At 49.6% G+C, this 71,773-nt stretch overlaps 2 protein-coding genes across 2 annotated transcripts; both read right to left on the bottom strand.

Annotated features, from left to right (window-relative positions):
* Nucleotides 1-15,852: 15,852 nt before the first annotated feature.
* Nucleotides 15,853-26,935, bottom strand: LOC144173700 (uncharacterized). The gene is made up of 2 exons (XM_077702012.1): nt 26,790-26,935; nt 15,853-17,599 (listed from the first exon to the last, which is right to left on the bottom strand). The coding sequence occupies exon 2, from the start codon at nt 17,519-17,521 to the stop codon at nt 17,216-17,218; it is 306 nt and encodes a 101-aa protein (XP_077558138.1). The 5' UTR covers nt 17,522-17,599; nt 26,790-26,935; the 3' UTR covers nt 15,853-17,215.
* LOC144175703 (neprilysin-1-like) lies at nt 18,563-35,564 on the bottom strand. The gene is made up of 4 exons (XM_077704741.1): nt 35,535-35,564; nt 31,752-31,832; nt 20,100-21,581; nt 18,563-18,724 (listed from the first exon to the last, which is right to left on the bottom strand). Exons 1-4 carry the CDS (start codon nt 35,562-35,564, stop codon nt 18,563-18,565), a joined length of 1,755 nt encoding a protein of 584 aa, XP_077560867.1.
* Nucleotides 35,565-71,773: the final 36,209 nt, after the last annotated feature.

The following is a 71,773-nucleotide window of genomic DNA, read 5'->3' as shown; positions in this document are numbered from 1 at the left end:
TCGATGAACTTAACGGCACCCAATGCGAGGATAGCAGGGTAGCCCAGAAGAGGAGTAGTTTGTGAAGGCATGACGTACACTGGCTGCACGCAGCTGCGGCCCTTCCACTCCAATGTAGCTGCGAATTGGCCGGATACCTTCAAGGGATGGTTCCCTGGACCAGAGAAATGACCCTCCGGTTTTTCGAGTTGCGAAGGTACCCCGGGAAAAGTGCTTGGAACAACAGTAACTTCTGCTCCCGAGTCGACCTTGAACTCGCGCGGTACACCGTTCACTTGAACACGAATAAACTTGGCTTTCGCCTTGCGACTGGTGTTCACGGAATGCATCTCGATAGCGTGCGACTGCCTGCTTTGTGAACGTTGTTTAGCTAAGCAAACAGCTTCAAAATGCCCTTTATTTTTGCCAAACTTGCAAACGGCTCTTTTGGCGGGGCAAAATTCCCTTGGATGCGCATCTCGTCCGCAGAAATGACACGTTCGGTGCGCGGCGGCGGGGGGCGTTTCCCTTGATCCTTGCGCTTGATTACGTGACTGCCTTGGCGCTGGCCTGTATTTTGCTGCATCAACTGAGATTGGTGCCGATAACTGGGTTTCGCGTTCCCGTTTTTCTCGTTCCGCATCTTCGTGCAGTCGCGCATACATGAGCGCTTTGTCGAGCGATAAGTCGAGAGTGCGGCATAGCTCTTCCGATAACCTGCTGTCCAACAAACCCACAATAAATCGATCCCGAACAAGCCTGTCCTCGACGGACGCTGAGCCGTAATTGCATTTCTTTACCATGTATCGCAATGCGGAATAAAAAGCATCCACGCTTTCTTCTGCTTGCTGCGTCCGCTTGTGAAAACGATAACTTTCATGAACTTCATTGCCAGGGTGCACGAAATACGAAGTGAACTTGCTTTTTACAACGCTGTATGCCTGAATTTCTTCCGCAGATAAGTTAAAAGATGCTAGAACGCGTCGAGCCTGAGTACCCATGCAGCAAAGAAGTGTTCGTAGCCGGACCTCGTCTGTAGCTTGGTGATGTCCTGTAGCGAACGCATAGTCCTCGAACTGCTCAATCCAGGTAGGCCACGCACTTGGGTCGGCGAAGTCGAAGCTTGGTGGCGAATGTAGTCCAGGTATCCCAGCAAATGCGGCCTTTGACTTGCTTGACATCGCACGAAACTAGCAGCGGCAGTGGCGACCGTACTCAGCTATCCCACTTCTGGCACCATGTAGGGGAATGTGTGCTGACGGCTGCGATAGCTGCGCAAGCACCAGTGTCTGGAACATGGAGCAGTGCTAGCAGAACGAATGACGCACACCTTTATTTGTAACAACAATATATAGCATGAATGGCATGTAGCGCCCTCTACACCATGGTCCCGCCAACAACAAAGGAACCCAACACTAACAGACACAAAGTTTGAACCCGAAAACGCGCGCTCGGGCAAAATAATTATTGACGTACGTAGAGGAAATCGTTAAAATAAAACAGGGAAGTAAAGAGCTGAAAGAACAGGAACGGCTGTTGGAAGTAGAGAGAGTGCTCGGAGCCCGGAGCGAACACCACAGGGAGTGCGGAATCTTCTACAACGCGGATACCCGATCCCCTGCGACACGGTCGGCCAGGATGGTAGCCTCACCCCTTAATAGCCGCGTCTTCCGGTCGGTCGGCGCGCAAACACAGGCTACAGGCGTTTCTTAGTAAAACGGGGGCCTTGACGCCCGAAGTAGTTCTAAACAGGGAAAGACAGCAAACGCCACGAGGGCTTCGCAACAATTATTCGCTACTATAGGCTCCGGACAGCGCCCAGAGGGCGACACGGATCCCGCGACACCCAGTGCCCCCTTCGGCAGTATGCGCAACACTGGGTCGGTCCCCGCAAGCCGGTACGCTGCTGGCTCGGGGGCGCTCTTCTTTTTGCAGCGCGGATTTAGCATATTAGTCGCCCCTATTGGGCTTAAAACGAAATAAGAGATTGTAAAGTAATCCTGCCACATAGTGCATGTGAATGGAGAAGGATTTATTCGGTTGAACTCGCGTATGAGAAGGCATATAAAGGCCGCTAGGCGCGATTCTCAGAAGAGAAACGCTTGTTACAGCCTGCCTGCGGGGGAAACCTTTCTCAAGATCAGCATGTTTCGCTTCAAAAGAAAACGTAATTTATATTGTTGACTCCACAAAAGAGGAGGCTTTGTCTGCAAATATATCAGACGTTGCGCGATGTTTCCGCGCGGGGTATTCCATCCATGTGAGTGCAATTGCATGCGACTGCAGAACTACTAACTGGACCACACGGGAGTTACATATAGGTCTTTGATCCGAATGTGATGCTCCATACATGTAACAGTATGAAATTCACGTTTGTTGGGGTATAGCGAAAGTGCAAGTGCCCGCTTCGCGAGAAACTTTTGGGCTTCCAGTTGTAGCCCAGTACATTAGCTGCATATAAGTAAACACGCCCCCCAAAAAGAAACTCATCACGAGAAGGCTATCACAAGAAATTCCTTTGGACAGGGATGGGATGGGGGAGGGGTAAGCAGAACATCTAATAAGCGTATCGGAATAAATTACGGAATATTCATATGCGGGTATTTTTTTTTTTTCTCCACGCCAACGGGTTCGGCAGGAGACCTCCGTTAGGAAGGAATAGTAGCGCTTTTATTACCGTCAACACTTTTGCAACAAAAGTCACGGGAGAAAAAATTTAGTTCCCTGAGTACACCCCTCACTGGTCCGGAGTGACCGCAATCACAACGGATGGGATAAATAAAGTTTGTCCTCCTCCTGCTCCCCGAACGCGAAACTTTTTTCCCGTGTAAGTACATATTGTTCCAACTTTGATTGCGACACGTCTTAGCTCTATTTTTCTTTGCTTTTCAGTGGCTTAGACAACAATTTTATTGTTTCTTTTGCAAGAAGAGGCGGTGATTTTATGCTATCGGAATGCTCGCGAAACATTTGGGAACATTCACGCCTATAAGTGTCCGCGCCCCATATGTGGTTATATGTATTTAATTCGGCGGTATAAGCACGTAGGATATTAGATGAAGCAGAGTAGAACCGCTGGGTGATAAAGCTACAATGCTATAACTGTGCTTGGTGGCCCTCTTTGTTACCAAATCCAGAGCGCAATTATGTGTATTGACCGCCTATAACCAGCCTACTAACAAGCTGATCGTACACCACGGTAGCAGGTAATCCGCTCGCTTAATGTGGGCCTTTCAAGATTCAGTAACCATGCTCGGTATCTGCGCAAAAAAAAAAAAATACAGAGAAGAAGAAACCGCGGGAGAATGCAAAGCCTTGAACACATGCTTCCCAGTTGTGCTAGCCTACGGCTCGGCAGCGAGGCGATAGCATTTTATCAGTGCCCCGTTTTTTTTTAGGCTTCCCGACTGTATAACACTTTGCATGACTTTGCTGCACTGTGTAGTACATATACGCGAAAATAACGTTATAAGAAACGTTTTTTGCTAAGTTGCGTTCACTGGCGCTGAAGGCGGTCGGTGCGGCGGGACCGACCCAGAGTTGCGCTGTATGTCGCGGCTGGCGCTGCGCTCGCGCGGCTAACTTCGCTATACCAGATACTAAGAAAAAGGCTGCTCACCTGTCAACCAACTGCAAAATACGCTTTACACCGCGAAGCCAGTTTCGAGGAACAAAGGCAGGGCCCAAACTTAAAATACGTCTAATTGTGAAAGTTTACTCAAATTCGATCTATGTGCGCACTAGTCGACGAAATCTACTCGTATAGACCAAAATTTTGCCGAGTCGGCCATTTTGCGGCAACCGGTGCGCCATCTTGCGGGCATTTCTTGGGGACTGCGCCGCGAGCAGACGACGCCGCAGTCACACGCTGTTGTTCCGTGCCGCGCGTGCATATCACGCGTCCCAGCGGCAACAAAAATCGGTAAGTGTCATTTATTCAGTATGCAAGCAGCGCGAAGTTTAACAGTGCTCTAAAGAGATCGTTCAAAACGCCCGAAAGCTGTCAGGTTTGCCCATAAATTCCGTTCTCAACCCGTTAAGGCGGCGTGCCATCCTACGCGCGCCTTGTCCTCACGGGGGTTGCCTGTGAGGCTACGTTTCGCCACGCCAGCAGGACACCCGACTTTTTATCCCCAATGATGTTTATTTTCTCTTAATTCTAGGCAGGTTGCCGTCATTGCATTTACTTTCGATGTAAAGAATCTGCTCGTCCGTCACTACGCCGAACGTTGTGGCTGCGCAAAGTGCTCATACAAGAAACGTGCGAAGTGCACCACGACAAAAGAAGTGTTTGCATGTGCGGAGTCTATTCGCTGCACAAATTTCCTGCGTCCCTTGAGTGCCGCCGCGAATGAGTCGCCACGCTGAATCGGAAAGATTTCGAACCTAGCAAATTTGCGAGGGCAAGAACGGTCGTACGCTGATTTTGGAAGCGCTGTTTATTCACACTCATGCTCAATCCTTATCGCACATTTCTGCGCTCTGGAGGCATTCTTTGTACATTTTATTGACGGGAAGCGAACAAACATCAACCCGACACATTTATGCTGCAGCACGGGTGCGCGAAAAAGGCGAGCCGAAAGCGAAATAGTAGCGTGTCAGTAATTAAATTGCTGTTGGCGGTTCCCAGAAGTCAGTGGTTTGGTACATTCAGCGAATTTGGTACATTCAGCGAAACGTAGCCTCACAGGCAACCCCCGCTAGGACAAAGCGTGCGTAGGGTGGCGCGTCGCCTTAGCGGGTTGAGAACGGAATTTATGGGCAAACCTGACCGCTCTCGGGCGTTTTGAACGCTCTCTTTAAAGCACTGTTAAACTTCGCGCTGCTTGCATACTGAATAAATGACACTTACCGATTTTTGTTGCCGCTGGGACGCGTGATATGCACGCGCGGCACGGAACAACAGCGTGTGACTGCGAACTGTAAGGGAGCATAACGGGGTAGTCGTCCGGCCGATTCACGATGGCCAGAGAATAAGCATTAGGATGACGGTATATATTCTGCCGCGTCCACGCATAAGATATCCGGTCTTACAGGTAGGCGTGGCTGAAGAGCCTGCGCTCGTTGCGTTCTGCGACCCGCATGATGCACAGGGTGCATGTTACGTGGTACAGGACGGACGCCAAGTCGAGCGCGAATAGCGCGAGGAATGGGGGATTTATGAGCTGGCAAAAGAGGGGCACGAATCCCGAGTCGGTCTAGGATGTGCAGACCGGTTGAGGTAGTGGATAAGCGTGCTATTTGTCCTGTCAGGTGCGCCTCCACAAGCTCCTCGGCATTATTATGAACACCCAGGCGGTCTAACCTGGCAGTGGAACAGTACAGGGGTATCTGAAGTGCCGCTTTGTAGGGAACGGGCCACCACACCGAGTCTCGGGCCACCGCCAAGCATCGATTGACGCCTTCATGACCATCATGCAGCAGGTTCACGACGTCCCTGCGTAGTGCTGCGAGCACAACTAGAAGTCCACCCGTGAGCAGCAGGTCCTCGCATATGGTGTAGTCCCCACAGTGCTCCCAGTAACGCGTCAGGTATACCGGCAGGCGGTCTCGTCGAGGCCACCCTTTCATGCAGTATGCTTTCAGCATTGAGCACTCGCCGCCTGAAGTTTGGTGGGACCTGAAGTCTTCAAGACGTACGACCAGGGTTGAATGAAGGGCTGCCATGAAGAGAGAGAGAGACAGAGAGAAGACCTATGTTCAGGAAGAAATAGTTGTGGTTCAGGAAAATATGGTAAAGACATAGCAGGGAGCCGACAGGTGGAACCTGAGTCCACGGCACCATATCCAGCAGCTTCTTTCCTTGCCTTCTCGATGAGCTGGCGGTGATCTTGAGGGGTGTAGCCCGAAACAACCCATTCCCGTTTGAACCCGTCCCGCTTGAACCCATTCCCGAAACGCTCGTCCCGTTTGGCCCGTCACGCGTGCGCCCGTTCCCAAAACGCCCTTCCCGTTTGATCGCTGTCTGTTTCAACCCGTTCCCAAAACACCCTTCCCGTTTCAACCCGCTCCCAAAACGCCCGCCTCAAATAGTTCAGATAACTTTGCGAGCTCGCAGTGCGCTTTTAGCCTTCAAAATTGCGCTGGGCAAGATAGTGTAGGTTATTGAGAAAGTTCTACAACATATTTTACTCATTTCTTGCCTAATTATTTAGCGCGGAGGCCAATTCTATTTCGCCTTGACTCTAACTTATACTCGGTAGATGACGCCACCGACACGTTTTCTTTTTATAGCTCTACAGGCGATGGCTACAGTATTCTCAAAACAACTACAGTTATTGTGAACTACAGCAACAAAATTATGCGTGATTTGCTTTGAAACTAATTCATCAGATGTCGCTACTTGCACCGCGGCGGCCGGAATACGCAAACCGCAAACGGTGTGCGAACCGATAACACGGTAAATGGTGATGCAAACACGGCAACGATATGCTAAAACTATGGACGGATGTGCTAAAATTATGCTAAAATTATGGACGAATAACTACCTAAATGTTTGCTTCTGCTTTTTCATGTATTATATTTCGCGAGATCTTTTTCCTGCGTAGAAATAAAACAGTAGCTCTGTACTACCCCTAATAAATTAATAGCTGCATTCGTTAAAACACCCAACTTCATTTTCGGCAAGAGGTCCGGACGCTACAAACTGGCACTGCGACCGCGGAAAGGTTCTATTTTGTTAATTCTCGTCCTTTCTTTTTGGTATGTGTTGCATATAAGTGCATGTGCATTCGTATAGCCAACCGTAGGGGCTGGAACTATCACCGCTGCCGCGGACTACGCAGGCGAGCAACATGTTCCAGACCGCTCGACCAACGCAGAAGACGGACGGGTGTGGTTTCAGCTGTACGTAATTCACCAACGCTGTACGGGGTCGGACGTAACCAGCAACCTACGTGTTGTTTTAAATGCAGAGCATTTCTTTAAATCACGATGTCACCCGTTCTTGGCGTCCGTAGTTGTCCGCATCACTCGCAGGTGCGCCTGGGTGCGCCCTGTCGGCGCGATCGTGGCGTGATAAAGGCGGTTGTCGGCGAGGCTGGAACGCGCTCATCGCCGCGCTATCTCGTCAGCCCCGCTGATCTCCACTAGAGTTGCTGGATGGCGCTTCGAGCTCTCCGGCGCGCGGCCGCCGGAAGTTAGAGCGCTCGTCCCGGAAGTCGTGCAAATGGCCGCCGTTCCAGCATAGTGCATGCTACGTATGGGCTGGTTTCGCGCGCATTCCGCCAAAAATGCCTGCTTGTTGCGCCGTCAACTGCACAAGCAGACCAGAGAAGTCGTCTGGGAAGATGTTCCACTTAGAAGTATTACAATATTTTGTACGACGTGCGTGATACGCAGCGAAACGCAAATGTCAAATCAGTGTGGTTAGGCTGTGCCTCTTCTTACGCAGATTCCCTCGCTCTAAGCCGGATTTATAGCGGCGTTCGGTGGCAAACTTATACCCTAGTTACACGGCGAAAGTAACCGCAGTTAAGTTTACCCGGGGTTACTAAACTTGATCCGCGGTTATCGTAAACTGTGGTTTTGGCTGTTACACGCGAAATTGCAAGTTTGGTGACCGCGGTCACTTGATTGTGATCGTAACAAAAATAAATTACCACACTTTTAACTTCACGATAAAAAACAAAAGAGAAGCAGTGTAGACAAAAATTCCCCCGCATTTCCCCGAGGGGGAGAATGTGAAGGTGCGAATGCACGGTTGTCGGCCCGCTTGCGGCGCTTGCGCTCGGCCCCCGCAGCCCACCGCCTCGCCGCCTTCTCTTCCATCGGGTTTGTAGTATCACGTGTACACCACGCAGTTATCAAGCCGCTATAACGCCGCTGAGTCGCCAACGCACGCCGCTGACGACGTAGTTTGAATGCGTTAAAGATATAAGGCGCGTTACTCACACTGATATCAGTGTGGCTTCCGTGGCTTAGTCGGTAGCGCGTCGCGCTGCGGCCGCAAAGTCCTCGGATCGAAACCTGGCGCCGGATGCTGTTTCTTTTTTAAATATAGAGGAGCACTGCGGACGCCGCCGACGCCGCCGCCGGCGGTGGATGGTTTGGGGTCGCTTATAAAGTGCATTCGCACTTAAAAACAATATCCTTAAAGCAGTCGCTTCTGACCCAAACGCAATGCACTCGCGTGCGGCGATGAGAGGGGCTTCCCCAACAGCTCGCAACCGGCTTGGTTTGCTTAGGTCTGTTCGGTGTTGGGAACTTTCGGCTTAGCATCGCGGTAGATATTTGACCGCCGCTATCTCTACAACTGCGAATTACAATCCATAGCACAATTTTTCACTGCACTAACAGCAATTTTCTCGCATGCGGAAGTTCTTTTCTGCGATCAGATTGATTTTGAAGAGCGGCGATGCGATAAGCTGTTGCTGCCGTGGCCTGGGCCGGTTCGGCCCGCTAGCAGTGCCGTGCGAGCAGGCGCGCCGGCGTGTATGCAGGCACGGCCGACGCGGCGCCGATCGTTTCCGAGTGCTGAAAACGCTTCAGGATTGCCTGCTATATCCATTTTTGGCGGACGACGCGCGGAATTTACAAATTTAGCACGGCTTTTGTCGTAGTTGATCGGGTGGATCGGGAAACGAGCCGCTGCTGACGGGCAGTCGCGCTGATTGCGAGGGCCATGCAAAGAACGCAAGCGCGAATCTTGGGGACAGCTTTGGGGCGCCCACTATTTCAGAACCGTCGCCTCTTCCGAACGCCAGGTGATTTTTTTTTCGCCTTCGCTGATAGGATGGTAAGCTCTTGCGTCCGATCTGACTTGTGCGATTTTGAGCACTGCGGCGGCGGAAACTGCGGTTAGCGTGACCGAACTGAGGTGGCCAAGCTGCAGTTTGCGTTAACCATGGTTAGCGACGTAACCGCAGTTTCGTCTGTCGTGTAAAGCAGCAAACTGCGGTTTTGTCTAACCGCGGTTCGCCCAAGCGTGGTTAACTGAGCCCGTGTAACCAGGGTATTAGGAAGGGGCAAATGGGCTCCATCCCCAGGCAGCAGGCTTTGCAGTGACCACTTTACTGACAACTGTTTTGACAGAACGGGCGCATGAACTAGGCTACAGCCTGACGCCGTGCCACGTTGTTTTATTTCTAGCATAAATCTCTAGCGTAAATTTCTAGCATAAATCCCGTTCTAGCTGCGTCGTCTGCTCTCAAACCAAGACCCAAGTGACATTTTCGTTCTCCTTCGCAATTAAATTCTGCTTCATATTAACGTCGAATGTATCGGTATAGCATAAGTTGCGATCTGAACGCGATGTGTATAGCCAAAATGCAATAAAGTGATAAAAAAATGCCAAAATGAGCCAATGGGGACGCTTATCAGCGGTTGAAAAGCATAGCAGACGCCCGACTTCCGGGACGAGCCGTTGAACTTCCGGTGGCCGTGCGCGCGCCCGGTCGCGACTAGAGTTCCTGTATGTGCTCCCTACGGGAGCGAGCATATACAGGAACTCTAGCCGCGACAGCGGCGAAGCGCCATCCAGCAACTAAGTGGAGATCAGTGGTCAGCCCCGCTCCTCCTCGCCTACTCTCCGCTCGCATCGCGCGCTCTCTCCACGGTCGGTTCGCGCCCAACAGGTGGGGGCGCGCGCGTCGCGGGATCAACAACATGTGTGGCGTGATCGTGACGTCAGCATCGCGCACGCGTGGCGCGATCGTGGGAGTGGTAAAGCGCTGGACACATGTACGACTGGTGCACGCGATTCGCATGCGACTGATCGTTACGATTGATCGTTAAGACCTGTTTTGGCGTCGATGGCTGGTCGGAGGAGGCTCACGACGTGCGTCTGGCAAGCCAGATGCAGTCGTGCCATCGTTGCAATCGTCGTGAGGCCACAGCCAATGAGAGGCCGCTGAGCCCCAACCCCCCGCAACCGGCGCGCGTTGCTCTGGTCGGCTCGGGTGTTGGGAACTTTAGGCTTAGCATCCTGGCGGATATTTGATCGCCGCTATCTGTGTAACTGCGAATGACAATCCGTAACACAACTTTTCACCACACTATCATCCCTTTTCCCGCATAAGCTACTTATTTTTAGCGATCAGATTGATTCAAAAGAGCAGCGACAAGCGCGGTTGCTACCGTGGTCTGCGCCGGTTCGAGCCGCTGAGTGTGCCGAGCTGGCAGGCGCGACCGGCGTGTGCGCGGACTGTTTCCGAAGGCAGAAAAAGCTTCGCGATTGCCTGCTTTATCCATTTCTTGCGAACAAACGCGCGGAATCTACAAATTCAGCTCAGCGATCGTCGTAGTTGAACAACTGCGTAGCCTGTTTCGATGCTTCCGCGCAGGTATTGCCATCTCTCGACCGGTCGGCGCACCGCCCGCCGCGCGCCGCGGCGGCCGGTCAGCGTAGGCTTGCATCGCGGCAGATATCTGATCGCCGCTTTTAAAATAAGCCCTGATAACAATCCCTAGCACAATTTTTCACCACACTAACACCTACTTTCTCGCATGTGGAACTTCATTGTAACGATCAGATTGATTCAGAAGAGCAGCGACAAGCGGTTGCTACCGTGGTCTGCGCCGGTTCGAGCCGCTGAGTGTCCGAGCTGGCAGGCGCGGCCGGCGTGTGCGCGAACTGTTTCCGAAGGCAGGAAACGCTTCACGATTGCCTGCTGTATCCATTTTTTGTGATTAAACGCGCGGAATCTACAAATTCAGCTCAGCGATCGTCGTAGTTGACCATGGAGCAAAAACGGTGGGCGGAGCGACGCCAACGACGCACGCGTTCGACTAGTCGTGGTAACAGTCGTAACGATCAGTCGCATGCGAATCGCGTGTACCAATCGTACATGTGTCCAGCGCTTTATCCATTTCTTGCGTACAAACGCGCGGAATCTACAAATTCAGCTCAGCGATCGTCGTAGTTGACCATGGAGCAAAAACAGTGGGCGGAGCGGCGCCGACGAGGCATCGCATACCCGCATCGGGCCATGTGTCTCAAATTCACGCGTACTACTAGTCGTGGTGACAGTCGTAACGATCAGTCGCATACGAATCGCGTGTAGCAATCGTTCATGTGTCTAGCGCTTAAAGGCGGGTGTCGGCGAGGCTGGAACGCACTCATTGCCGCGCTCTCTCGTCAGCAGTTGCCACAAGTGCAACAAAATTAACGTAAAGCAAACTACTTAACGTCGTGAGCCCCCGGAAATGCTCTGCATTTGATCGTGCCCCTGGCGAGGGGGATGTTTCTTCCATCAGGAAAACGGCTACCGCTGGCGGGAATCGAACCCGCGTCCTCGGGCACAGCATTTCTTCCACCCGTCGTCTTGTCATCATTCACTCAGTTAGGGCGGTGACGCTGCTGAGCCCAGAAACGGCCGCCAAACGGCTGCGCCCGAAAATAACAGCTTCAAAATAACATTTCTATAAGTTCGGTCTTTTTTAATTGGCGCCGCGTATCATAAAACGGACCGTTGCGAAAAGGTTGCAGGTGAATAAGGCGTCTGCATACTTTGTCTCCGCCAGCCCTAACTTTTTTTATGAGGTTGAAATACAGTCGGAAGTAAGGATAATTTCGAAAATCGCACGCCTGAGTCGAAACTGGGTTCGTTATTCCGGGAAGGGACTAAATGGGAACACACGAAAAGGGAAGGGCGTTTTGTACCGGGTTGAAGCGGCACGGAACAAACCAGAAGGTTCAAACGGGAACGGGTTCAAATGGGAACCGGCGAAATGGGAAAGGGAGAAAGGGGAAGGTCGTTTTGCGCCGGGTTGAAACGGGAGGGAACAAGCGGGAAGGATGAAATGGAAGGGGTTCAAACGGGAACCTCCCATCTTGAGGTAGCAGGCTGGTTTAATCTGCCTTCCATGCCTTGAAGAAGGGGAATATGTTATGTTTGAGGGGCTCTCCCTTGATCATACCTTTGGACATGGCTAGGTTGCGTGCAAGAGGGTGAAGGTTTCCCCTATTCCCACCGCCTGTTCCCCTATTTTCATGTTACCACCGAACACCTTAACGTACATGAATTTTCAGATGGATTTCACATGAATGGATTTCACATGGATTTTCAAATACTTGTGTTGGTTTTTCGTCCACATCGTTGGTGATTCTTTTAAAGTTGCAGGGACATCTACGTTTGAATCCTAAGATGCAAGGCGTGATAGCGATACTTCGACTCCCACAATGCGTGTTCGTGCGCAGTTACGGCTTTCTTATCTACGCTTCACGAGCAGTAAAGGCCGCGGAAACGAGAAAGACGAGCAACGAGAGTTTTTAATCGCCCCGACTCCCAGGAGAGACAAAGGTTCTCTGCGCTTCTGGGGCTTCAGATGTGAGCGTGAAAGGTTGCGAGTGCCTGGTGCTGGTAAGTTTAAGCGAAAAGGAGCCAGTGTCAGTGTATCGAAATGTTTATTCTGTTATGTCTAGGCCGGGCTGAACAGTTTTGCTTTCCGCATAAGGCTCATGCGATATCAGTTCACTGTCAAGTATGTTCCAGGGAAGTACCTGGCCACTGCAGACACAGGGATCATGCAGGCTCTTCTACGTCCAAAGTGGAGAGCGCAGAAATGTTTGTGTCAGTCGTCCTTAACAGGATGTTGGTGATAATGAGTATGGATATGTCCTCAACTTGCGTCTTCCTAACGCATTTCAAGAACTCGGAGAAATCCCTCTCGTAGCACCAAGAAAGCGGATGTAAAACAAAATCAAGGGGGACCATTATGCTCCCTTTGAAAAGAAACAGATACCCCAAACAGGCACCCCCAAACACACAAGAACAGACAGGCACTCCTACCCCCTCCTTTGAAAAGAAATTACTGCTCGCCATGATAGACATGGCACCGATACTACGACCCCGCATAAAAACTCTCCTCTACCAAAAATATGGATCCAAGCCTACACAAGAAGAGACGATGCGGCAGCATGAAATTCATTCGGGGAAAGTTCCAATACCATGAGACCACAGAATACACCGGCTACGGGATGTACGAAAGCACGAGGCATCGATTGTCGTAGTTCACTACTCTGGCAATCTTTGTGATTGCATGAGCCCCTCCAACATACAGGAAAAAAGTGATGGAAGTTGGAGCCATCCTCTTCACAATCCGAATAGCTGAAGTATCAAACCGAAGCGTAACCATTAAACACTCAAAGGGCTCAGTTTTCTGAAGGCAGAATACCTTATCACGTCGGTAATACATTCCCATCAATAATGCAGAAAGTTAACGTCACCTGGACACCCTGATCCAATGGTCTGGAAGAGAACGGCGCAGTATAAAAGGGACAGACGAAGTGGCATTCCGCGCTCTTTGTGACCACGACTACCACACTTCCCTTCTAGAAAAACGACATAAACGAATCCTCAGTCTACGCCTAGGAACAGAATCTTTCCACTTGCTAAATAAAGGTCTCTATGCCAAAGAATCACCACCAATCTGGGCGAAAAACCAACACAAGAACACAAGTATATGAAAATCTATGTGCGTTAAGGTGTTCGGTGGTAACATGAAAATAGGGGGACAGGCGATGGGAATAGGGGAAACATTCACCTTCTTGCACGCAACCTAGCCACGTCCAAAGGTATGGCCAAGGGAGAGCCCCTCAAACGTATTCCCCTTCTTCAAGGCATGGAACGCCGATTAAACCAGCTCCTTACCTCAAGATCATCGCGAGCTCATCGAGAGGGTAAGAAAAGAAGCTGCTGGATATGGTGCCGTAGACTTAGGTTCCACCTGTGAGCTCACTGCTTTCTCTTTACCACATTTTCCTGAACCACACAAGTATTTCTTCCCGAACATAGGTCTTCTCTCTGTCTCTCTCTCTCCTGGGAAAAATCAAAGCTGTTCAGCCCGGCCTAGACATAACAGAATAAAATTTCGATACACTGACACTGACTCCTTTTCGCTTAAACTTACCAGCACCAGGCACCCGCAACCTTTCACGCCAACATCTTAAGCCACAGAAGCGCAGATAACCTTTGTCTCTCCTGGGACGCGGCGATTAAAAACTCTCGTTGCCAGTCTTTCTCGTTTCCATGACCTTTACTGCTCGTGAAGAATAGATAAGAAAGCCGCAACTGCGCACGAACACGCATTGTGGGATTCGAAGTACCGCTATCACGCCTTACATCTTAGGATACAAACGTAGATGTCCCTGCAACTTTCTTCCTTTAGTGAAAAATTCCGTAGTGATAAATTTGCCAAAACATATTCAGACTAAAAAAACAGAGTATTGTGTGAGAAAACATTTGTCAAATTCGGAATAATCTTCTTTCCGGCCCGCGCTGGAGTTTTGGCGACATGCAGCGCCCCTAGCGGCCGACGCCTCTGGGTAGTACAAAAGCAGACGACCCTCGCAGCCCTCCATGTGTTTTCATTTACAAGCCATAGTCAAATTTGGTTGTACTTAGTTTAATCGCTTTGTGGCGCGTTTAAATGGCTGTTTACTGTGTGAAATAGCCCTTAAAGTAGATGCAGAGGCTAAACAAAATAATATCCGCTAAAATAAGCCGATTTATCGGCTTTCTTTTGAGCGAGCTGTCGCGGATCGCGGCGTTGGACACTATCGATAGGTCGGGTGGTCTAACTTCCTGACGACCATTGCCGTTCTTTTAGCGCTAGACACATGTACGACTGGTTCACGCGATTCGCATGCTACTGATCCGCCAAAACCGGCCCTAACAATAAGTCGTAACGATCGGTCGCATGCGAATCGCGTGAACCAGTCGCACATGCGTCTAGCGCTTTTTTCTTTCGGGCGGTCGTCAAAGGGAAGTGAACGCAAGCTTCAGCGGGAGCGTGCAAGCGAACGCAAGAATTGCGCAGCCGACTCAGCTGACACTGCTGGCCTGGTACCGCCTTGAAAACGAGTGAAAATTTTGTTTTGTATTTTCGCAAATTAAATGATTCTTGAGTAACGATTTACGCCGCACGATTTACGAACGGCAGGGTACATGTATACTAGCGAGTAGGTGAGGCAATAGCGTCAAATAAACAAATTAAGCGCTATTAAAGGACGCTAAACAAGCACCAAATCGCCCGCCAGCTGCCTGAAAAGATGTCTAATTTTATATTTGCATAACATAACAGCCTCATACACGGCGTGCGGCCATGAATATTTACATACGATCATCACTGACTCTGTTGGTTGAACGCCGACACGCCAGTTTTGTCCTCAAATGTAGTTAGGCAGCGAGACAAGACGAGAGAATTGGTCGCTTCCAGTTGAATTGTCCGCCATCTTCACACTTCACCAGATTATTGTCAAATATTATTGGCAATTCACTATTTCTTTCTCTTTTTTTTGCGTTCAAAGCCCCCTTCCCTTCCCACCCGATTTGCCGTCCAGTCCTCTGCCGTGTCGGCTGCATGCAACTCGGCCCTACAATTCAAAACTGGGAATATATAATGCAAGAGCGTAGTTAAGTAAAGTAAGAGCAAACAAGGAAAGCGAGCGGCCTCTATGTTCGCCCGACCACCTTGTTTTATCGCCGCTAATTTCGGAATCGCAAAACAGATTTCAGGCTTCTGACGCTTGCTGAATTTTGCCATTGAGACACGCAACAAAACGGCAAGCTAACGCTGCACCATGTGTTCGTAACGGCGACGCAAACGAGCACTGTTTAACAAAAGTGCACGCATAGTACGTAGGTACGCAAAAGAGCGGCGCACCGCAGCCGGCGAGCCAGCGGTCCGCTGGACTCGCTGGCTTTTTAAAGCGCGATCATCGCCCATTACGACCCTCTTATTTTTCGATCGGCTGTTGCTGAAAAGTCCTTGTCACGTAGAGTATTAGTTTAAACTAGAAATTTCACTTCAAATGGTCAGTGAACCTGCGAGTGGGAGAACGCCGTCACCGTCCCGGCACTTTCGTCGGCGCTGTAAACGTATTTAGTGCTGCAAAGCTTTTCCCCCTAATGCCAAGTTGATCGCCGGAAAAGACCGGACTCGTCGGGGATGGGCTAGTGACCATGTCGCCAAACAATCGGGAACATCGAGCTCATTTTGCTTCTGTCAACACGCGATCCTATGGGACCCGCGCAGCTTTGTACTACCCGGAAGTACTGCCCGGAAGCCACTTGCGCAGCGCCCCCTGGGAAGCGCAGGAGGCCTATTCACCCATAAATTTCCATTGTTGTGCTCGTAGTAAAAATATCTTATACGAGGTATTCACTTGTACAAATCATCGCAGTTGACTTCAGAAAGTTTAATCGGAACAGTTTTTGCTTTAGCAGAGAAAAATGGTTATGATTTGATGCACCAACTCCACACGACGTTCCACAGAGCGCCTTCTCTGCATGGTATGCGGCTGCCTTCATGAAAGACGCGCGAGCCAGCGGCTTCGTCCCGCAAGATTACGTTGTCCTGCAAATGTGTTTCGTAGCGTTGACACACAATAACAGCGATGGTTCGCACGTTTTATGGAAAAGAACAACGGGGAGCTTGCGGTGGTGCGCCCTTTCTATACGTACATGTAGACTCAACGGCCGGCTGGACATCAGACGTTCATACGGCGGGCCAGGGCGACAGCCTGTCTTTCAAGACGCGAGGAGCTTTCACGCAATACCATCGTTATCAATACCCATGGCCATGTTTACGCTTTACACCACAGTCCTAATACCACCGCACACTAATACGTTAAGTACACTGTACACACCATGAAGATATCATCCAAGACCAAGAAATATTTATTTTGTTGCTATTTGCGTCTTCGGTGCCTTCGCGTTGTTAAAGTACAAACAGTGCTAAATTATGTCAGGGAGTTTGCACATCAGACGTGCATATGGCTCGCCGGGCGACAGCCTGTCTTTCAAGTCGGTACACCTTTCACGCAATACCATCGTTGTTATCATCCATACCCATGGTCATGTTTACGCTTTAGACCACAGGCCTAATACCACCGCACAATATATATAGTACGTTAAGCACACTGCACACACCATGAAGATATCATCCAAGTAAGATACGCCAAGACCAAGCAATATATGTTGTCGCTCTTTACGCCTTCCGTGCCTTTGTGCTGTTAAAGTAGAAATAATGCTAAATTGCTAAATTATGCTAGGAAGTTTATGTCCATCAACGTTTTAGCTTTATTATTCAAAATTAGCAAGAACAGCACAGTATTCGCTCAGCGATTAAGCAATCCCAATATCCTGTATTATTTTCATTCTGTGTACCCGTTGGTTTAGTGACTATTACCTTCAGTAAATAAATACATAGGTGTTCTCAAAACGGAAAAAATAATGCTCTATAATGTAAGGCCTGGATGGCTGATGATGTGCTCTGAATACGCAACTCTGAGTCAGAAGAAGTCGCACTCGGGCACCGCCTGTGCGCGCGCGCACTTGAAGGCCGCCGCGAAGTGCTCGCTCTGCCTGAACGGCTCGTTGCACGCGGCCTCAGCAGCGGCCGCGATGCCGTTTCTCGATCCATCGGCTGCCCGGCCTGCGCAGAGAGTGTAGCACGAGGCAATGAAGAACAGCATCCTCGGAGACTGCGCCTGAGAGACGGCCGCCCTGGCTCCGGGTGTCGCCAGGAATGTTGGCCACAGGAACGACAGGCTGATGCTGCGGCCGAGCTTGACGCGCAGGTCTCCCGTTCCCGACATGTTGCTGAGAAAGCAGTTCCACAGCTGAAGCAGTCGTCGCTCGCTCCGGGGCTCTTTGGCGACAGCACTGAGCAGCACCTGAGCACAAGGAAGAGTGCGGGCACAAGTTTTGAACCATAGATTCTTAGATTCCTTTAGCTTTAACGACAGAACGCACGTCTGTCTTGGCATTTTAAACTTTGTATTACAGCTATCATGGACCACAGTCGACTATCCGGTACTCGCTTGCACAGTAAATTCCAAAAGAAGACACGCTGGGAATTATCGAGAAATATTGGGCGATGGAACACAGGCGCCTCTTGGAGAAGTGTAGTGAAGAAGTTCCCCGTCTGGAAAAAAATACAATGCTCGCCTATTGCTTTTTAAATAGCATTTGAAAAAAAACTACGGTAATTTAACGTTTTCCTTCAACACGACGCGTCATCATGGTCATATTTCGGGTTAAATTTGCGGCTACGAGGTTTCATCAAATAATACAAACTTACGACACATACTTTCTGTTCCTTTGCGGAAACAGATGCCGATGTTGGGTTGTACTAGCGCACATTTTGTGTCGGCTTATTTAACCACCTTCACCTATATCCGCTTCAAGCGCGCGGAGCCAAACCACATTGGAACGCTCTGTTGGAAACGGAAATGTGATTTCTACCGCATGTGATCAGTCTTGTTAAGAAATCTTCCGGCTATTTTATAGCCTGTAAAGTATCGTATTTAGACAACGCAATAATAGTAATTCTGACGGGCCATTCACATTTTCTTGCTAGCAAAATAACTGCTGACAGGGTGAATAGCTGACAAGGGAAGATGAGATATAGGCACCCATCCGAAACTGTTCTGTGCAAAATACCCGTAAAGGCCAACTGGGCTCAAATTTCACCTCGGCGAAACTTACTTTGAACCCACAGTAATTATCATCACATCGAGACACGACTGGTAGCCCCGTGGAATGCGTTGTTAATTATTTAGCAACGTTTAAAATAACTCCGTCGCAGGCGACGCTGCACGTGCCAGCGGATCGCGCTAACAGCCGCGAAGCGCAAATCACTGCGGCCGGCCCTGCCCTTTCTCCTGCGGGTAGCCAGGAGAACCGGTCAAGCTCCGATCGGCGCGCTTCTCCAAGCCTTGCATGCAGCTTTGCTGCGCCCGGCCTGCCGCTGGCGGCGGCTCGCTCGCCGGCTGGGCCGTCTGTAACGTCACTTCCGCCTGGAAGTAATGCCCACAATCTTGTCAATTTTTTTTGGTTTCTAAATCGCCGGTGTTTGGTGGTTGTTTGCGCCGCGGATACGTGTACTGCATTGTATTTACGCACGCTATACGAAAATAACGTTTTCAAGAGGTTTAAATTTTGAGTGCAGTTGGCTTTTACGCTGCAGGTCATGGGTTTTTATTGTACGCTAAATGTTTTCATTGCAATTATACATACTGTACAGGAAAATCTGCAACTTCCGTCACGCCCTCGCTGGAACCGCCATACCGCCCAGACACCGAGCAACCTTCCTTGCCTACTTGACTTGGCTTTCCATATGGATTTTTTTGGTCTCGAAACCAACATAAAAAATGGCAACATTCTTCTTGCTCGTTTTGCATGGAGGTTCTAAATAATACCTGGCAAACAAATATTTGTATGGAGCTCAGTTTTTGTAGTGATGAACAATTTTAAATAACCTTTTGCAATAATATTGTTGCTTTATTGCATCCACAGGCCTGTATCCGTAAGCCTGCTCATGAGCCATTCCAAAACAACCGGAACGTGCCTACCCGGTACATGACGGCACACACACTGAAGCTCGGCTCGCCTAAACACTAGATCGAGGTCTCCTTCTAGTATATATTAGTGTGAAACGCTATGCTGCAGATGCCACCCATGGAACGCGGGGTTAAACAAAATACTGTAGATCGAACTGAGTGTTGGAAGGAAGCTTTCAAGCTCACACCATTTACTCATAAGAAACAAAAACAAGAGAAAAAAACCTGGACATGGTGATCATGTTACGTGAGCCACTGCTAGACTATTTAATTGTCTTTAAGTAACACAAATGTGAAACACCTTCACATTCATCTGTGTCGCTTATCCATCCTGTCCTTTTTGTGCACCTTTCGCTTCTTCAGTTTGCGACTACAGATATCGCTGACATTTTCGCTTCCATAATGCCAGAAATATTGCACCTCCTTTGTTCCGTACACCAACTAGGCTTATAACTGCAGTGAGCAGCTCACGTGAACATTTCTTTGACAGTAAAGTAGAACTAGGGGTAAAGTTTGGCTGATTCCCGTGAAACGGTGAGCTGCATGCCCCACCATTACAGCAGCTAACTTGCAGTTTATTCATACGTTTCACATTGATCCCATAGTAGGAGCAGGTTTCATAGCAACCCAAATAAACTTTTGTTTATTCGAAATCGCGATAACGAGCAACAATTGAAAACTTCCTTTTGTGCTTCGTAAATCTGCTCGTTACGGAGTTCTACAATTCCTGTAAGCTACATCATATCTTTGCACTAACTGAAACCTATTAACTTTGGGTCTGAGCTCACTTGTGGAGTAGAAAATCCGATAGCCGATGTGCTTCGCCACTTGCCTCTAACATGCTGACAGAAGCCAGTAATCCGAAGGAGCCGAAACGAACGGCCGGGACCAGCTCCGATTCGAAGAGGAGCGGCGAAGCATACCCGGCTGGCACCATGAGAGTTCCGTTCACAGCTCGCAAAAAGTGCATCTTTTCAATCGGGAGGTGGTCGTGTCTAACTGCGTTAATAACCACGGGGTCCCGGGTTTCCCCGCGTCGGTGCGTGACGTTGATCCAGTTGAGCAGCAGGTCAGAAGACATGTCGTCGGCTGAGGCAAAGTCACTCTGCTCCTCTTCGGCGGAAGGAATGGCGTAATCGACTGTGAAGGTGGTTGGCAAGTCGCCGACAAACTTGGACAGCCAAGGTGCGCCTCGGGCCGCCGAGCGGAGGCTCTCTCCTATTGCCTGGACGAGCTCCACCAGAGGTGACCGCGACGAGTCATTCAGTCCGGCAGAGTGGCTGCCCAACAAGTTCCAGTCGATGAAGCGCTCGGTCAGCGAGAGGCACTGCGAAACCCGCTCTTGTCGCTCGTTCTCCCCGTTTCCGAGACGGGCGAGCTCAGCAAGGTGTCGGCTGACATAAGGCCCAATGAACTGCAGTGCTATCCAGCCGACGTACAGCAAGACCGCTTCCTGTCCCAACTCAGCCAGTAGGCTGTTGAACGAGTGAAGGTGCACCAAGCTAACGACGCGCACACGAATAGTATTGCCCCGCACCCGCATGCCAAGCTCTTTCTCAAGCGTGCGTCGCCAGTACTCCGCGCTAATCGAGTATGTGATCTCTGCCAGCGCCTCGAGCGAGTCGACCACGATTGAATCTTGGTCGCCAAAGTTGCGATCCAGGTACTCAAAAGTGGAGTTCTCGACATCTATAAACTCTCTGTAAGTCTGCAGTCGAACCGCGTTACGCGGGGCCAAGTAATTCCTCAAAGAGCTGAAGTGCTGCTCGTGCAGTCGTGCGGCAATCGCGGCATCACGCTTGCGCTTCATTATCCGCACTGCCGGAGAGGGCGCAATATGCACGCTCGCGTTCCCGTCGGAATCGCTGCTCTTGGTGAGCAAAAGCAACGTGGCCAGGCCAAACAGTCTGTGCAGCCGTATGGCGGCCGCAACCACGTCTGGGTCGACCTTCGGCACTGGCCAACTGACGCCGCACTTTAAGAGTAAAGACTGCAGCATGGGTGTTCCGTCCCGGTCGCTGTGGAACACGTCTTCACACGACCGGAAGAACACCGCAGCTTTCTGGAGCGGGCTTTGGCCTGTTCTCGGTGCCGGAAGGTTCCGCAGATACGCGCTTGCTAACTGCACGTGCTCGTATTCAAGAACTGAGCCCTCGTGCGTTGCATCCCAGCCGTCGCACACGTGCCTGTACAGTTTGGCACACGGGTCGACCGACAGGTTGATGCTCTCGCGGATTCGCCTAGCGTACTCGGCGCAGGATGGGTTGTTGCATACAAGGTTCTTGGGAACATTGGCGTTCCTGTTTTGAATAAACTGAGTCAGCGCAATCACGATTGTCGCGAAGAGAATTACGCTTACACCCAGGCCTAATACGGAGACGCTCAACTCGTTGATTCTTGATTTTGACATTGAGCTGTTCGTCGTGGCCCGCTGAAGTGAACGTAATCCCCTGACTCTTCCTGCGAAACAAACAGCGAGAAACAAAGAAAATTGCCACTAAAAAGCCAAAATATCTCACTAGTGTAGTTTGTCATACCCGCGTCATTAAATGGACGCTGCACAGAAAATTTCGTTCAGTTGGAAAGGGCCGCTTGAAGTCACGCCATCTTGATCATAAACAATGCGTATAACATGCCTCCGGGCTACTGTTTTTGATGACATGAAATTGCTATAAAATATATTTTTGTAGTTTTGCTTCCACAAGGAAAATAAAACACCGAATCTCAACGAAAACTACCGCAGCAGTGTTACGACAAAACTGCAGGAGGAACATCTGCCAAGACATTTTTGACCCACACAGTCTCAAAAAAAAAAAAAGAAAATCGAAAGAACCGTTCACCTGCCTTTGCAACACCTCAGTAGAGCTATGGCCACCAAAAAATGTTGTGCATTTAGCTTATGTTAAATTAAGGCTGCGTCTTTTCTGATGCCAGCCGAGAGAATTACGATTGAGAAACGTGCTCGATTGTTCTAGTTGGCATTCCATGGTTCTGTACTATTGAGCGCAAAGAATAGACAGGCACTGTAAAAGGACGCGACATGAGGGCGCCCTTGGGTCGTGTCCTTTTAGTTACTGGCTATTCTTTGCGTCCAGCTGTACAGAACCGTGAGAATTACCTCCGGGAAATTCTCACGGCAGTTTTAATAAAAGCTGGCTGACCTCAAATTCACTGAAAAATTACCTCCCAACGTAACCTAACATAACCTACCCGCCCCGTTCCTAACCAAACTTGAACCAACCTATTCTACGCTACCGAACGTATACCAGCCAATATCCACCCCATCTGAAGCGAATCTAGCATAACCCAGCTCAACGACGCAGACCACAACCGATATTAGCCTAATCCAGCGCATTCTAGTAGTCCTGTGCGTCGATCGCTTGATATAGTAATGACCATAACGAAAATAAAAACACTAACAGAATCACGACTAGCGAAATAAATAGTTTTCCCATGCCGGACTCGAACCTGGGCCTCTTCGTTTCAATTCAGGTGCTATAATACACACGCCACAGGAGCAGCTGTAAGACCGAGTGGTCGGGGAATATTTGTCCCAGAGAATCCCCGGGTGGGGTGCTTAGCAAATCAGAGGCGACTGCCGTTAGAAATTCCTGACGGTAATTCTCACTGTTGCTTTGATAAGAGACACTACCTTAGACTAGCCCTTGAAGAGCTAACCTCACACACAAAAATAAACGTTAGCGAAGGAAGAGGCTACCGTGATGAAAGCTGACACACTGCAGCGAGCTGAGATTCGAGCGTTATGGAGTCCTGTTTCCTTACGCGAAGCTAGATTATATTCTCACCTCGAAGCAAAAACAGCGGCAGCTTGTATGGGTGGCACAAAAGCTGATGCTACTTCTATGTCTTCTCGCGTTGAGGAGAGGCACACACACCCTTCTATTATAGATTGACCACCACACACCCGGCTATAAACAGAGGCTTTAGTATTGAGGATAGAATTAAATCAATCGCAGACGGAAAGCGGCCTACAGCATATTTCCCTATTTCCAGTGCCGGTACAACGCTTTCCAGTGATGGTCGTTGGGGCGACATCTTCAATGCAAATAGACAAAGCGCGATAACGACGCTGTATCTCATGAACAACTTTTGGTGGCAGTGCAGTCAGGGCTACAAAACGACCGAACCACGCCGTTTCACTGCGCACCTGGAAGTAGTTCAACAAAAATAATTGGCTGTCGGTACCCTCAACAATTAAAAAGATATTGCCGCGAACCATGCATTGGGTTTGTTTATTTGTGTTTTGCTTTTACCGCCCGGCTGCGCCGGTCTGTGTTATCTCTGTGCCAAGGGAAGCGCGTGTTCCATTCTTTCTTTTTGTGCCGCATGTGTTATCTGTTCTGATAGGGAGAGCATCCCGATCTAACGTGAACAGCCCGGAATAATCTTCTTGGATCTACAATGTTCTCGATGCGAATCGACGGTTCCAGAACCACGCGTGCCGAAAGATAAAAAGCCGGCAGAGCAGACGCCGGGGTATTCGATTCTGCAACGCTCGCCGACGCAAGTCACTTTGTTGACCGCTGCTTCGCCGACAAGGACGATGCAGTTGTCTTGAACATGTCACCCTGCCACCCCGCGCAAGCTTGATGGTCGCAGTCTACTGTGAAGACGCTGCTCCTGACGTCGACGCTATCGTAGACACTGATCAAAGGGTGCTTCTCGACCGTGGTGTGTCTGTCGCAAGAGGCATTGCGCGCTTCAAAGAACACCAATCCCACATTTTGGTTACTAATTTCCCCGAGGAGTACCAGCATTTAAACAAGGGCGCGGCAATTGCCTTCCTCGAAGAAACGCAAGAAGCAAGTGACGTGACCGCGGTCGCCGACTTTGACCGCACACCCGTAGAAACCTTCAAGCTCCCGCAGCCCTTCGACGTGAATCCGGCGCTACCGCAAGAACAACGGAACAAATTATTGGCTTTGCTGCGTCGCTATAGCGAATGTTTTTCGTCGAGCGCAAAACTACGTCAGACCCCTCTAGCGAAGCACCGAATAATAACCGAAGATGGAGCCCGCCCTACCCGACAGTCACCGTACCGCGTCTCTTCACACGAACGGGAAGCCATCCGGACTCAAGTCGACGACATGCTCAGCGACGACATTATACAGCCATCGAAAAGCCCCTGGGCTGCGCCCGTCGTACTCGTAAAGAAAAAAGACGGAATATTATGGTTTTGCGTAGACTACCGGCGACTGAACAAAATCACGAAAAAGGACGTGTACCCCCTCCCCCGAATCGACGACGCCCTCTACCACCTCTGCCACGCGAAGTACTTCTCATCGATGGACCTGAAGACCGGGTACTGGCAAATTGAAGACGACGAGAGAGACCGAGAGAAGACTGCATTTATAACCCCAGACGGCCTATACGAGTTCAAGGTGATGCCGTTTGGGCTGTGCACAGCACCAGCGACGTTTCAAAGAGTCATGGACACTGTGCTAGCTGGCCTTAAGTGGCACACCTGCCTCGTATACCTCGACGACGTAGTGGTATTCGCCCGGACTTTCGACGAACACCTTGCAAGGTTGGAGTCTGTACTCGAGGCCATTCGTACGTCGGGGTTGATGCTGAAGTCTGAAAAGTGCCGTTTCGCATACGGGGAACTCAAGTTCTTGGGCCACGTCGTCAACGCCGCGGGAGTCCTACCTGACCCGGCAAAAACTTCAGCCATTGCGAACTTCCCAAGGCCGAAAGACAAGAAGTGCGTGCGAAGATTTCTCGGGCTGTGCGCATACTACCGGCGCTTCGTCGCTAACTTTGCACGCATTGCAGAGCCACTCACGCGCTTGACGAAAGATAGCACCCCTTTCAGCTGGGAAAACGACCAAGAAAAAGCATTCAGCGAGCTGCAAAAACGCCTGCAAAGCCCGCCCGTGCTCGCTCATTTCGACGAAAATGCCGAAACGGAAATGCACACGGACGCCAGTGATATAGGCTTGGGTGCCGTCCTTGTCCAAAAGCAAAGCGGCTTTGAAAGGGTAATCGCCTATGCCAGCCGTGGTCTGTCGAAGGAGGAGAAAAACTATTCTGCCTCTGAGAAAGAGTGCCTGGCTATTATATGGGCGATTTCAAAATTTCGCCCATACGTGTATGGAAGGTCATTCAAGGTTGTAACAGACCACCATGCGCTGTGTTGGCTCGCCAATTTGAAGGACCCCTCTGGCCGTCTTGGGCGGTGGAGCTTGCGCCTGCAGGAGTTCAACGTTACAGTCGTTTATAAATCCGGCAGGAAACACTCCGACGCCGACTGCCTGTCCCGCGCCCCCGTCGACCCCCCACCACAAGACTCTGATGAAGAGAGCGCGTTCTTCGGGATCGTGACGGAGAGCGACCTAGCCGCCCAGCAGCGTGTCGACCCCGACTTACGCGTCATAATCGAGTACCTCGGGGGATGCAACGTTGCCGTTCCTAGGGCCTTCAAACGCAGCTTACCAGCATTCAGCCTGAGAAACTCCGTCCTCGTGAAGAAGAATTTCAGCCCCGGAACAAGAGCGAATTACCTTCTCGTCATCCCCGCGGACCTTCGTGACGAAATTTTGGAAGCGTGCCACGACGACCCGTCTTCCGGACATCTGGGCACAGCCCGCACTATTGGAAAAATCAAGGCGAGGTACTACTGGCCCGGCCTTACCTCTGACGTCACCCAATACGTCCGGAGCTGCCGTGACTGCCAGCGACGAAAAACGCCGCCGCCAAGACCCGCCGGACTTCTGCAACCGATCGCCGTCCCATCGAGACCATTTCAACAGATTCGAATGGACCTTTTAGGCCCGTTCCCTACGTCACGATCACAGAACAAGTGGATTGTCGTAGCGACAGACTACATGACGCGCTACGCAGAGACCGCCGCTCTTCCGAGGGGGACTGCACAAGAAGTGGCGAAGTTCTTTATAAGCCAAGTTGTGCTGCGACATGGAGCCCCAGAAGTCCTAATCACAGACCGCGGAACGGCATTTACTGCGGAGCTGATGCAAGGAGTATTACGCTACAGCAACACGGATCACCGAAGAACGACGGCGTACCGCCCCCAAACGAACGGACTAACAGAACGTCTGAACAAGACAATCGCAGGTATGCTGTCCATGTGCGTCGACGTTGAACATAAGACTTGGGACGAACTGCTCCCGTATGTCACGTTTGCGTACAACACGGCTATTCAAGAAACCACGCAAATGACACCGTTCGAGCTCGTCTACGGAAGACTGCCGACTACAATGCTTGACGCCATGCTGCCTCACGTAGAAGACGACGACCTGAACGCCGACGTCCAAGGATGCCTCCAGCGTGCGGAGGAGGCCCGCCAGCTAGCTCGAGTTCGTATAACGGACCAGCAGCTGGTGGATGCCGGCCGCTACAACCTCCGACGCCGAGCCGCCGAGTACCACCCAGGGGATCGTGTGTGGGTTTGGACTCCCACCCGACGACGCGGACTGAGTGAGAAACTTCTGCGACGATATTTCGGACCCTACAAGATTCTACGACGTGTTGGCCAACTTACCTACGAAGTGATCCCCGATGGTGACTCCGGCACGTCACGACGACACACGCGGCCCGAAGTCGTCCACGTGGTTCGCTTAAAACCTTTCTACAGACGATGACGAACTTTTATTTTTATTTGTTCGGACTGTCCCTTATGTTAGCATCGGGTCGATGCACTCTTAGAGGGGGGATAATGCCGCGAACCATGCATTGGGTTTGTTTATTTGTGTTTTGCTTTTACCGCCCGGCTGCGCCGGTCTGTGTTATCTCTGTGCCAAGGGAAGCGCGTGTTCCATTCTTTCTTTTTGTGCCGCATGTGTCATCTGTTCTGATAGGGAGAGCATCCCGATCTAACGTGAACAGCCCGGAATAATCTTCTTGGATCTACAATGTTCTCGATGCGAATCGACGGTTCCAGAACCACGCGCGCCGAAAGATAAAAAGCCGGCAGAGCAAACGCCGGGGTATTCGATTCTGCGACGCTCGCCGACGTTTGTTGACCGCTGCTTCGCCGCCTCTGTATTCTTTTGAGTTGTTAGGGGAGCACAAGTTCGCTCCAATAAACGTGTTTCTCATTCAAGACAACTGCATCGTCCTTGTCTTCGTGACAATATAGTCCTTATGTTTTAGGCTTGGATTCATAATTCCGCTGAATTACTACCCAGAATATATTGTCGAGAACCATGCATCGGGTTTTTCTTTGTGTTTTACTTTTGCCGACCGGGTGCGCCGCTCTGTGTTATCGGTGTTGTCTGTCTGCCAAGGGAAGCGCGTGTTCCATTCTTTCTTTCTGTGCCGCATGTGTTATCTCTTCTGATAGGCAGAGCGTTCCGAACTAACGTGAACAGCCTAGAATAATCTTCGTTGATGTACAGTGTTCTGGATGCAATTAGACTATTCGGGAAACCCTCGCGCCGAGTGATAAATTACCGCACAGCAAATGCCGCGGCATACGAATCGTCGACTCTCGCCTTCGCACATCAGTTTGTTGACTGCCGCTTCGCTGCCCGTATTCCTTGAGTTGTTAGGGGAGCGTGAACCCAGCGCTGCCGCAAGAAAACAGGGAGAAATTATGGGATTTGCGGCGTCGCTACAGCGAGTCCTTTTCGTCAAACTCAAAATTACGTCAAAAACCCCTAGCGAAGCACCGAATTTTAACCGAAGGTGTTGCACGACTTACCCGACAGTCACCGTACCGCGAGTCTTCACACGAGCGGGAAGCCATCGGGACAGAACTCGAAGACATGCTCAGTGACGACATTATAAAGCCATCGAATAGCCCCTGGGCTGCTCCGGTAGTAAGTGTGAGGAAAAAAGACGGCACATTGAGGTTCTGCGTTGACTACCGGTGATTGAAGAAGATAACTAAAAAGGGCGCATACCCCCTGGCACGAATCGACGACGCCCTCAACCACCTCTGCCGCGCGAAGTACTTCTCATCGATGGATCTGAAGACAGGCTAATGGCACATTGAAGGGGACGAGAGAAATCGAGAGAAGAGTGCATTCATAACCCCGGACGGCCTATACGAGTTTAAGGTGATGCCGTTTGGGCTATGCACGGCGCCAGCAACGTTTCAGAGTCATGGACGCTGTGCTAGCTGGCCTGAAGAGGTACACCTGCCTCGTATACCTCGACGTCGTTGTGGAATTCTCCCGGACTTTTGACGAACACATTGCAAGGTTTCAGTCTGTAATCGAGGCCACCCGTACGTCGGGGTTAAAGCTGAAGTCCGAAAAGTGCCGCTTCGCGTACGAAGAACTCAATATTTTGGGCCATGTCGTCCAAGCCGCGGGAGTCCTGCCTCACCCGGCGAAGACTTGAGCCATAGCGAACTTCCCGGACTGTGCGAATACTACCGGTGCTTCGTCGCAAACTTCCCACGAATTGCAGAGCCACTCACTCGTTTGACGAAAGTTAGCACCCCTTTCAGCTGGGAAAACGCCCAAGAAAAAGCGTTCTGCGAGCTGCAACAATGCCTGCAAAACCCGCCCGTCCTGGCGTATTTCGACGAAAATGCCGAAACGGAAATGCACACGGACGCCAGTGGTATAGGCTTGGGTGCCGTCCTCGTCCAAAAGCAAAGCGGGGGCGAAAAAGTAATCGCCTATGCCAGCCGTGGTCTGTCCAAGGAAGAAAAAAACTACTCAGCCTCTGAGAAAGAGTGCCTCGCGATTATATTGGCCAATTCGAAATTTCGCCCATACGTGTATGGAAGACCGTTCAAGGTTGTGACAGACCACCATGCGCTGTGTTGGCTCGCCATTTTGAAGGACCCCTCTGGCTGTCTTGGTAGGTGGAGCTTGCGCTTGCAAGAATTCGACGTTACACTAGTCTATAAATCCGGGAGGAAACACTCCGAGGCCGACTGCCTGTATGGCGCCCCCGTCGACCCACCACCGCAAGACTCTGACAAAGACAGCGCATTCTTCGGAGTCGTGACGGAGAGCGACCTAGCCGCCCAGCAACGTGCCGACCACGAGTTACGCGTAATGATCCACCACCTCGAAGGACAAAACGTCGCCGTGCCTAGGGCCTTCAAACAGAACTCACCAGCATTCAGCCTCAAAAACTCCGTCCTCGTAAAGGAGAATTTCAGCCCTGGAACAAGAACGAATTATCTTCTTGTCATCCCTACAGACCTTCGTGACGAAATTTTGTAAGCATGCCACGACGACCCATATTCAGGACATCTCGGCACAGCTCGCACTATTGGGAAAATCTGTCGTTTTGACAGTGTCGTCACCCACTATGTCTGGAGCTGCCGTGACTGCCAGAGACAAAAAACGCCACCGACTAGACCCGCCGGACTAGCCGATCGCCGACTAGCCGATCTAAATCTCATCGAGGCCCTTCCAACAGATTGGAAGGGACCTTCTGGGCCCGTTCCTTATGTCGCGATACGAGAACAAGTAGATTGTCGCAGCAACAGACTACATGACGGCTACGCAGAGACCGCCGCTCTTCCGAGGGGGACTGCACAAGAAGTCGCCAAGTTCTTCATAAACCAAGTTGTGCTTTGACATGGAGCCCCTGAAGTCCTAATCACGGACCTCGGAACGGCTTTCACTGTGGAGCTCATGCAAGGAATCTTACCCTACAGCAACACGGATCACCGAAGAACAACGGCGTATCACCCCCAAACGAACGGACTAACGGAACGCCCGAATGAGACAATCGCGGATATGCTGTCTATGTATTGTACGTCGACGTTGAACATAAGACTTGCGACAAAGTCCTACGGTATGTCACGTTTGCGTACAACACGGCTATCCAGGAAACTACGCAGATGACACCGTTCGAGCTTGTCTACGCAAGACGGCCGACTACAATGCTTGACGCCATGCTTCCCCACGTGAAAGACGACGAACTCAACGCCGACGTCCAAGGATACCTTCAGCGTGCGGAGGAGGCCCGCCAGCTAGCTCGAGTTCGCACAACGAACCAGCAGCTGGTGAATGCGAAACGCTACGACCTCCGCGCCGAGATGTCAAGTACCGCCCACGAGATCGTGTGTTTGGACTCCCATCCGACGACGTGGACTCAGTCTCGGGACCACCCGAAAGCCATACTAGCCCTAGATTTAAAAGGGGCATTTGATAATGTCAGCCACACAGCCATACGCAAACAGATAAACGGCCTAAACTGCGGGCAACGTACCTACACCTACGTTCGAAACTTCCTTGACGGCCGAAAAGCTATTCTGAAGGTGGGTGACCTGACATCAGATACAGTTTCCTTCGGAAACAAGGGCACACCCCAGGGTGCCGTCCTGTCCCCATTGGTATTCAACATAGCCCTGATTGGTCTCCTTCCGCTCCTGGCTACTATACCAGGCATACGCCATGGATTATATGCGGACGATATTACCATACGGGCCATTCATGGATCAGTAGGGGACATGGAGAATAATCTCCAACAGGCGGTTGATGTAGTCATCCAATACACACGGCAGTGTGGCTTAGAAAGCTCGCCGCATAAATCGTATCTGTTGACTGCTCACACAGGTTTAAGAGAGAGAGAGAGAGAGAGAGAGCGATCTTTAATGAAGTCTGGCCATGTTAGCTGGGCTAAAATGCCTAACTTGCTACGCCAGTTGATGACGGGATGAAGATGATGGCGATGATGTTCAAGAAGTTGATGCGTACAGATACGGCGAGTTATTTACAGCGACTGGTCTAGACCTGTGTGTTGCAGGTACTCTATCAGAGCTTTGGTAGCCCTTAAAGCACGTTTGGGACAAGCCCATGGTCCTAAAACGTCCTTTAGTTGCATGTCCACGGAAAGCGGCAGTCCCAAAGTCACTGCGAGGGATACTCTTTGAGCACTGAATCGAGCACATTCACAGAGCAGGTGCTGCAGGGTTTCTTGCACATCACAGTGTGGGCAGAGTGGCGACGTAACCTGTTTTATCTTGAAGAGGAAGTTGCGCGTGTATGCGACATTCAACCGCATGCGATGTAGAATTGCTTGTACCCGCTTGGGGAGTCCTGGTGGCATTTTAAATTTGCAGTTGGGATCTATGAAATATAACGGCGCATAATGACGTGATACGTCATCCCAGGCTGCACGCTGCATATTCCATGCCACGCTGGATGCAAGTATAGATGCATCTTTCCTGGAGAATGGTTTAAGAACACCACAGAGCAAGTCTCCCAAATGATCCGGATGATTAGTACCAAGACGAGGGGCATGCGACAGGAGGATGTACTCAGGCTGGTTCAAGCCTTCGTAGTATCTAGGGTCACTTACTCCCTCCCCTACGCCATACTCTCCAAGACCGAAAAAGAAAAAGGTGGAAGCGATGATACACAAGGCGTACAAAGTAGCATTAAGACTACCTGTTACCACCTCAACGCAGAAACTCTTGCGGTTGGGAGTCCACAATACCTTAGCTGAACTATTCGAAGCCCACCATTTGAGCCAACTCTTACGTCTTAGCTGTACCCCTACCGGTAGAGCCATTCTGTCTCAACTTCACCTGCGCTGTTCTCTGCAACACCCGCAGGCCGATGCGACTCAGCTTCCCCATGAGGTTCACAAGTTCATCGATGTGGCCCCACTGCCACGCAACATGCATCCGACATATCACGAGGCTCGTAGGGAAGCTCGAGCGAAAGCGATTGTTAATCAATACGGCCGAAACTCTGCCACAGTCTATACAGAAGCTGCTTCCTATACAGGGCGAAAAGCTATGACCGCTCTCGTTTCTGTAACCTGATTGATTGATTTGATTTGATTTGACTGTGGGGTTTAACGCGCCGACGCAACGCAGGCGATGAGGTGCGCCGTAGTGGAGGGCTTCGGATTAATTTTGACCACCTGAGGATCTTTAACGTGCGCCGAAATCTCGAAAACACGGGCGTTTTTGCTTTTCGCCTCCATCAGAAAAGCGTCCGCCGCAGCCGGGAATCGAACCCGCGAGCTCGTGCTCAGCAGCGCAACGCCTTAGCCACTGAGCCACCGCGGCGGGTCGTTTCTGTAACCTAAAACCTCGTTACATGCGCATCAATTCCCACCATCCACTCTCTGCAGGCGGAGGAAGCGGCCATCTCCCTAGCCATTGCACAAACCTCTGCAGAAATAATTATCACAGACAGCCAACAAGCATGTAGAACCTTCTCCAGCGGTTGCATATCACGACCTGTCCGAAAGATTCTACTCGAGCATCCTCCTCGACATTCGGTAGGGATTATTTGGGCTCCAGCCCACTCCGCCATGTCTGGCAACGAAGCTGCCCATCAGCGAGCCTGAGAGTTGACCCACCGGTCAAGCCAGGAGTTCGGCGAGCAGTGGCAGGTCTGCCCCCTCTCGTCGTTCTACGAAATCACGCAGCATTACCGCCTGGAACGAACGCTATATCCTCCTGCGCACAAAAGCCTCACCAAAGAACAAGAGCGCCACCTACGAGGCATCCAAACAAGCACTTTTCTCCACCCCACTAGAGCTCACATTATGGCCCCCACCCTGTACTCCTCGCAATGCCGCTTCTGCGAGGCTCCGGGCACCCTCTACCATATCATGTGGGGCTGTGATAAGAACCCCCACCTACCCTCCCTGCCCTTCTCCCCTGAGCAATGGGAGAGAGTACTGTCCAGCTCAGACCCTGACGACCAGGTTTGGCTGGTGCAGAGAGCCCAAGAAGCCGGACGGGCTCAAGGGGTCCTAGAATGAGGACTCTTCCCCAGGGCTGACTGTTTTTGAGACACGTTTATTCCTCCTCCTCCTCAGTGAGAAGCTTCTACGACGGTATTTCGGACCCTACCGGATTCTACAACGTCTTGGCCACCTTACCTACGAAGTGATCCCCGATGGTTATTCCGGAACATCACGACGCCGCACGCGGCCTGAAGTCGTCCACGTGGTTCGCTTAAAACCTTTCTACGCACGATGACGGACTCTATTTTTTATTTGTTCGGACTGTCGCTTTTGTTAGCATCGGGTCGATGCACTCTTATAGGGGGGTAATGCCGCGAACCATGCATTGGGTATGTTTGTTTATGGTTTGTTTTTACTGCCCGGCTGCGCCCGGCTTTGTTATCTGTGTCCCAAACAAAGCGCAGGTTCCATTCTTTATTATTATGCCGCAAGGGTTATAGCATTCCGATAAGGAGAGAATTTCGCCGTTACGTCACTGTCCTGGAATAATCTTCTTTGGTCTACAATGTTCTGGATGCAGTTAGACTATTCGAGAAACCTCGCGACGAGTGATAAATTTCCGCAGAGCAGATGCCACGGATTCGAATCGTCGACGCTCGCCTTCGCACGTCACTTCGTTGACTGCCGCTTCGTTGCCTCTATTCTTTGAGTTGTTAGGGGAGCAGAAGTTCTTCAGAAGGGAAAAGGGATGGGCGTGTTGGTTCATCGTCAGGCGGAAAACAAGCGCTAAATAAAAACACAGGACGAGGAGTGGACGGGACAAGCACTAACTTTCAAGAAAACTTTTATTGCAGAACCAGCGCTTATAAACACGTCTGGGCAGAATGAAGAGAGGGGAAATGAAAGGCAAACATCAAAAACGGTGGGCAAAACAAGAAAAACAGGCCGTCAGCAGGCCGTCTGTAGCTTTATCGAAACTTGAATTGGATTTCTTGTCATAGGCGGCACGTCACTGTTTTTCTTGTTTTGCCCACCGTTTTTGATGTTTCCCTTTCCTTTCCCCTCTCTTCATGCTGGCCAGACGTGTTTATAAGCGCTGGTTCTGCAATAAACTTTCTGTTGAAAGTTAGCGCTTGTCCCGTCCACTCCTCGTCCTGTGTTTTTATTTAGCGCTTGTTTTCCGTCTGATCACAAGTTCGCTCAAATAAACTTGTTTTCCTTGACAACTGCGTCGTCTTTCGCTTCGTGACATTATTAATCAGAGAGCATGATTTTTTAGTTTTTCAAATATTTTTGGTTGCGGTGTCGCCACTGATTTTGCAATGGTTCCCTTAAAAAAAGGCGTCCTCGTTGAAGGGCTTCAGCTGCTCGCCACTTCATTCTCCGCATAAGATTTTGAAGAAGCTTGAGAGGCAAAAGCTGTCAAAACACACGAAGCAAGTGATTTGCAAAGCCTTTGCCCAAGTGAGACTGATGCGACCGCGACTCTCCGTTGTTTGCGCAATCCGTTCGGTTAGTCAGTTTGCCGGCATAAGCGAGCGTGTGCGTCTGCTCTTTCGGAGCCGACCGAACCACGCCGTTTCGCTGCGTGCCTGGAAGTAGTTCAACAAAAATGATTGGCTGTCTGTAACCTAAGCAATTAAAAATTTAGTGTTTCTATATTTTAGCCTTGGACTGATCGTGCCAGAATATATTACTACTAGCCGGAATATATGAAACAGATAGAAAAATATTTTAGTTTTTCGGATTTTGTTGGTTGTGGCTGTCATCACTGGTGTCGCAATGGTTGTTTTAACAAAACATGGCGTCCTCATTGACTCATTGGCCTGTTTTCTATATACGGGCGCTCTGGCCGCTCTGGCAGCCCGCGGACTTCCAGAAGCTTCCACTCAGGCAGGAAGTTGCGTCATAATTACGTTGTTCAAGAACCTCGGGATACACTGGAAGCCGGGACCGAGAAATCCCAGCTATGACGACCGCTGCGGTGCAACTTTTTAAGTGCGATGCACTTTATAAGCGACCCCAAACCATCCACCGCCGGCGGCGGCGGCGTCCGCAGCCCTGCTCTCCCTAGCAACGGCGCAGAGCGGAGAGGAGCGTCGATAGCAACGGCGCAGTGACGTCACTCACCACGTGACGCCACGCCCTCACCGCTCCCTCGCGGCGCGGCGGTGTGCGCCGCGCGCATCCCTCTCCTCACCCGCGCCGTGACGTCACGCACCACCTCCTCTCCCGGCAGCTGCCGTGCGCCGCTGCGCGCGTCCCCCTCCCCCTTCGCTCGCTCCTCCTCTCTCCTCGCTGGCTGCAGCTGCGCGCGCACCCCTCTCTCTCGCGCGCCCGCCTTCTCTCTCAGCCACCTGGCTCGGCGCGCTCAGCGCGGCGTACCCCCCTTTATATGCAGCGATAAACCGCCAGACCTCCGTGGGTCGGCGCGCGCGCTCTCTCGCTACAGTCTCCTGCTCGCTCTGCTCCAGTTTAGACCGTTCGCTGGCTGGGCGCCTCTCAAGGCGATGTCAGAATTACTACGCCGTGTACTCTCGGCGCAAGAAATGCATTCGCACTTCCTCACGATTCCCTTCGGGGAGGTGGGGGCAATTTTTTTTCGGTCGTCTGCTACAGTTTCAGCGGTTAAATGTCGGACGACGCAAGAAGTTCGTTCGCTTACCTCCCCGAGGCGTTCTTTGCGGACCGTCATGTTGAAGATGAAGAGAAGGATTGTGCTTCGTCCTCGCGATGGTCCAGCGGGAAGAACGGCACCACGTATTCATCTACGTGGAGAACATTGTGCTGTAAGTAGGTACCTGGGGTTCGAGTTTAGGAGACTGCTTCGCCTGTCGCGGCGTACAGTCGCCGAATTTCAACATTGAGAATTCTACCCCGAAGGACTGCGACGATGCCCCGAAATGCCTGCCCAGGAGACAGTTCTGATTGCCCTGACGTATATCGGTGCACAGTATACCGTGCACATGATCGCGAATTCGACGTGAGCGAGTCACCTGTTCATGCCGCAGTCTACCGAGTCATCGGATTTGTTTATTTCTATCAGCGGATGGGAAATCTTCTGGCCCGACCGAGCAGAATGAGAGCTCAGCAAGCGGGCGTTCAACAGTCTCGTTCGTCGAAGAAGCGGAGGACTGCCGGGCATGATCGGAGCGATTTATGGGTGCCGCATTTCTAGACCCCCTGTGTCCGAAGGGAGTTACAATCGCAAGAAGTTTCACTCCGTCGTACTCCAGGGGATCTACAATGCGGACATGGTGTTCATCGACGTGTTTGCCGGATTTCCGGGTAGCGCCCGCGATGCCAGAGTGCTGCGGGAGAGCTTTTTTCGTTCCGGCTGAGGAATAAACGAAAACGTTCGTCTATGACACGCCACCAACAAATGTACTCGCTTAGAACCCCTTACATGAAGCAATAAACGCAGGAATGCCTTCACCTAGAATTGCCACGCCGTCGTCGCCGACGAGCTGAAATAGCCTCTCCATGTCTGCCAGAAGACGAACCACAAATGACCATTTAGGCGCGAATCATGTCATCTCACTTCGCGTTCAAAAAAAAAAAAAACACGGGTGTTGCGATGAGAAAACTAAACTAAAATGTGCGGAAAAGTGATTTTTCAGATCAACTAAATAAACTCCAGACCATCAAATCAGAAAGAGCGAAAAATATTCGCGATTTTATTTTGAAACTGGCCGCGCCGCTCTCCTTTTGTCGTCTACTAGCAGCGTCCTCTGCTATCTGCCAGATCGGTGCCCGCTCGCCGCCAGACCGCCAGACCACGAAAGCCCGGGCGGCTCTGGCAGCTTGCGGGGAGCGATAAGTAGCCGTCTCAGAAAAATCGAAGACGTTCTGGCGCCGCCGGAAATGACGTTTTGGGCTGCCCGAAAGAAAAAAAAAAAAAAAAAACGAATGACCAGCTCTCTCGCCTCTGGCAGCCCGCGGGCAGCCCTCCGCAGCCAGAAGTGGAAAATCGAACAGGCCCATTGACGGCTTTCGGCTGCTCGCCACTTCATTCTCCCCGGGGGATTTTTAAGAGTCTTGAGAAGCAAAAGCTGCTAAAATAAACGTAGCAAGTGGTTTGCAAAGCGTATGCCCAAGTGAGACTGATGCGACCGGAACTCTGTTGTTTCCGCAATCCGTTTGGTTAGCGAGTTTGCCGGCATAGGCGAGAATGTGCGCAAGCGTGTGTGCGTGCTGCTCTTTCGGTATACTGCGCCTGGACTATGTAAGCACGCTGCACATGTCGATGGTGGGGCCCAGTATTGAGCTCCAGAAATCCAAATGAGTGCATGCTTTCAAAACTGCAGCGCTCACAAAATTAACTCTACTTTTGAACAAGACAAAGATTGGCGGAATTGCCCACGGTCGGTCTGAGCTCTCCAGGGAAAGCATTGCCTTGTGTTTACAAAGAACTGAAGCAGTGAGTAAGATAAAGAGGTGCGGCGACTGTGGCACAGAAAAAAATCATTTGCGGTGGCCGATAATGTCACCGCGCCGCCGGCCGCCCCGCCTTGACTTTGCTCTCTTCCTCTGCCGCACCCCTCTCCTCATTGGGCCTTTGTACGGTGCTCTCTCTTTTCTCGCTCTCCCCAGCTGCTTGTTTCCTTTCACCGCGACATCTGTCTTCTAAGATGTCAAACTGCGGGCGCGATGGAGACGCGCGCGGAATCCAAATTACGGGGAGCTGCAACCATTGAGTGGTGGGGTAATTGCACACCGCCACCTATGTGACGATAGCTTATTCTTTATCAGGGAACCATTAGTCAAAAATAATAAAGGTCAGCTGAAAAATATCGATCTAACCTATAAGATCTGAGATGCAGTCGTACGATGACTATTTCTGAAAAAAAAAAGCCGACAAGAAATGAGCTAGAGTAATATCACGCCCTACAACATGCACGCTAGCCTTATTCGGCTTAGGGTAACGCCGTCAAGCGCGAAAATCACACTTTTAACCTCGCCCGCTATCCTGCCGCGTGCTTAACGATTGCTCCTTCTGCACGCAGACACCGTTAACGAAGGTCGTCCGCAAACTATAGGTGTGCATCAATGATGCATACATTTCAACACAAGAAATTTACGGCTGCCACCTTGCAATAAATATGGAAACGTGCTGTCAGCGTGATAAGGCGCGAAAAGAATTCCGAACGCTATATTTGTTTTAAACGGTGTCGTTACTTACGGCCCGATGTACACTGTCAGAGTCGCGGTCGTGTAATCTTGTCGATGCCGTCAGCGGATAGCACCAGATTTGCTAAGCAATGTGTTCTGATGACCTGGTTTTGGAAAATCAAGTTTTTATAGAATAAAGAGCCAGGCCAGATAATGGCTTACATTCCGTCATATGAAGCGCTCACGTATTTTTTAAAATTCAATTGATTTAAAATGACACTCAATTCAAATTAAATTTGCAGCATTACATCCGCGCCTCTCGTTATCTTATTAATGTTGGCATCGAGAGATCTGCCGCCTGCATGCCTTATCTGCGTGTCGTAATTAACAGTTGGACAGCCAGTTGAGGGGTCACAAGTGTTCACAAGTTGGAGAGGGAGCGGGGGGGGGGGGGGGAGGCAAGTGCTGTGGAGACGTGATACGGAAGTATTTCCCGAAGCGCCCGCCAGCGTGCTCAGCCGTGGTTATTTCCGAAATACTCTCAACTAGTGTGAACGTATGCAAGGAGCCGCTGTTCATACAATTCAAATAGTCAACGTGATTGAAAACGTATTGTTGCCTTCTGGAGCACCTAGCGCCAATCATCATTGTCAAGGAGCTCTCCGCGTTTTACGTGTGCTCTACAGCAAGGAGCAAGCTGCTTACGAATATTTGGATGTAGTCCTCAAGAGCGCTGGGCACTATACAGTTCTGCGGTGTGCACTACGCATAATGCGCACTGTCGTATGCAGTTACAAAAATAAAAAAGAAGCTCGAGGCTACAACTCCACGCGACACGAGCAGAGATACTGAAGCGATTCAGCATGTCAGCTGACTGGTTAGCATTACCCGAGCTTGAGCCAGTAAGTATAGTTTACAAATGGCGAACAAGTAGAGGGCACTTTTAAAATGGCTGCTTGTCAGAACTAGTTGGCTTCTTGCGGCTTTTGTGATAAATTTTGAACACTACTTACTCGTTTCCCCCAATTTACGGGACGTATTCCCACTCGTGGCACGCAGTGCCCAAAAGGTAGCGTTTTTCAAGTGACCAGATGTCTGTATGTGGCTCTATATTTTGTTTTCCCGCCCATGCAAAGCAATCCCGGCGGTATCTTTGCCGTACGACAACTTCATTCCGTGAGGTAGTAGTTACCTAGGAAGTGCTGTCGAAGATGCTTATCAACCCTTGCAAAGGCAGGGCCCAACGGACGCGAAGCTGAGCCAAAACAGGCCCAAAACAACCGTCGCTGAAGCAACCCCTCTCACACAAACCCAGCACGCACACCTCAACGGCCTTATACGCAAAGCCTACCGCCACGCGTTGCTTTTACCTGCCCATGCCTCTACTACATGCCTTAAAGCTATGGGACTCCACAACACTACAGAGGAACTGATCGAAGTGCAGCGCTCCTCCCAAATCCTCCGTCTCTCCAGCTCCTCCACTGGACACCACATCATAGCTTCCCTCAATGTCAACCCAATTCAAACTCCCTCCCCCCCCCACTGCTTATACCCCCACACATACGACGCCTACTCCTCATCAAACCCCTTCCTCGCAGCATGGACCCTCTCCACCATGCAGGCCGCCGCATGGCACGTGCCAAGCGCCACGCCATCTCCCACCCACCCTCCCCCATTACCATTTATGTGGACGCGGCTCAATACCCATACAATCAGGCTTACTCCACTTCTATGCATGGTGCTCCCCACCCCACAACCATGTCTGTCCTCACCCCCTCTCCTACGGTGGCAGAGGAAGTTGCCATTGCTCTCGCCATAGTTCAACAGCCCCAACCCACCACCATCCTCTCCGACTCCCAGCATGCCCTCTCCAAGTACCTTAAGGGACGACACCCTCCCCAGGATCCTGTGCAGCTACTGTGGACTCCGGCCCACACTGGCTTAGGAGGCAATGAGGCAGTACATTCACATCCTCGAGAACTCATAACCCGGGCTCCTGCTTTCTTTGCTCCTAACCACAGCATCCCCATCCCCCTGTACACATACACCGACATTACACTGCACCACAGACTCAACCGTCGAACCCTCCCACCCCCCACAGCTCCCTATCACCAGAGGAGGCCCGCATGTGGCGCATCATCCAAGCGCACGCGTTCCCTCACGGCACGATCCTACAGCACTCCCACCCCCACCTGTTTCCCTCACCTCGCTGCCCGCACTGTGGTGCACTGGACACGCACGTTCATTCCCTCTGCCAGTGCCCCAAGAATCCCTACCCACCCCTCCCCACCCCCCATGCCTGGGAGCAGGCCATGAGGAGCTCCGAGGTTTCGGACCAGGTGCTAGTCACTTCCCGAGGCCTCCAGGTCGCTGCGGCCATGCGGGCAGCCGCCACCGCCCCATAAGGGGGAGCTCTTTCAATAAATGTTATTTCTCTCTCTCTCGCTGAAGCAGACGACAAAGCTGGCGGAATGGGTCCCGCTGTTGAGCCCGCCTGGGTGAGCAGCCTCCGGCGCGCGGGGAGCGCTGGTTAACAGCGCCCATTCGTCGCGCCATCTATACTGTGTTCCGCGAAAGGCGGACATTGAGGCTTGGCCTCCGAGATCACCCGACGCGCGTTTTGCTCCCCGTCCCAATCGCCATGCGCCCCAGCGAAATTTTGTAAGCGTGCTGGTTCTACCAGGCTCCGCCAAGACAGCAGTGCGCACCTATGCATCGAATGCATCGCTCAGCCCGTTGGGCCGCTGCTTATGCGGCATTTCGCGGCATGTGAACGTTTCAGTTTTTCTGGTCTTGGGACGAGTGCATTTTTCAGTTTATTGGCCGGGTGGGGGAATCTCGGTGGCCATGATTAAGGGCCCGTCGGAGCGAGCGAAGTCGTCGCTCCTTTTTATCTTACTCCGTGAACTTAAGGGTGGGGAAGGAGACGCCAATATGCCTGTATGCTCGGTGATCGTGGTTCAATACACTTAACCACGGAGCTCATGCGAAGAAATGAACTGTATCGAATGCATATTTGTCCCGTTAAAACTGAAACCGAAACTGGTTTATTTTGGGAACTGCTTCGTCGCAGCAACACAGAGCAGTTATCTCCCATTACCCCTCTTCTCATATCTTTCTCCCCATAGCAACAGAAAGTTGTCCCTGCGTTAGAGTCGCATCAAAGTGCGAGATTTATCCATTCGCAGTGTCTAGGGTGCCGTCCCTGACTCTCACTAGGGTTGAGCCATTAGACGGCTCTTTAACTGGGCGTTAGAGCGCCGTCAGGCGGCGCTGCAAACCCAAGCGGTCCGACGGCGCTTTAACTGTCGAGTTGCGGTGTCGTCCGACGCCGTGGATCCGGAGGGCTCTAATCTGGCGCAGCTGGGGCATTCTGATTGTGGTAGAGATACGTTACCGAAAATATGCTGGCTTGTCTAGGCCGCACGTTAGCGAACACAGGTGGTTCGCGTGACTTGGCGGTATTGCTTTTGTAAGCATGAATCGTCACCTGCGGGCGGCAAATTGGAACTCCTCGCCGCATTTAGAGTATGCGGGAAAGAGTCCCGTGCATTTACATTCCTCGCAACGGGCCGTGTTCAAAATCTGCGAAGTAGCAATGAAACACGAAATGAAACAATGAAGGTTGAAGTTTTCGGGCCATGGTGAAGGCAATAACAGGATTAGGAGTAAAAAGGCTGGTTGGGATTCCCTCGACATTACAGGCACGGCGCTTTAGTTTTTCCACTGGCTTACGAGGTCTTACTAATACATATTCCCTTTCGAACTCACAGTCGCGCCAAAGTTCGGAAGGAGTGAAATAATAATCTAGCAGAATATTTGTTTCTGTTACGCAAACTGTGCGTGATTCGAGCGACGTGAGGAGCCCAATTTTGTGCCTCAGAAAATTGGCGAATTCATTTTCATGCCAGCCGCGAATTAGCAGAAAGTACAGGAGCGTACATTGGCAAGTGTAAAGGGCCACGCACTCGCCTCCATAAAGTAGAGGAGCAAATGGTGCAAAACTTGTTTTTCTTAAATAAATAAAAAAAGGATGTTTTATTTATGGCGCTTACAGCCCCCAACTTACGATTTTCTACTGACAAGACCCGAGCAGATCATTGTTCTTTTTGTTATATCAAAAGTGCAGAAGGCCATTTTGGAGGACCCCGATTCCGAGGAGGGGCGCGTTCACACGACAGTATCCTCCACTTATACAGCGCACGCCTCTATGTACATTGTGGCCTTGCTTCCCTCGTTCGGCAGCTCTAAGACTACGCCACAGAAACTGCAGGAAATTATCTTGGCCCTTCTCTTGAACAAGGTCTTTCGGTTCGTTAAGCGTGTAAAACATGTCCCTGTCTTGGTATTTTCCGACGCCGTTGTGACAGCAGGTCGGACTGGACAACACATCGCACACATTTGGTATAACTATTCAGAGAAAAATGGCGGGAGCAGAATAGAAACAAGCACGGACACGTGACAGCCTGTGTGGCCCGTGTTCAGTTATTGCGCTCCCGTGAGTTCGCGCCGGATGGCGCTTGAACGACTCTCGTAACGCCGCAGGACGACACTCACGGCACGAGAGCGTACTCTTGCAGCACCGTCGGACACTGTAAACGCAAACTAGCCGGAAATGGAGTTTTAATCAAGTCATGTGCCCTGAAAAGTACCTATAGCAAAAAATGTACTCCCTAGGCATGATCTAAAAAAGTGGACGAACCTCCATGGTAGTACCGTTGCCCATCCGTGTAGCAAAAGAGAGGATTTAGAACGACTTAACAACATTTGTGAGATGGCGTTCGGTTCCTTGTCACGTCCACAATAAACTCTCCATCTGAGGTAAGCATCTCAAGCGGGCGGTCGCCATGTTAGTCGTGTTGTTTCCGTGTATCAGCACTTCAACCGTGGCCTAATGCTAATTAGAACGAGTAAGCAGGACGTGACGGCTTCATGCAGCTACAAAACCGATACCGTACGTATGCCCGTATAGATGCTTCAAACAGCGCGATCACAGGCAGACAGCATGGCCGTGTTGTTTCAATCTGTTTATTTTGGCGATAGGTGTCGTCAAACTCTGCTGCTAACGAAGAGACAATTCTCGCCGTTGCAAACAATTGCAATGTTCATCTGCTTCGCTTGCTTGCGCGTACATAGACGATTTAAATTCCCGTGCCAGCGCGCCAACGCACCCGACTGCAGCTACTCAACTTGCCCTGGCGGCACGACTGGCTGCCTGGATGTAAAGAACATCTGTGCTATCAACGCAGCGCGGCCGCTGACTCGGTGCGGCCGGAGCTTCAAGCCTCGCCTTGGGCCGTCGTTTTTTCTTATTTGTAAAGGACTAATGGCCGCAAACAGCATTTGGATACGGCGACAACTGTGGACAGCTCGCTGGTAAGTGGTCTGTCATCAGTCGATGCGTTTGTCAAACGTTTGGATAGGGTTAACAGAGAAGTACCCGGGTACCCGTGCCGCTCACAGCACGTACACGCACGGGCAACGAAAAAAGCGCACACTCGTATTATTTTACTTGTTTGTGGGTTTTGGGGTGTGCAATCGCATTCTTTTGTAGGCCGGTTTGTGACAGGGCATTCGAGATAAAATCGTTTGTCGCGCGCGGCGTCGTTTCAAAGCAACGTGACGGTTACTTCGTGCTGGCGAAAATCAGCGCAGTCAGACGGAAGCGGGAAGGAAGGTAGAGAGATCGGGAAAGAGGGCGCTAATATATAAAAGAAAGCGTAATGCAAGACGAGAAATGGAACGCAACCCGCCTGCGTTTCTCCGAACTTCAGGACAGAGCCGCACACGGGTACGTTGTCACAAACTCGAGCGTACGACGTCTAAAAGTAGCGTATATTTTTTTCATTTTTCAACGTGACCTGAGCCACTTTTCTTCTCATTGCCGCGCCTGCAGACCTGATTGTGTCCCTGCGTTTCAGCGCACAGCCATCCTTTTCCGACATAAGAACCAGAAAACGCGAGAAATTGTAGAAGCCAGCCACATCAGAAAAGCTTGTTCCGAATGTATCAGTCATCCCTCTATCGCCCTGCTTAATCGAGAAGTCGCATATTTAGACGCACATTGAGCGCTATTTCGGTGCCTCTTCTGGGCATGCGTGTTGGGGGTGGGTGGGGGGTCTTAATCCATGGATGATGCGGTTATCTTTGCTGATTTTTCGCCTTTCGTGCGTCTCAAAGTTCGTTTTGTCGTTTTGTTGTTACGGTTTTTTAGTATTTTCGGCTGAGTGCGCCGAGAACTGTGACGCATTGGGGGCGCGGCAATTGGGCGCTTGGGCATGTAAAGCTTTGAATTGTGCAATAATAAACTAGTTGCGAGTCTGCGCTTGTGCCGTCTTCATGTGTTCTTGTCCTAGTTAATATGCGCGCAGTTTGTTTTTCGAGATGCATCATTACCAACTCGCCAAACTCTCAACCCTTTTACAGATCCTATACTCCGTAAAAATGAGTTGCCTGTCCTTTTAGGTACGGCAAAATCTCGCGCAGCGCATCATTCTGCCAGGGGGCCATATCCTAATGTCAATGCACACACTATGAAAGCAGCTTGCACTTAATGCGTCACATTGTCTGCTGATAAGCATTTTAGCTTTGCCCCTCTCATCGTCATTCACTTCGTGGAGATGGCGGGATTTTCTTTCATAGCTTGTTGTCACTGCAGTAATTAATAGCAGAATCAGTCCTACAAATCACAGAAACGGTTCGTTTCACGTTGAAAATACTCACAGTAACACACTTTGCACCACACGGAGGAACGATCGGTTTCAGTGATGAGGCATAAGGGTAACTTGTTGTTAAAGGGTCATTGAAGGCAACCAGCAAGTTGGTTTCAAACGGAAGTCGGACCTCCGCATAGCCATTTCAGCATTGATTTAGTGCCAAGATGCCTTAAGTGCTGAGAAATCGCTGTTCAAATGCTCATCAAACCTGACGCAAACACGACTGCAGTCGCTGTTTGCATCAGGATAAACCGGAAGCAAGTGAAGCAGCGGTGATTAATAGCAGTATACAAGCAACTGAATACAATATTACCACGTACCAAGCAGTTTGGTCAGTTTCGGTCAAATCGCTCATGCTTTCCCAAACTCTCCTGTCATTTGCCGTTCGAGACCACTAAGCAAAATGTTTCTCCATTGGACCCGTGATCAGTATTTACGCTTCACTGAAGAAAAACATTGGCCTTTTGAGGCCCCGCAAGTGTTGGCGTCGAACGATTTTCTCGTGCGTAGCTCGCATGCTCCCTTGGAAAGCGGTACTGCCACCCCAAGTATGGACGAGTAGCACCATCCAGCGGCAGCCAAGAAAGAAGTTCCGCGTCAGGCCATTTAAGCCCTTCCGGTGAAACCGTGTTTTTGCTAGTTTCAACCTTATTTTAAAAAAAGCCAGGTGTAAGAGAGGTATAATAGTGTTCTTCGTGAGCTAATCTATCAACCTAGAGAGGCTTGCATTTTACTTCACTGTCAAATAAAGTTGTGCTCGAGTATATTGTGCGGGAGTAATATCTTTTTTATTGCTGCAAAAGCGACGATGGTTAATGTACTGGCACTTGGTTTTATGAAGCCTTTGCATTCCTAATTTAAGTACTGAAATTCGCAGGGAACCTGGCCTAACAATTTTATTACTGTACCGAATTATTAAGTTTATTTAAGCATAGTGTCTGTTTTGAATTTTACATGTGGGGCATTTTTTTTTCTTTTTTGCTTTTTCAGGCAGATGTTCCTTCGACTCCCTGCCTGCATTCCGCGAACAGGGAAGTTAGCCTCCGCATCGTTGGCCAGAGTGTCTTCACTGCATCATCTTTACTATGAGGACTGTGTAGTCTGTTTGCATCGTTCTGGGTTTTCAACATTCAATATCCCAAGAAGGCACACAGAGCTCTAACGTTTGTGGAACATGCCTTTTTGGACCTTGCCAGCACCAAACCGCGTGTGAAGGATTTAGAACTAATTAACTTTTATCGCATCAATATCCCTCACTAATATTTTATTTGTTTTCAATCCTGTAATTATTGGATAGTAGTCTAAAAGAATTGCGTATTATGTTTCTGACTTTTTTTTATTTGTTTTCAATCCTGTAATTATTGGATAGTAGTCTAAAAGAATCGCGTATTATGTTTCTGACTTTTTTTTTATTTTTTTACTGAACAAGGGATATTTGATGGGCCCTTCTTTATGCTGATAATACAGCTATATCTAAGTGAAGCAATAATATAACGTACTAATTTAACTTGAAACAATTATCTAAATAATGTTCGCAACTGCTGCCAAATGAATCAACCAAAAATTATCCGAAAAACACGAATTACATGGCTTTTTCTTCTCACTCTAAAGAAGCTGTCGCGATAAACACCCATTCTGTTCTATATCCTTGCAATTACCCCTTAGACTCGGTCACTTTTCTTGTCGCAATTGTGTCTTTATCAAAACGCACTGGTATTTTCCGCATCATATTTCTCGTTCTTTATACATTTATCCATAGCCATCTCATTGCTGTCTGTCTCCTACGTCATTTATCTCTTGTGCCTTTACCATTTACAAAATGCTCGTTACCTTTTAATATCAAATCGCTACACAGCTCTCGTTCATTTCACCACCAATTGAAAAATTTTTTTGTTGTTGTAAACCACTACAACCATTTTTTTCACTTTGTGTACTGAGTATTGATGCGTACTGATAAATACTCACGCGTTCTCAATCCTCTAGTATTATATAATGATGTAACTAACCATGCCGTTGTGTTTGTGCGTATATGTTTCCAGTTCTTGTAGTAATATTGTTTCTACAGTTTGTTCAACTAGCACACAGCTCGCTCATTTCACCACCAACTGAAATTTTTTTGTTGTTGTTGTAAACCACTGCAACCATTTTTTTCACTTTGTGTACTGAGTACTGATGCATACACACAGAACACAAATAAGCCGGAATGGGAGTAAATGGCTTGTGTCATAACTCAGTACCAATTCGGAGTTTTCAAAACTCCTTACAATGGGAGTTTCGCCTTACTCCCATTATTTCGGCAGTTTTTTCAGTAGCATATGGGAGTTTCATTTTACTGCCACTACAATGGGAGTTTCCAGGGGTACCATTGGGAGTGTATTGTTTCCTCCAACTGGGAGTTTTCAGGGGGCGCATTGGGAGCAGTGTTGACCTGCATTCGAGGGTTTTTTTTGTGTGTGTTTTTGTGCGATTCATTTATATGCGCTGCAGTGGAATTTATTACTGCATTTTGGAGTTCTTAATAAGGGCACAGGCCGCATTTTTATTTTTCGCTGGGGATCACGTAATTTCTAGTCTTTTTCCGCTTCAAACGTTGAATGGCGAAACGTGAAAAGTTTGTTTTCTGCACAGTCAATTTATTGCATAAAAATTACATGAATACGATGTACGTGTGAACACGTTAATAAGACAATAAAACACTGAATCAACAAAACACCTACATCGAAAACACAAGGTATCTTGGTAAGAACTTTATCTACTACAACACTCCTCAACGAAAAAAATTTAAGCCATTTGCAAACATGGAGGTCAGCATGTCGTCGGTGCGCTGTTTGCTTGCACCTGCCTCCCAAACGCTGACGTTGCCGCACCCCCTGGCACGTTCCCCTGGAAGCCACAGCAGCACATTCATTAGAGGGATAGCAAAACGCTTTAAATCTGAGGTAACAAATACATAAGCATTTTGGGCATCTGACCTAAAAAAAAAAGAAATGGCACTGTAGAGACGCTGAACTTGTCACTCGTGTGTCCTACTTTCCGTAATGTCTGAATGTTTGTTTAAAGCCACGCGAAATTGCACTTCTGTCCGATACACCTGCGCTCACTAGTTCGTCAAAACGAAGTGTTCTGCTGTTCAAAAAGGTGCGCGACCCTTGTGGCGACCAACTTCTCAAAATGCTTCCTTTCCCTCTTTTCCTTGGGTGTAGTGTTCTGGGAACGAGCTTCAGGTTTTACCCCCCGCACTGCCCCTCTCTCCCCTCACCGAAAGTTAAGGAAAAATTTCGGTCGGTGTGACGCCTGCGCCTGCCCCCCTTCAAAAAAAAAAAAAAATAAAATAAGCGGTCGTCTGTCGACTCTACAGAATGCTCCCTCGAATGGCGTTTGCTGGTTATACGTCTAGAGCGTGGCCTGTAGGGGCGCCACTGAAATCCCCCTAGCGGCCCGTTTCGAAAACAGCCGCGGGAGTTTCCGGCCAGCTCCCCACTGTCACCGCTGCTTTCGGGGCGCGTTCACGATTGAGATTTACCGTTTGTAGGCGTTGGAAATACATATTTATGTAGAGTAGTCACTCTGTTCGCAAATGTGGCACATTTACGAGAGTGTAAATGTGTCTGACGCGATTTTAGTCTGGTACATTCGGTCTACAAGCACCAGGTGTGCGCCACAGGTCGGCGTCGCGAAACCGGGATATGCATATGGAGATGATTGTGATTCAACTGCGCTGAAATTTACTAACAGTGTCTCCATAAGCATAGTTTTCCCTGATGTTCATGCTATGGCTATACACTACGAGGTAAACAAGTTTTGTGCGCTTATATAGTTAAGCGCACGCCAGTTATGCTTGCCAATATCATACCTCAGATATTGGTCAATACCCTGGGCATAAATTTAACGAACATTCTACGAAAGAAGTATGATGGATAATCCAAAATTATACCCGGGATCAGCGCACAACAAAAAAATTAATGCTGGGGAGTCTTGTCGTGAGCTGAGCGCCCGCAAACATTCGTATATGCTACATATGACCTCCGCGAGCAGCGCGGAGGAGGGCTTCTAGAGTAATTCCCGTCCGCGACTAAACGTTTCTTCGAAGCAAAGTCATATGACGCAGGGATCCTGCAGAATCTAGCACAAACGGAAATCAGAGGGCCTTGTAAGATATCCCACTCTTCTAACGGCACCTTTTATCAGCTGTGAACTTGTATACTTTAAAAAATGCGTCCGCCGAGTGATCAGCTGTTCGTTAAGTCTAAGAACTAGATTAAGCTGAACTCGTAGCTTGTGTGTGTGATTACTAAAACGTTCTTTCCTCGGTTTCGCTCCGCATTCGTACACACGGTACTTAACTTAACGGTACAACGGTACAACAATACTTAAGAGTCCGCCTTCTCTCCACCCCCCTCCACATGTCTCGCGAAATAGCAGTGCATTTCGCACACTAGTTGGCCTTGTGAGTCCTACCCGGCTTAAGTTTAGGCGAACGTCTTTATATCATTTCAGGAGCTGCACTGAGTTTTTCATTTCCGTACGAGCTATTGTTTCTTCCGGACTTGCAGATAATTAATTTTTCCGTGGTTCAATTCACTTTTCTTGGTTCTAGTTATAAGGCATCAGTGCACATCTTTCACGACGCAGAGCTTTGGAATACACTTAACATTATCACGTGGCTTATATTTTTATAAAAGGCACAAGTTAATATCAGGTATTGGGTAATCACATCGCCGAAATATATTTTTCTGCGACGTATATATTCGAAAAGAGGCCGCATTCGTTGTGCGCTCTGCAAAACGAAACACACCTCTGAGTATGCCATTATCAGGTCTAAACGAGGTGACAATAAAATTCACTTGTGCTGGACGTATTCGGAGGTGACAGCGGTGGTATGCTGCTGCCGTCGCCGATGCCCGTAACAGCGGACAAGAAGGACGCAGAACCGCGTTCCCGGATAGCTATTGTTGGCGTTTGAGCATCCTACCAGATGCAGCGGCTTTTGAAAGGACCTAAACGTACTATTTACTTACAGACGTCACCATAACAAGTTTTTTAGGGCGCGGAAGGGCAAAAAGAAGCGAAAGTAAACCAAAACACTGCACGAGCCCTTATCAGCCGCGCAGCGCTAATCCCGTCAACGCCGCGGAAAAGCGGCGGCAGGCGGCGCAGCGATCACAAAGCTCGAGGCGTATAGTTACACGCGCCTAGAGTACGGAGAGCTCCCACGGGGCCCCGACCGTCTCCCTTTCCAGTGAAAGCAACTAATCGCCGGCGGCACGCGGCAGTCACCCTCCTCGTAGCAGGCGCGGCTGGCACCACACCTACTTCTCAAGAAAAGCGGCCGCCCTGCGACGTTTGACCGGCCAACTTCACCCTCGCCTGCCAGTAAGCCGCAGACACAGCCTAACAAAAACACCTAACAGCCGTCCAGAGTTCGGACAGTTTTCATTCTGCTTGCGAGTGTTTGACCGGCCAACTTCACCCTCGCTTGCCAGTAAGCCACAGACACAGCCTAACAAAAACACCTAACAGCCGTCCAGAGTTCGGACAGTTTTCATTCTTCTTGCGAGTGTGAATGAGTGAGTGTTCTGCTCGAGAGCCGCGCAAATACGCATTGCTTTCACACCGTTCGGCCTCCCCAATGACGTTCCGGGCATGGTGCCGTCTTTCACGCACAACACTCACCTCCAGTGGCGCAAAATCACCCGTGCAGTGGCGCGGGAAACACGTTGAGTTTATTTGACGCTAGAAGGGGCACAAGTCTCCCAAAATGTTGCGTACAATAAAAAACGTGAAAATCTTACCTTCAACCACCTCGCAGAGGCACAACCGCGTTGTTTTTAACGAGCCACTCTCAGCGATCACTGCATTTTGGCCTCGCGTCGGCTAGCTGGCGTATTCCGTCGGCTCGAAGGTCGGTGACACGGAGGCGACGTTGGAGCCCGTCGCACGTCAGTCCAGGCTGGTTCCACTATGTTCGCAACGAGCTTCGGTTGTTGGGAAGCACTTCACATCCGTTCGTGCGGCCGCAAGTTCACACTGGCAATAAATTTTCGGGTACGCTGGGGCTCACACGACACACGACACCAACTGGCAGCCATTTTGTAAGGACGCGTATAGGAGGAAGAGGTGAAGAAGGAGGAGAAGGAAATGGAGGAGGCGTGGGAGTTTTTAATACTCCCATTAGGACAAACGCAGTAATCACAGCCAGATACTGCGTTTTTTGAAGGGGTACCACCGTGGTAAATGCGCTTATTTACGACGGCTTGTGGCCCCCGGTGTAAACTGGCAGTTTTTCCACCATCATACTACCACACGTGGGAGCAGGCAGCCTGTCGTGAGGAGTTTAAAAGACGTATTCCAGCCAAGAAACTCCCATTCAGGCTAACTTGTGTTTTGTGTGTACTTATAAGTTCTGATAAGTACTGACGCGTTCTCGATCCGCTAGTATTATATAATGATTTCACTTACCATGCGGTTATGTTTGCGCCTATCATTGTTTTTCGCGTATTTCCAGTTCTTGTAGTAATATTAATTCTACAGTTTGTTCAACTAGCATTGTATTGCCGTCTTCCATTCCTAACTGGCGTGTTATTTAGCAATGTACCATTAATGCTTTCTTATAGGAGGTCGCCCTAAGTTTTTATTTCGGAACCTCCTTGTGTACACCATGTACCATGTAAACTTGTATGCGAAAGTTCGTTTGAAATAAACCTGGAACCGGGAAAAACCGCGTGAAATCAGTACTCCCGCAGGGAAATGGAAACTCTCCATTGTGGCCTTGAAAAAACTCCTTTTGGAAGGCCTACAAAACCGTCACAACTTTCGCAAAACTCCATTCAAAAGAAATATATGCTTCCCTTGAACATCCTAAGAACTCCCCTCGTGGGGCCTACAAAGCGTAAAACTCCATGCAAAAGAAATAAATGCTTCCCTTGAACTTCCTAAAAACGCCCCTAAAATAACCTAAGTACTTCTCAAGGGAGCCATAATAGGCTCCTATTCAACCGCCTAAAAAGTCCATAAACATCACTTAAAAACGCCTTGAGGAAGTAAAGAATACTCCATTTTGATCTCCTTAAATTCTCCGGAACATTTCTTAACACTCCCTCACTACCTCCTTTCTATCACCTAAAAACGCCCTGTTTTGAGGAGGTAAACAAAACCTCCCTGTTCCATGTAGTAAAAAAACTCCTACAAGGAGGATCACTAGAGGACAGGCGAAAAAGAACCTCTAGGGAGTATATGGGAGAAAAAAAAGTTTAAGAGTGGACGGCACTCTAGTTGGGCGTGCCCGTTCTCGATGTCGTGCTAGTTTGTTGTGCAAATGCTCATCCGCGTTTGTCTTTGTCATTTTAAATTTCGTATGCCTTGTCTATTCTCTTGGACGACGGTTTCTAGCACAATGTAGGAAGTCCGCGCAGTGCGAAAAATGCGAGCGGCTGCGTCACTTCGAGATCGTGCAACCGCTCCAGATTTTATCGGCGGTGGCGTGCTTTTGCATGATGAAAACGCATCACATAAGGAGAGCCACAATGGTAAGTAGCAAATTAGAATACGCACCATCTGTTTGGGAAACTGGTCATGAGAACGAGTGCAGAATGGGGCAGCGCGCCTCATCCTTTCTAATTACCACCGCACCTCGAGCGTCACATCAGTGAAAACCACACTAGCAATACCCCTACTGTCTCTTCAGAGGAAAGTGTTTCGGCTGTGCAAATTTTATAAAATTTACTTCACCAATCCGTTACTCAGAAATAGATTATTGTCCCAACCAACTTACGTTTCCACTCGCACTCATCATCGTCATAAAGAGGAATTCCGTCAGCGCACACTAAGTGTTTTCAGGAGTCATTTGTGCCAAATACTTCTGTCTGTTGGAATCATCTTCCTCATGATATTGTTGGTATTAAAGATGCTGCTTTATTTAAAGTTGCTGTCACTAATTTTCTTTGTACGTAGCCTTCAGTTCAACCCTCTAGCAAGCGATGTTACTTGATTGCAATTTTTGTGTTGTATTTTGAGTTGTATGCTATACATTTGTGTATGTTCCCACTCCCCTCTGTAATGCCCCCGGGCCTTGAGGGTTACTGAATAAATAAATAAATAAATAAATAAATAAATAAATAAGTGGCAGAAGATGGGATTCTCTTTCAAAATTTCGTATGGTAAGAACGCTCGTTGATGCCCATAAATTAGAGACACGACTAAGTAAGTAGGAAACGCTGCCCCATCAAAGTACCGCAATACCGACACTGAGCTTCTATAGTGCACACCAGCGAGTTTCGTATGTGTAGCACATGTGCTGACTGTGAGCGCTACTCTGTTGTAGTAGCGCTCACAGTAACTATGTTGTTGGCGGGAGTAACTATGACTCTCTTGTCACCACGTCGTTCGCTGCTACAACCCTTCATGTCTCCTCGGAGACTTTCGGCCGGGGGCACTTGCACACCCCTGTGACCCATGCGGGGGCTGATTTCACCGGGTTGGTGCCCTTACATCCGGGGGAGGTGGTATTCCCCTGTAACCCTACGTCTGGGGGGGGGGGGAGCGACGAGTGACCGTTAATCCGCGCGGAAGCAGGGATAACGAACAGATTTACCCAATGGCCGGGAGCAGTAACGCGCTCCTGTAATCCAGCGTGGGAGGAGGCCGGGGTGTCAAAGTTGCCTGTAACTACGTCACTCGACGGTACACACCTGGGTGCCTCATCGAGTTCTCTTTTTTAGTGGGACACGGGCCGGAGGCTGCACACCTCTGTAACCCATGCGGGGGCCTAAAGGGTGCTGATCCATTTCGCTGGGGGAGCTGGCATGCCCCTGTAACCCTGCTTCTGGGGAGCGCGAGTGCCGAGTTACGGAGGGTGGTAGAACTGGCCCTCCAGGGTGGCCCCAACCTCCACGAGGTTCCCGGTGGGAAACGGCGGAACTTCCGAAAGGGGGTGAAGCTGGCTAATAGGGGTCACCCACTGGCTGCGCGGCATTGGACGGCAGTCGCAGGGTGGAAAAAAAAGGTATCGATCCTTAAGCAGCCCGGGCAATTACCGCGGGTCTGCACACCCCCCTGGCGGGAGGGACGGGCGGTTTTGCTTTTCCGTCGCTCTGTCACACCGCAAGAGGAGACTGGTTGTATCTCTGCGAGTGGGTTGGTGGGTTGCTTCGGCGCCCCCCCCCCCCCCCCCCTGCGATCCACGGGTGAACCCTGCAAGTCGGTCTCAGGTCTTGCGGACCAATCACCCCGGGGGACCTTATCACCCCTCGGACCGATCACCCGCATGACCTTTGGGATGAGGCCTTCTTGTTCAAGCCCGTGCGCCTGATGCGTGAGCAGAGCTTAACTCTTTCACGACGGCGCCATAGGCAATCGGAAGCCGGCGTCCGATGATTTTAAATCTCCCGCCAAATCTGAAACCCGCGCTCCACAGACAAATATTGCCATCTGGTGTGTTCATTGGCAACTTCTCTTTCAATTTCGGTTTTGTTTGTTTATGTGTCTCGTGTGGTGCCCGCGTAGCAAAAGAAATTTGAACCGAAGGGGGAGGGGAGGAGGAGGAAAAATGGCGTCTGGTGCGCGCCGCGCTCCGCACAGTCGGACTGCTGTAGCAAGCACTTCGGCAGCTCCCGCTATCGATTTTTCTGATTCCAGCTGCAGTGAGGGGTCAAGCAATGATGCGGGATCTTCAGATTTCAGTTAGGACGACGGAGCTCCCGTTCAGGTGCCTCGCACTTCAACAAGTGCTGGCAGGTAATTTCGTTGTGACTCCACGCTGTATTTATAAACAAAACGCGCTTCTTATGTGACGACTGCGGTTTTGATTTTGTGTTTAGGGTGTTGAGAAGGTACGGCCGGGATATTTTGCCAAATGCACCGCGCCGTATCGCGCTATCACCTTCAAGATAACCTGGCGCTCGTGTCAGATTAGCGCTGCAGGGTTTAGGTGCGACGCTTGTCCAGAGCGCTCGATTTCTTTTTTCTTGTTTTTTACCACCGAACTGATAAGTATTTTGTGCGAGGACACAACAATGTATACCGTAATTACCCGATTCTAACGCGCACCCGATTTTCCTGAAAAAAACCACAAAAACTTGCACCTCCGATTATAACGCGCACGGAACTGTGTGAGCAAGAAAAACGAATGCGAAAAACGGGTGATATATTTCCCGAAGTAATCTCACTCCTCGTCGCTCTCCGCTGACCACAACATCTCGTCCTCGGTGCCGTCAAGCACGTTCGCGATGCCACACTTCTGAACGAACGTTCAACCATGGTCGATGGGATCGTGGCCCACGCCTCACACGCCCATCCCGCGAGCTTCTCCAGAGGCGCACGCTTCAGCCGACCGCTCGTTTTGAACGCGTGAGAGCCGCTGCTGCCCTTGCTGTTATCAAGCGCGCAAGTGGAACGATTTGACGATTTGTGTGAACGCCGATAGAAACGCCTAGGCGCCTATGCTTCCTGCGTCCGAAAAATCGTTGCTAAAAGCTTGGGCGCTATCTTGACATGGCGATGGCGATGGGTGGGACGAAATTTCCGCTGTTTCGGTTTCGGTTTCGTATCCGATTCTAACGTGCATGTGATTTTCCGACCTATTTTTCCGGAAAAAAAGTGGCGCGTTAGAATCGGATAAGTACGGTACTTGGATGCACGTTTTACAGAGACTCACTCACCCTTGAGTGCCCTAGCGGCGTGGCACAGCCGTCAGTTGCGCTAGGTTGACGGGCCCTCAAAAATCCAAAACTTGGTGTACACTGTTGATTTATATATTGAATCATAGCCAAAAAACGTAGGAACAATTTGTATATCTTAAAATACCTGAAATAATTTTTAGTCTCGGTAAAAGTGCCGATTTGTGTTTTTCGTATACTTTTCTTGGGGGCTTTTTTCTGATTACTTGACAAATAAACTGTAAGTAATTGTACCTTTAACAAAACTGCTGCTTTGTGTTTGGAAGAGCAATCTATAGGCTACAATTTCATGCATAGCAAGGCTACGTGTGTCCAGTAGCTCAAGAGAAAAAAAATGTTTGGTGGAAGCACCTAAAATCGGCCGTTTTTCCGCCGTAACGAAAGAGTTAACCCGCAGGTGGGACTTTGGGATGCCCGGAGGGACTCTATCCCCCTCTCCGGGCGGTCCGTTGCCCTGCGTCTCCCACTTCGGGGATGTCTCTCTCGGTTGCCTTCGGGCCGGTGGACGATGTGCACACTGCCCGTCTCAATGACGAAACGTGCCCTGGACCGCTGAGGCGGATGGTAGACCACTTTCCTTGGTTCGTTTGGAGGCAACCTACGACTATTAGTCGGAGGCCCACCCAAACGATGCTTGTCCGGTGTAGTGCCGGCAACAAAGCCGAGGTCTAGGGTTGCGTCAGACTAGAGTCAAGCTCAACAGGGTCTTCTTTCCCCGCTGATTTTGCCAAGCCCGTTCCCTTGGCTGTGGTTTCGCTAGATAAGGGACAGTGGGAATCTCGTTAATCCATTCATGCGCGTCACTAATTAGATGACGAGGCATTTGGATATTTTTTTTTCTGTCTAGGGTTCCAGAGAGCATTGCTGTTCCGAAGGTACCATACCAGATCACTGGCAAAGCAGTACAGCCCCTTCAATGGGTCCTTCGCCCATCAATGAGCCCCCTCTGGTTCCCTAGAACTGCATACTGAGTGGCAGTATTACCGTGGTGTTAGTAGCAGAGTGGGAGGAGGTTATCCCACGTCTTCACCCGTGTTGCACGGCGGTCATATGCTGATGAACCGTGAACGCATGAACCCCCCCCCCTCCCCGCCTGAAGGCGCCGTAGTGTTAGTATTTTAAAATTGCTCCGGTTGAAGCCAAGTGTTCTAAGACCAGACACTGTCTCCTTGGCCCAACAGCCTCGAAACGAAAGCGTGACAGAGGATACTCCCGGAAGTCGAGAAGAACATATAACAGACAGTAGATCGGGTTTGTTATACTTCTGTTGCTTCACAGTGTGGGCATTGGATAGTGACGTCAACAACTCAACTACTTGTACATCAAGTACTGTGACACCGTCACCCTTTTTAGCAACGATGTCCGGGATGTACACTCCTTGGGCCGTGCAGAACCGTCTTTCTCTCTCCACCTGGAAGTCCAACTCCTGAAGCCTTTTCACTACGTAGTCAAGGATGTTGTCATGTCTCTGGACGCGGACATGGTGTGTCCGATGACACCGCTGCAGGATGTGGCCGAGGGACTCTTCTGTGCGGCAGCCCGCCCTGCATGTAGTTGTAGTGTCGCGCCCCCTTTTTGTTCGAGTCAAATTCGGCAAGGCATTAATGCGTAACGTAACGGCGTTTATAAACGCTCGTCCGGTTAGCAGCCGCGTGCCATCTCGTATCCATTCACTGCATGCAGGAGCATTGGCAACTTCTTTAAGCGCTCTGCCGTCTGCGCTTGAATGAAGCATCCTTTTCCAGTACGACCGACTTTGCCTCGGGGTGTCGATTCTTTGTTTGTGAAGAAACATCCAGCGCTTCTGTGGGTTCCAACAACGATCTTATCCATGGCCGTGTTGCCACAGCCTGCAGGACGGGACTATCCGACTTGCTCAGTTCAGTGAAGCGTCGCAGCCGAAGGGCTGGAATGGTTGTTCTTAAACTCTGAATTCCCAGACCACCGTCTTCTGCGTGGGCATGGAAAAATCCCAACTGAATGTCGTGCGGTAATCTCAGCCACATCCGTACTGCTACTCTGACGGCACGGTCCAACCTTGTGAGAATTTTGGCCGAAATCTGCCCTAAGATCAGAGTATGGTGGCGCTTAGGGAGCAGGTACTGGCGCAGAATCACCAGACGTTGCTGTGGCTTTAAGGGCGCTCTCCCTATCTTATCGAGGTATTCTTTCAGTGTTGAACATAGCGGTTTTCCTTGAACTCCTCGGACAGAGAAACTAAGGCCAAGGTATTTCCAGGTGTCCGCAGTCATTGCCACGGGAATGTCGACGTTGCCAATGTGAAACTTAGTGTCCATAATCTTTATCTTCTTCTCCTTTCCCGCCGGTTGCATCGCTATGGTTAGACTTTTCTGGGGATTTATTTGTAGGCCTCGCTGCGCGAGAAAACTCTGGAGGCTGTTCAATCTTTCTTGCAGTCCGTAATGCGTTGAAACGAAGACGACCAGGTCGTCCGCAAAGGCCATTGCCGATACTTCGAATTAATCGCTACGGAACGCCACCCCATGGTCCGTCTGACATAGCCATTCATCCAGTACCATATTAAAAAGCACCGGCGACATTGGATCTCCCTGACGCACACCCTGGGAGGGATGTGCCAGCAGCGTTTTCTCTCCGAACGTCAGTACGGTACTTCCAGTTTGGTAGTAGTCCCGTATGTAAATCATGAACTGCTCGTTCATTCTCATTCGTTTCGTGGCCCGTAGGATGGCCGCTAGCGACACGCGGTCGAAAGCCTTCGCCACGTCAACTGTGGCCATGTAGAGCGGTCGTCTCTTCGTTCTTGCCTCGTTTATGACTGTGGACAAGATGGCCACGTTTTCGCCGCAACCGTCTACTGGAAGGAACGCACGCTGGGAGTAGTCGAAGTCTGTAGCCATTAAAATCCTTGAGGCTAGAATCTTATGGTAAAGTCTCACTAAAATCGGGGCAACAGTGATGGGACGGAAGTCCGTATGCGCCGCAGCGTCTTTGATTTTCGGTAAGAATATAGTCCTCGCAGACCGCAGACACACGGGAAGCCTCTTGCACAGGTTGAGGACATCGAGTAAAACTTTCAGTATAGGTGCTGGCACCTTGTGCAAGTCACGAGAGGTAAACCCATCAGGCCCCGGTGCCGAGCCAAGAGGAGGCAGACTTCTTTATATCCGCAGTCGTAATCGACCCGAAGGGGTCGAAAGACTCGTCTTGCCGCGGGTGGACCATTGGGTCGAGTGACTCTGGCAGCACGGGTCCCTCCATTACTTTCTTCCACTGACGGAGAAAATCCTTCGCATCCTCTACCTTGTGAGTGGGCTCCCCATCGAGGATCTCTTTCGCACAGCGAGACTGCTGCTTTCGGAACCTCTCCTGCGTCTGCGCATACAGTCGTCTCCTTTTCTTTCTATTGCTTTCATTTGCCGGTTGGTCCGGTCGTCGTCGCTGAGGAGGGTGTTCACAGAAGAAATGTCGACGTAAGTAGTAATTTAAATCTCTAGTTATATCCTGTCCATCAAGTCGCCTTTTTGCAATTTCCCAAAGAATATGGCTTTCATAACCTCTTGGGCATGGTTTTTCGACTGTCTTCCTAAGTTCTTCTTTGCAGCGGTCGGAGTTCGTAGCTTCTGGATTACTGACTTGAATCTGTCGGTCAGCTACCCCATCCTCTACCGAAGTATGGAGGTCGCGGTCGATGTGTCCAATTGTCCAAGTGGTCCATGGGCGGAGTCGCTGGCGGCCGAACTCATCATTTGCCGAACTAGATTTCTGTAGGCCTCTTGACGTTGGTGCGACTTCACAGAGTCGAATGTGCGGTAGTTGAATCTGGCATGTAGAGCCTGGTTTAAATTACTGACTCCTTGTTGGAGTAGCTCTACTTCATTGCGTGCAAGGAGTATGTTCTCTTCTTTTGTCCATCTTGGTTTAGTGGAGGCGATTGGTATCTCCGCATTGTAATTCAACTCATGGGCATGTCGACGATGCTGACCCTATCCGAAAAGGCAGCGCGCTGGCGGGCAGCGTTCAGCGCGCGCCTGATTTCCGGACCAGCGCGCGCGTTTTCCAGCGGCGCTGTGCGCTCGAAAACGCGTGCGCTGCCCGCTCAAAAACGCTTGTCCTGGCGCTGAAATTCGCGTGTGCTGGCGCTGAAATTTGCGCGCGCTGGCGCTGAAATTTGCGCGCGCTGGCGCTGAAATTCGACCGCTCTGGCGCTGGATTAGTCACAGCAGGATATTTCGGAAATTTACATTCCCTTTTATTGCCTCTTCATATCTTTACAGAGGACATCTCTATGTTGCCAACTCTCGCGCGTTGACATGGAACTGTATTATCCATGCACACAGGCTTCATTTTTATTATATACAACGCAGCAGACGTATTCGAAGATCCCTTGCTTGAAGGCTGTCTTCACGACTATGCAGGATCCAAAAACAGGAGCCCATAAACCGCGTAGAGCTGTTGTTGTTTGCGATGTACCTTGCTCCAGGCACGTCCCCTGTCTTCCTTTGTACTCAAGTTCCCAATGGCACCAAAAAAGAAAAACAAAACAAGGCAAAATAAGATGTAGCTTTCCAGAAATACTGCAAGTAAAAAAATTCAAGTGGTTACTTGCTCTTTATGCCAGTAGGTAGCACCACAAAAAATGTTTTAGAAAAATGGCGCAATGTCTGAAGCTGGTGTGCAAAGCATGCAATTATGGAAAGCTGTGTGCCCTGGTTCACTGTTAACATGGAATGTTGCGAGGGTATTTGTTCAGCATTGCGTGCAGCTGAATACCTAAAAAATGGCAAGGCCCATTAACCCTAATGTCCACTGGCCAACAGGCTGTTGGCCAATGATCTCCAATGGTTTCCTTTGGCCAATGTGTCCATTGTTTGTTTGCCAACATGTTTGTTGGCCAATGTTGTCGCTTGACCAACAATCCTTTAATACCCATCAGCCAACAGTCTGTATTAGCAAGCTCCCACCCAGACTCGAAACTGTGCTAGCATGAGCTCATCGCCATAAAATGGGCCGCAGGAGCTCACCCAGCCAAAGCAGACGATGCCGTGTATGAGCCAATTGCCTTTCAAGAGCGCAGGTTGACATCTGGATCTGTCATTTCGGCAGAGTGATACACCACATGAGCTATCGCTGTTCTTAGCTTGTACCCAAGTATAAAGTGTTTCACTGCAGCTATGAGATAGACGCATCACCATACTCACATATTGCCATTATATTTAGCTCTTCGAATGACACCCCACGGCCGTTAAGTACAATTTAACATTTATATTACTAAAGAAAGCACCTGCTACAGCACAGGTAGCATTCCAAAGACGAAGTTAAAAAAAAGTTTGGTTTACCAACTCATAATTGTCTTGTAGAATCACGTGTTCATGACTGTGACTTGCTTAATGAAATTTCTCACTAATTGGGAGTTCAAAATTACAGCAGGATTTTTAAATGTTGCGTCGAACAAGCCTAATTTAGGAAAACAAGGAATAAGCAAACAGTCCTGTGCCATTTCATGACTGCAACCAGTGTCATTTTAAGTGACACAGTGAAGGTGCTTGCATATTCCACATGTTCAATGAAGCGCAAGCAACCAAAAAATCATGCCTCCCATATGCAGCACACTCAGTGTGGCTGATATGCTGCATTTTGCCCCTTCCGTGGCATTCACAAGCATGGACCAGCATTTTCTCCCACCTGTTGAACCATTTACGAGTGCTTGTCAAGGTTCATCTAGGTAAGCCTTCACATTCAATTTTAATTTTGAAAAAACTTTGGTCGGATGGAAGAAAAGTCTATACAGCGGCAGTCTTTGAATTCTGTCTTGGGTCATGGCCAAAGTCGCCACTTCAGCCCGTCAATAAGCTGGAGCATTGTCAAAGGTGAAGACGGCTTCGCCATTGGGGTCATGTTCTCGTGCTCGCTGCAATGATTCTTCAAGAAATCCATTGAAGATGGCCCAGTGTGCCTTGTTGGCGATACTCCAGTGAATGACGCTGCTGGCCAATATTAAGAGCAGGATGTTTGTTTCCTCTTCGGTGTCCGTCACAAGTGTTACAGCTGGAGCACCCCTCTTCGCTCGGGCAAAGCAAAACTTAATGTGCACCACACATTAAAATTGGTCTCATTAGGTAGTCTCATTACACCATCGTGCCCACCTTCAGCGAACTGCCATGGCTGTCAATCCAGTGCTGAATGCAGACCGCATCCGAGAAAGCATGAAATATGGGTGGTTGTCAACAATTTCAGTCAGCACTTGCATGACAGCCTCATCGAAAATCTGTTCAACAACAACGCTTTTTGGCGGTGCTGCGGTTCGTTGCTGCAAGAAATGTAGCCGTCTTGACATTTATGCCAAGCATCTCGGGGAGAAGCTTCAAGCCGCCACCGCGCCAATACACGTGAAAGATTCGGACTGGGCCAAAATTTGAAACAGAGTTGTACTTCTCTCCACCAGGAGCTTTTTCAGTGTACCACGAAAACATTTTTTTTAATCCATTCTTCATTACAATATCTTATGCGTAGAGATTACAGATATTCACTAACATGCGGCAACCAGAAGAGCTTTCAGTCGGTGCCTGCCATCTAAATCATCTGCTCACGTAACATTACACAGGGAAGTTCTTTTGGTAAAACACAATTCTTAAATGCCTTGTTATTGAGTTCTGAATCAACATTTTTTCGCAGTGTTGGCTGTTGTTTTGTAATAGTGGTTGAGAAAAAAGCCTGAAATTCAAGGCAAAGCACCTTGAGTAGGAAGAATCACTGCAGACACTATCGTGCCCTTATTGTGCAGCGATTCTTCCTACTCAAGGAGCTTTGCCTTGACGTTCCGACAGTTTTTCTTGACCAGTATTAGAAAACAACAGCTAACACTGTGAAAATACATTGATTAAAAATTCAATATCAAAGGCATTTAAGAATTGTTTTACCAAACTAACTTCCCTGTGTATTGTTACGTGAGCAGGCGATTTAGACGCGAGACACTGACAGACGCTCTCCTGGTCTTCGCAGGTAGTGACTGTTAAGCTCTACATGTAAGATATTTTTCACAGAATGGATAAAAAATGCCATGTTTTCATGGAACACCAAAAAAGCTCCTGGTGAAGAGAAGAAGCACAATTCCATTTCAAATGTCGATCCAGCCCGAATCGTTGACGTGTATTGGTGCGATGGTGACTTATAACATCTGAGCGATGTACTCAGCATTAACGTCACAATGGCTATTTATTGCAGCAACAGACCGCAACACTGACAAAACGCATGGTGGTTAAGCAAAAACTTTCCACGAGACTGTCGTGCAAGCGGTGACTGAAATTGCTGACAATTACCCGTCTTTCACTCTTTCTCAGATTCAATCTGGTCTCAGCAAAGACATGCCACGCCTTGAAATTAGTTCCTCCAGCATTGAGCACTTGCTAGACTGCCACAGCTATTTGCTGAAGTTGGCCACGCCAAGACGAGTTGAGACAAACTGCTGAAATTATCCTTGCTACCGGAATAATGAGTTAGTTGGAGCCCGTTCCCCAGCCCCTTTGGAACAAGCGAACTAGGATCGCATTGTTGTGCCATGAGTACGCAGAATCACTGCAGAATGAGGGCAATGTAGTGCAACTACGTTGATAAGACCAATTTTAATGTGTGGTGCACATGAAGATGTGTTTTTCCAGAGTAAAGAGGGGTGTCCAGCTGCAGAACTGACGGCCACCAACAAGGACACAAAACATCCTGCTCTCAATGCCCCATCCACTAGGGCATCGCCAACAAAGTACACCGGGCCGTGTTCAACAAACTCTTAGAATTGTCGCAGCAAGCCTGAGAGCTCATCCCCGGCGCGAAACTGTCTTCCCTTTTGACAACACTTTAGCACATTGATGGGCAGAGTGGCGGTTTTGGTCATGACCCAACACACAATCTAAAGGCTGTCCCCATGTAGCTTTTTCTCCAATCTGATCGAAAAAGTTATTTCAGAATTCCGATTGAGTGGGAAGGCTTACTTACCTAGAAAAACTTTTACCAGCACTCCTGAATGCGCCAGCAGGTGGGAAAAAAACCGCCGGTCCATGATTCCAACGCCACAGAAGAGACAAAATGCAGTACATCACCTGCATTGAGTTTGAAGCATATCACAGGCATAATTCTTCGTTTTAAAGATAAATGAGCGCTATGCTTAAATGAGAGCTAATTAGCTGCTTACTTAAAAAAATGGCACTGTAAGTGTTAATGTACCACATACAGCTATATGCCATGTGCTCGCCATGAGAAACCAGATTCCTCACTTACAATGACATGCACATTTAGTGAAAAGTGTAATCAGACCGCTCACATAAATAATTTTCAATGTTACGTAGCCTCACTTGAATAAGAAGCCGTTTTCCAAACCACGTACCTTGAGTGCGCTAAACATCTCTCCACAAACATACAAGCTCTTGTTGCTTGCACTGCTGAAGGGTGTATGCACTGGACTTTCGACCATGCAACGGCGCTACCTGCGTGGCGGTGCCGACGCCATAAGTGCGGTTGCACTCTGTCGCATAGGCAGCACTTTTCCCGACACGAAATGTGGTTTGGAGCATGGTGTTGGCAATAACGTTCGTGTGGACAGTGCTTTTTTCTGCTAATCCGTGGGCTTGCAAATGCCTTGTCGTAAGAGTAGCTAGCATTGTTCACACTTAGAAATTCCGGGCTGCGCTGTAAACGCCTTCAACAGCCGACTCTAAGCAGGCCGCACAACAAAAACAAACAAGCCGTTTCTTACGATGGGCGTCCAAGCTTTCACCTCGCGCCTCGTCACATGTCTGAAAGATCACATAGTGCTAAAATGTTTATAAATTAAGGTAGCCGGTGTACTTCATGGGTGAGACGAACCCGACTGGGCACGCAGCCTTAACATAGGCTACTGCAAGTGTTTTGAGGTGAACGCGCCTACATGCGTGCAATGCTGCTTCTCAGGTAATTGTGGGCATCTAACCCTTTTGTCACATTTGCCTCTTTATTAATGACCAAGGGTGTTTAGAGGTAACACACTACAGCTTGACGCTGGGTGCACAGCTTGAATACTTCAAAAACAGCGCAGAGACGAAGATGTATGGAGTGATAAACTAGAGCGCTCTTTATTTTTTACTTGTCTCTGTGCTATTTTTGAAGTAGTCAAAGCGTGTCCCATGATCTTGTTCGGCTTATAACTTCCGCTTCGTCTACGCCGAAAAGAAAACACTTGAAATTCATCAATCAAATCTGTCGTCACTGCTGCAACTAATTTTATCACGTAGTTACCTCGCAATTGTGCCCATCCAGAACCTGTGCATGAAAGCCCAGCTTCATTGGAGGACGTTCATGCGTGCGACGCACCAGAACACTGTCGCCACAGCACCTTACCATCTTCCCTATTCAATATGCGTGCAGTATGCCTGGGTGCCTCATCTTACACGCCGTCATCACCTAAAATATCGTGACATGGACAGAGAAATTTGCCTTACTTGAGCTACGGTTTGAAGCAAGGCAAGAAATAAGGAAAGCAGCACACGGTAATGATACCGAGATAGCACGAAACAGGTGCGTTATCCGCGCCGCTGTGTCTGTCCAACCATTTGACGGTTGCATTCGCTGCGCAAAGTTCTCAACCACTGCCCTAACATTGAGGAAGAAAACAGGAAGAAAAAAAATGGCATGCTTGTTTTTGTTGTGCGGCCTGCTTAGCATCTGCAGTTGTAGGAGGCGTGAACAGTGCAGTCCGAAATTTCTAAGCCAAAACAATGCTGGCTACTCCTTACGACAAAGAATTCGTGAACCCACGGATCACGCAGAAAACACACCGTCCACACGAACATTCTTGCCAACACCCCGCCAGAAACCACGTTTCGCATTGGGCAATGTGCTGCCCGTGCGGCAGAGTGCAACTGCACTCATGGCGTTGGAGCCGCCATGCAGGTAGTGCCATTTCATGCTAAAAGCCCAGTGTATACACCGTTCAGCAGTGCAGGCAACAAGAGCTTGTATATTTGAGGAGAGATGTATAGCACACTGAAGGTATGCGATTTGGAAAAGGACTTCTCATTCAAGTCAGGCTACATATACATAGAAAACGATTTATGTGAGAGGCCTGTTCACACTTTTCACTAAATGTGCATGTCATTGTGAGGAAGCTAGTTTCTCACGACGAGCACGTGGCATACAGCTGCATGTGGTACATTAACACCTACAGTGACATTTTTGAAGTAAGCATCCTATTAGCACTCATTTAAGCAATGTTGGAACACCACGAGTCCTTAAAGAAGTCTCGTCCAATCTGCATTCGTGACATCACAAAATGCAGCCCTCCTTTTAACAACCATGTTCACTAAGCACAAAAAGACACAGAAAAAAAAGATGGAGGTAAGAACAAACAGGGTGCCACTTACAACTACAATTTATTTTGAAAAGAAGACACATATATACACACTCTTGGTGCATGTCACACATTGATACTATGAATTGCATCTTATGTCCTTACCTAAATACACTACGTCTTGCTGTGAGAGTGCTATGGACGGCTGGACGGCGCATTTGTTGCCTTGTTTTCTGATTGTGCATTTCGAGTATTTCCCCGGTTCTTTGATCTTTATGTTTGCAAGCAAGTGGTAGTGCCAAACTTTGCGGTGCATTTACACTCATCAAAATAGGTTGCCAACTGTAAGACGTTGCCTTTGTTCGTGATTGTCTTGTAGGAAACAGGCGTGAAGCGGATGCGGCTTCCCACATTTATTTAGGTCGCGTAGGCCCGGCCAGCACGAGGGGCCGCCCAGCTGCCGAGTCGACGTTCGATGTGTCCTGTGGTGCGTGGCACTGCCCACGCAGCCCGGGCAAGCCCCGCTGATGATGCTCGTGGGATGACGCAGATGATGATCGTGTGCGCTGTGCATAGTGACGAGGTCGACGCTTACTGATCGCTGTTGGACGTCGTCGGAGTGCCGACGTGGAAAAGTGGCCGCGAAAGCAGTGCTTGCAGCGCTGCCTACGAAGCCTGTGGCGCCGAAGCTGGAGCACCGGGTTGTTTGTCAATTGAAATCTCGAGCCGTCCAAAAGGGTGTCTTCTGCACATGTGTTGAAATGCTGAAGCAGCTGGGCATGGCAAAGACTGGTACTTGCTTCACACCATAGTGCAGTCGATTCAGCCGAGACTGCGGTGTTCTCGATGCACCTAGGTGTGCTGAGGGCCGCTATGGACGCAGGGACTGCAGGTGTACCGATGACATCATCCTTGATCGGAGTGTCAGGACCAGAGGAACTGGCACGGGATGACGTTATCAGCGTGCGCGACACAGGACTTTCGCAGCATCGAGTAGGCGCAGAGGATGTGTCTTGCCTGGCAGGACGCCCTTGCGATAGTCCCGACTTCTGTACACGGCGCTGTTGGGAATGCCTCTGTCTCGACGTCGCTCGAGGAGAAGCAAAATTTGCTAATACTGTCCTTGCCATGGAAGGAGGTGGAATGGCGGGCGGTTGCGGCCAGTGAGCGTCTTCAATGACGTCGGCTGCGGCTCGTCGACGGAGGGGCGCTTTCTCGGGATGTGGTCGGAGCACACAAGGCAGGCTGTGGTTGGTTAGCGTCCACTGTGTCGTCGTCGGCCGGTCCCGTCAGTAATGGTGCAGCTGCCGCGCTGGAGACGGAGACCAAGGTGTCGGCGTCGGTGGGAGCGAACATCGCTGTGCTGGGTTGCACGGAGGGTACCGTGTGTGGTGGCGTAGTATGCGCGAGCCGTGCGGGCACCTCGTGTGCTGCAGGCGGCGGCGAAGCATGAGCGGACCGTGCCGGCACCTCATCTGCTGCAGGCCAAAACAGCTCGTCCGTGAGGCCGTAGTGCGCGAGCACGGCAACGCGAAGGTCTTCGTAGGGGGTTTTGCTGGGCGGTGGTAGGGCGAGGACGCAGCGGAGCTCAAGCGGAAGTGTCTCCCAAAGGATGGAGTGCTTGAACGGCTGTATTGTGACGTAGTTCAGCGAGAACGTAGCCTCAAGCTTGATAAACCAACCTCGGAGGTTGCGCGGCTCGAACTCCGGTATGGGCGGGTCCCGCCACGTCGCCATGTCGGTGTGCCGCTGGCCGGGTCACAGGCGCGGAAAGCCCGGGTCACCACTTTGTAGGAAGCAGGCGTGAAGCGGATGCGGCTTCCCACATTTATTTAGGTCGCGTAGGCCCGGCCAGCATAAGGGGCTGCCCAGCTGCTGAGTCGACGTTCGATGTGTTCTGTGGCGCGTAGGACTGCCCACGTAGCCCGGGCAAGCCCCACTGATGATGATCGTGGGATGATGCAGATGATGAAAGTGGCGCTGCTAGAAAATGAGGTGCACGCCACTACAGTCTGTTTGTGTTCCTTTGGTCTTACATTGATGCATTTTCCCATTTGTTTTAGATAGCTCCCTGAACCGATAATCCAATATCATAAACCACCCCATGGCCTATCTGATATGCTGGGACTGAGGTTTTATGCCACCGCACCGCCTTCGCTTCGTGTTGCACCCATTGCTTGAGCTTTCTTTTTGATGGCTGCAATATGCCTCCCAACTTCTTTGGTGCCTTAAACACCACCCTTACCCATATCTTGGCGCCACATTCTTCAGCTTGTGTGCATTCGGAATCAACATGTATTCCCAATTCTTTTCTTTTTCCTGATGCAAGCTGGATGTTCATGCACCTGTTTTCACCTATCTGGCCATTTTTTTCGCAGGCTAGCGTGAGTGCGCATTTTGGATAACCATCACTCCTCAAACGTGCCATTAGTCCCAGCCAAGGGTGGTTTTTGATATTGTATTGTTGGTCGAGTGAGCTATGCAGGACAAATGGGAAGATGTGTGAATGTAAGACAAAAGGAACACGAGCATGCCATCAATAACAAAGACAGTCTTTCACACCTGGCCGCCCATTGTGATGGCTATAAACACACGGCAAAGTTTGGCACTACCACTTGCTTGCACAAACATAAAGATCAAAGAGCCAAGGAAATACTTGAAGGCCACACGGTCAGAAAACGAGGTGACAAATGCATCATCCAGCCATCCGTAAGACTATCACAGCAAGAAGTAGCGCATTTAGGTAAGAAAATGTGGTGCAATTCGTAGCATCAATGTGTGACATGCGCCAGTGGCAGATCCAAGGTCGGGGAGGGGGGGCAATCGCCCACCCAACCGCCCACCCCAAAGCCACTAGCTACTCTACCCCACTACCTTTCACTCCCCTCGGAAGTGATCTTTCGGCACGTGTAATTTTTTAGGCCGCGGTGTGGACCATTACCATCCACGGCGAGCAAAGCATCCCTCATTTGTTGTAACTAATGCAACCACTCTATGCTAATCACTTCTCCCCACAAACAATTTTCCCTTCAAATAGTTGAGTGCAGCAGCGAGGAGGGAACCTTTTTTAAACTTGTCACACGGTTGTCTGAAATATGTTGATCAACAAGCACCTCCTGAGCAAGTGAGAACGAATCACGGCATTTGGTTGTGCTTTCCCCCCCTCCAAAGTCCCCTGGATCCGCCCCTGACATGCGCCGAGAATGTGTACATATGTTTGTTCTTTTTAAAGTAAATCCCAGTCGTAAGTGGCGGCCTGTTTGTGTTTACCTCGGTCTTTTAATCGGTCTTTTTGTGCCAGTGAACATGAATTTAAACCAACTCACCCAGTTATCTGTTTTGATGCCTTTTAACATGCATTCAACGGTCCTCAATTGTACGCACCTGGTTACAAGCCCAACATGGCGTGTTTTGATGTGGCACATTGCAGCAGTCGAGGTTATTTCGCAGGGTGATCACTGAAACCGAGGAAAAAGACAGGCATAGAAATGTGAAAGTACGCAAATATGCACTGCATAAGCTTTACAAAAGGCATGCGCCATCTCAGACGATGCAGCATGACAGTCTTGTCAGTGTTCATGTGACGTAATATTCTGCAGTCAAGTCAAAGTGCTGTGGTTTTGAAGTCAAATTTGGGGATAGTGCGCAGAAGCTATAAACATGGGCAGTAAGATGTACTGCAGAGTGCTATGGATTTATTGATACCATGAGGTGTTTTTAACATGGGCTAAAAGATGCGGTTTTGTATACTAATGATTGAGCTGGCACAAGTGGTAAGAAATAGAAAAAACTCTATTCACACGCTGGCAATAACTAGCAACGGACACACTACTAACCCTTTCACTGTCACTCACAAGATAATTAGGGCAAACACACACGTACACCCGTGTGTACCTGTGTTGCCTCTTTACCTAACTCCCTGCCACTTCTAGACAACTCGTCTAAAAATATTGTGGGTGTGCCGTGCGATTCATTGATATCCCACAGAAATGCATAAACCGTGTCAGGTAAATTTCAGACAACAACTGCATCGGATGTTTCTTCACCCGGGTTATACCTGTACTACACGAGCGTTTTGAAGGACATATCAGTCGCATGACCTTCGAAATTTCAAATGTCATTCGAACTGGAAGGAGTTCTGTCGATCTACATGACCATTCTCAAAGGCAGTTGAAAGTTTCCGCGTTTGCCCGCCATGTTTTGGTGTCGCCACTGTTTCCATGTCTCGTTGGCGAAAATTTAATTTTAGAGTTAAAATGGGCAAAAAAGCAATTATTCGGATCAAATTGATAGCAATCTACAAGCACGCACAAAGCATGCACAATGCAGCCAGTTTTTGTCTTTTTTCGCACTTCTGGTATTGAGAGTACAAAGTTACCTCGTAATCATAGAGCGAGTGACAATGAACGAAAACAAGTGAAAAATTGTGAAGATCTTGCACTTCAAACACCAAGTTTTACTCGTAAATAATTGGGTTTGTTATTACGGCTTGCAGAAACTGAGCCTGAGGGTACGACCGTTCGTGTTTGAAAGGCCTTTGAGACTCTCAAATGTCAGTTGTTGTCCTCCTTTGACACAAATGCCATTTTAACCAAATGACTGAAAAACGTCGTGTAGCAGCTCAAAGATGTCATTTGAGTCAAATGACATTCGACTCAAAGGCCTTCGAACGCTCGTGTAGCACGGGTATTACTTTGTCTTATCTCAGTGGCATGGCCGCACTGGCCATGGCGAGTCAGTTACGACCAAAATACCAAAGGGAGCCTTGCTATCTGTGTGTTAGCTGCCAGCTGCCGCTTAGTGTGGTACATTATTTTAAACATTACACTAAAAAGGTTTCCAAATATCTTGACATCCTAATTAGCAGGTAATTATTCGGTAACTAGTTGAGTGCAACCTTGAATAGATTGTTCACGTTTTGCAAAGAATCATACTGCATTACTGTAAAATTTCTCATAATTGATCAGCTATAAGAAAACCATGGCAGTGAAAGGGTTAAGTGTCTTTTCGAATATGCGGAACTGCTGACAAAATTTTGCATTCCACGAAATCCTGTGGTGAGCAACGTCGATGCAGCACTTGACGATTGCTTGACACATAAGCGGCCCGTTCGGGCTCACATATCTGTCAAACCGTTGGCTTCAGCTACACACACTGCCGCAAGAACGTGCTGGGAAGCGCGTTATGAACGACACACCAAGAAGCACACTGCAATTGGAGAGAAACAGCTGCGCTGAACTCGTGCACTGTTGAGTGAAGCCAGCGTGTCACAGCAGGAAGTGCTTGGGCATCAGTTAGTATTATTTTTCCTTTACACAGCCAAAATGTGAGCACTTAATAGCTGACAGCCTTGACTAGGTGGGCCTTATTCACCCAATAGTGCACGAGCCCACCTGACACACGCAGTCAATCGGTATCACTAGCCTTCGTTAGGGGCTGGGGTGTGCTGGTAGAGGCTCCTCCATTGCATTCCTTGTCTTCTTAAGTTCGATTATTAACAATAAATCTTGAGTTGAGTGAGCACCTACAGTATTCCTTGTTAGTTTCTGTGTGGCCTGCGGTTTTCGGATAATGGTACCTTGCAAACTCGCTTAACTTTCTGCACTAGTTTACAACGATACAGGTGCCTCTAAAAACAAACCCCATACTCCCCGCAAGCTACTTCCGACGGAATCAAGTGTAGCTTTTTCGAAAATATTTCTGGGGCACCTCCTGTCCAAGTTATTTTTTTAATCTACCGCGGCTGTCCATCCGGGTGTAGTGGCCACGGCGTTGCGCAGCCCACGCTAAATTTAGACTTCAATCCGCCGCCGCGGTCAATCCTGGGTAGACAGGCTACACACACATGCCCCGGTGTTAAAAAGCCTCGCGTGATGTCAAATAAAGTGTAGACCTGTACTACAGCGCTATTATCGTAGTTAAGGTCCAGCTTCAGCATGATTTGATGCTGACTGTAGCGGTAACTGAACCGGCAAATCCAGCAGGCTCACCTAAGCCTTCAGAGCAAATGAGGTGGGGGGTCTAGTGAACTGTGATGGTAGGGTTTAACGCGCCGACGCAACACAGGCGATGAGGCGCGCCGTGTGGAGAGCTCCGGATTAATTTTGAC

Source organism: Haemaphysalis longicornis, unplaced genomic scaffold, assembly GCF_048455015.1.
Source record: "Haemaphysalis longicornis isolate Haplotype H1 unplaced genomic scaffold, Haemaphysalis longicornis Haplotype H1 scaffold_3, whole genome shotgun sequence".
NCBI classification, from domain to species: Eukaryota; Metazoa; Arthropoda; class Arachnida; order Ixodida; family Ixodidae; genus Haemaphysalis; species Haemaphysalis longicornis.
The sequence above is the reverse complement of the archived record's forward strand: the minus strand, read 5'-3'. Positions and strand labels throughout refer to the sequence as shown.

Excerpts from the sequence above, each read along its gene's own strand:
- LOC144175703 (XM_077704741.1), bottom strand. The coding sequence starts at position 35,564 with ATGACGGTCCGCAAAGAACGCCTCGGGGAG. Across the intron at positions 31,833-35,534 it reads GCAAAGAACGCCTCGGGGAG|TGGGGCCACATCGATGAACT; the intron begins GTAAGCGAACGA and ends GTTGCGTGGCAG. Across the intron at positions 18,725-20,099 it reads CTTCTGTCAGCATGTTAGAG|GCGGAAGTGACGTTACAGAC; the intron begins GCAAGTGGCGAA and ends CATTACTTCCAG.
- LOC144173700 (XM_077702012.1), bottom strand. The coding sequence starts at position 17,521 with ATGTCGGGAACGGGAGACCTGCGCGTCAAGCTCGGCCGCAGCATCAGC.